Here is a 72089-nt window from a genome sequence, read left to right as displayed (position 1 = left end):
CCTTTATTCCATGATCTCTCCTTCTTATTTTCACTGTGTGGGGAGGGGAACATTAAACTGTCCGTTCTTTAATTTCCCTAAATATCATGGTGATATTAATTGGTGGTTGAAATTCAGCTTGGAATTTTTATTTTGGTTGTGTGTTGGTGTGTTGTTGTTTTTGCTATTGTTGTTTTTATTTCACAAAAATAAACTACATAGGAGAGAGAGATAAGAGATAAAGACAAAAACAATAACTAGTTTAGCAAATTAGCTCCTTGTTCAAACTACTGCACAACTGCACTCATTTCACATGCTAGCAAGGTAATGCTCAAAATCCTTCAAACTAGGCTTCAACAGTACACAAACTGAGAAATTCCAGATGTACAAGTTGGATTTAGAAAAGGAAGAGGAACCAGAAATCAAATTGCCAACATCCGTTGGATCATAGTAAAAGCAAAGGAATTCCAGAAAAACATCTACTTCTGCTTAATTAAATACGCTAAAGACTTTGTGTGGATCACACCAAACTGTGGAAAAGTCTTAAAGAGATGGGATACCAGACCACCTTACCTGCCTCCTGAGATATCTGTATGCAGGTCAAGAAACAAGTTAAAACCAAATATGGAACAACAGACTGGTTCCAAATTGGGAAAGGAGTATGTCAAGGCTGTATATTGTCACCCTGCTTGTTTAACTTATATGCAGAGTACATCATGCAAGATGCTGAGCTGGATGAAGCTCAAGCTGGAATCAAGATTGCCAGGAGAAATATAAAAACCCTCAGATATGCAGATGACAGCACCTTTATGGCAGAAAGCAAAAAGGCACTGAAGAGCCTCTTGATGAAAATGAAAGAGGAGAGTGAAAAAGCTGGCTTAAAACTCAACATTCATAGAACTAGGATCATGGCATCCAGTCACATCACTTCATGGAAAATAGATGGGGAAAAAATGGAAACAGTGACAGACTTTATTTTCTTGGGCTCCAAAATCACTGCAGATGGTGACTACAGCCATGAAATTAAAAGATGCTTGCTCCTTGGAAGAAAAGCTATGACAAACCTAGACAGCATATTAAAAAGCAGCGACATCACTTTGCCAGCAAAGATCCATATAGTCAAAGCTATGATTTTTCTAATAGTCATGTGGGGATGTGAGAGTTGTAACATAATGAAGGCTGAGCGCTGAAGAATTGATGCTTTCAAACTGTGGTGCTGGAGAAAACTCGAGAGTCCCTTGTACTGCAAGGAGAACAAACCAGTCAATCCTAAAGGAAATCAACCCTGAATATTCATTGGAAGGACTGATGCTGAAGCTCCAATACTTTTACCACCTGATGCAAAGAGACCCTGATTCTGGGAAAGATTGAGGGCAGGAGGAGAAGGGAAAGACAGAGGATGAGATGGTTGAATGGCATCATTGACTCAATGGACATGAGTTTGGGTAGACTCTGGGAGTTGGTGATGAACAGGGAGGCCTGGCGTGCTAAAGTCCAAGGGGTCGCAGAGTCAGACAGGACTTAGTGACTCAGCAATGAAACATTCTGGAAATGAAATTAGAAGGGGGTGGGGGAGATAGAATGCATCTATTTCAGTGGGAGGATAAACAGAGGATCACAAAGGACAGAAGTAGCTTAAACACCACAGGTGAGGGTTTTTTAAAAAATTGTATCCTGGGAGGCTTCCCTGGTTGTCCCTGGCTAAGACTCAGAGCTCCCAATTCAGAGGGCCCGGGTGACATCCCTAGTCAGGGGACTAGGTCCTGCATGCCACAACTAAGAGTTAAACAAATAAATAAAAATAAATAAGTATTAAAAAAGAAACTGCACACTGGAAGGCGGTGAAAGGAGAACATGTATAGTTGCAGAAGAGCACTTGGGGTATACTGAAGATAAACCCTTTTTGATTTTATATTAAAGCCCAGCTTCCACTACAGCCCTCTCATTTGCCCGATTTATAGTGACTTTCAAAACTGCACATTGGGATACATTGCACCAACATCATTTGAAAATAAGACTCAAACTTTATTCTGATAGCAATTAAATTCCCAATTACCTGGAAGGCAAACACAGTTATGCAAATTACAGATGCGGACTGACTAATATTAGAACTCAAATGGTGATCACTTCAAAGCTAGGCATTCTGCATCTCCTTTCCTTTTTTAAAGGCGGCAGTGAAATTTAGTTGAACTGGACTTTGTGAGTCACTGGACTAAACTCCATTAATTTTCTGAATATAAAATGTTAGTTTAGCTTATCTAAAAATTGATCTTCTCCCAAAACTATCCCCCTTAATCTTTTTTTCCCTCTACTTCTTCATAAATGTACTATCTAATTCAGTCACTATATTATTTATCATCTATTATTATTTATTAATTCACTAGCACTATCATATAATTCAGCAATGGAATTTTTGCCATAAAGCTTTTCAGTACATTTGCATACTGAATAAAACCATATTGATTCTTAAGGATTTTTATGTTCTAGAAATGCTTGCTGCAGACAAATTTGCAAACAAATTTTTATTTGGTTTCTGAAGACATTATTTTGACATGATTTCAACTGATGCCAACAAATCAAACCAAGTTCTGCAACAAATGTCTTCTTAATGGGTTTTGTGCTATTTGTTTTAGTTGACACCATTTATTATAATTTAACAGCATTTCCTTCCTAGGAAAGTCCAAAATCAATAAAAAATGGTGACATATGTTTGTATTTATTTGGAAATACAAATGCAACCAAAGGGCTCTGCCAGTGTACGATTAATAGAGTACAAAATACTGTGGTTTGGGGGCATCTGATTGTCTGTCTTGTAATGTGAATTTTGAAATAACTTGGGATTCCTGCCCCTTGACTTTGAGGTTAGGACAGAACTTCACATTAACAATAAATTACCTTGGATATGTGGTTTTCTATTTCAATTTGTTGCAATGTAGCTTTGTCAGTCCATGAGGGGAGGAGAGGGACCACAGGTAGGATATGGAGAAAAACAAACTGATAATAAAATATTAAGACAAAGAAATAAACACATTTGAAATGATATTACTGTAAGAGATGCTGAAACTGACATATCTATATTTTCTTCCAAATATCATGGCTCACAGTCTGGCAATGGAAATCCCAAAGCCCAAGATGGGGCTCTGAGGTTCATCATCAAGTTCTCCTCACAACAACCCTCTGGTCTTTTTAGATAAATTCTTCTTCTTATTGACAGTAGGGAAATATGATTAAGAATTCTAAGGAGAGAAAATACCCTGCCCTGGGCCTGACTGCCAACCTTTTCACAAACACATTTTCAGGCTCTGCCTGTCCCTTGACCCAGGTTCAGTCCCTTGGTTCTCTTCTATGGGCTAGGTACAAATGAAATCCTACTGTAGAATTATAACATCTCATGGTTAGAAGGATCTTAAAAGTCATCTATTACAGTGGTTCCCAAAGGTTAGTTCAGAGACTAGTGCCAAATCCTAATGAAATTTTGCAGGTCTGTGAAAAATCGAGGCATTGTAGTAGAAAGCTACATTGATTAATGGACTTCGTTTCCTTCTATTTTTGAGGTATGAGACGATGTTCAAAATGGTAGGACTTTTTTCCCCTTAGTGTCCTCATTAGAGTGTGAGCCTTCATTTCTTGTCTTAAGATCTCCACGGGGAAACAGCTCCACTAAAATAATATTCCTCCCTCTCTCACCCCTCATTTACTTTTCTCCATGGGAGAAGGAGTGAATTATTTGATTTAGTAAGTTTGAAAGAAAGAACTGAGAATCTTTACCTTGGCCCCTTCTGAGATTCCACTTTCTGGAGCCATCTTGTCCATGGATGTTCACATTTTGTGTCAAACAGTTGTCCAGCTGGAACAATGGCTAGGTGAATAAGTCAAGCAGGGCTGAAGTATCACCATAGCCACTTGGCTGCAGATATAGAGCCACAGCCTCCATTTTTGCTTTATCAGTGCTATTAATAGCTGGCTGTGATATTTTATTATTGGAGAATAGTTGCTTTGGGCTTGCCTGGTGGCTCAGAGGGTAAAGAATCTGCTAGCCAATGCAGGAGATGCAGGTTCGATCCCTGAGTTGGGAAGATCCCCTGGAGGAGGGCATGGAAACCCACTGCAGTATTTTTGCCTGGAGGATCCCCATGGACAGAGGAGCCTGGAGGGCTACAGTCCATGAGGTCACAAAGAGTCGGACATGACTGAACAACTAAGTACACACAGCATAGTTGTTTTACACTGCTGTGTCAGTTTCTGCTGTAGAGCAGAGTGAATCAGCTGTCAGTTCATTTCAGTTCAGTTCAGTCACTCAGTTGTGTCCAACTCTTTGCCACCCCTTGGACTGCAGCACACCAGGCTTCCCTGTCCTTAAACAACTTCCAGAGCTTGCTCAAACTCATGTCCATTGAGTCAGGGATGCCATCCAACCATCTCATCCTCTGCCGTCACCTTCTCCTCCTGCCTTCAATCTTTCCCAGCATCAGGGTCTTTTCCAGTGAGTCAGTTCTTCACATCAGGTGGCCAAAGTATTGGAGTTTCAGCTCTAGCATCAGTACTTCCAATGAATATTCAGGACTGATCTCCTTTAGGATAGACTGGTTGGATCTCCTTGTAGTCCAAGGGACTCTCAAGAGTCTTCTTCAACACCACAGTTCAGAAGCATCAATTCTTCAGTGCTCAGCTTTCTTTAGGGTCCAACTCTCGCATCCATATGTGACTACTGGAAAAAACCATAGATTTGACTAGATGGACCTTTGTTGGCAAAGTAATGTCTCTGCTTTTTAATATGCTGTCTAGGTTGGTAATAGCTTTTCTTCCAAGGAGCAAATGTCTTTTAATCTCATGACAGTAGTTACCATCTGCAGTGATTTTGGAGCACTGGAAAATAAAGTCTCTCACTGTTTCCACTGTTTCCCCATCTATTTGCCATGAAGTGATGGGACCAGATGCCATGATCTTAGTTTTTTGAATCAGCTATACATATACATATATCCCCTCTTTTTTGGATTTCCTTCCCATTCAGGTCACCACGGAGCACTGAGTAAAGTTCATTGTGCCATGCAGTAGGTTCACATTAGTTATCAATTTTATACTTAGTATCAACAGTGTATATATGTCAATCCCAATCTTGCAATTCATCCCACCACCAACCCCTTTCCCCCTTGTTATCTGTATGTTTGTTACCTACATCTGTGTCTCTATTTCTGCTTTGCAAATAAGATCATTTATACCATTTCCCAGATTCCACATATATGCATTAATATATGATATTTTTTTTTCTGACTTCACTCTGTACAACAGTCTCTAGGTCCATCCACGTTTCTGCAAATGGCACAGTTTCACTCCTTTTTATGGGTGAATATTATGCCATTGTATATATATACCACATCTTCTTTATCCATTCCTCTGTTGATGGACACTTTGATTATTTCCATGTCCTGGTTATTGTAAATAGTGCTGCAAGGAACATTGGGGTACATATATCTTTTGCAATTATGGTTTTCTCTGGGTATATCCCCAGAAGTGGGATTGCTGGGTTAATGGTGATCTTTTTATCTTCTAGTTAACTCATTTATATATACCTCAATTAAGATCTAATTGCTAAAACTTATAGAACACTTACTATGAACAAGGAACTGTTCATATGCTTACACTTAAGTATTATCCTATTTTACAGATAAGGAAACTGACACACACGAAGTTTAAAGAATTTTACCAAGGTTATTCAGCTAGTAAGTACCACAGTCTATATTCAGACTCAAGTAGCCTGGCTCCAATTTCCAATGGGTTTCAGACTCAGGAAGAGAAGAAAAGTGTTATCTATTGCCAAAAAAACTGTTATCCCCAAAATCTTATCAGGCCTTACATGGTTAAAAAAATCAAAAGCTGTAAACCTGTATCAGTACTTTGAATTTTTTGTTTAATCTTCACTAGTCATACAGATCCCATACTGTACCAACAAGTGACTGGCTCCAAGCATTTGGGCACTTTAAGAATCCCTTCTCCCTCTTCCTGTCCATTATTCAACCTTCATCTCTATACCTGAAGACCTAGAATAATAGGAAACATTATCTAGGCTTCCCTTTTCTTGCTAGAGCAGCTCCAACTGATAGAAAAGTTTTCCTTGTATTCAGCTACAATCTGTTCCAAGATTTGTCATAAGGATCCACACAACAAACTTAATCCCTTGTGGATAAAGCAGCCCTCTCTAAACATTTTTTTCACTCCTAATTAAATATCCTGGGTTCCTTATGTCATGGCTTGGAGTCTGTTCATCTTACTAGCAATCCTCTTCTGAAAAAACACTAGTCTAATTATATCTCTTTAAAGGATGATGTCCAAAAAGTATTCTAATACTCCAGGTGAAACCTGGTCAGGAATGATTAGAACAGGCCCATTTCCTTGCTGGCTTGGGATTTCGCACTTCTGTAAATATCCCCTCCTTCTCTCGTCCTCCAATTTAAATAAGTGATTTTATCAGTAACTGCATCATCTGGAAGGGCATGACCCAGGCCATAGGATTTTCCAATCTTAACTATCAATATTATTTTGAAATCAATAACCAAGCAGTTCACATGACATTTATACTCACATATATGTCTGATAACACCTGGCACTTGGCTCCTGACCCAGGTCTGCCACCAGTCCTTCCATTTTTCTATGGTTACTGATATTTGATGCTGACCTGATCTGACAATTGGTCTTGTCATGTCCTTTGTTTTCCCTGAAAAGGGATCTTATCAAATAGCAGGGGATCCTGACAATGCCCTCAGGCCTATCAACAAGCATTTTCTCTATTCAGTTTGCTTATTTGGTGTGTGCCTATGGCAGGATCTATAAAATACAAAAATATTCAATTTATTTTGTCATTAAATCAGGCCATTTGATGCACAAAGATTAGTAAAAGCAGTTGTTGATCACATAGAAAAGCATTGTAGTCCAACTGTAAAATAGTTAATAACGATGTTAAAGTAAATAAGATAGATCCTTAATGAACTGGGGAACAGTCAAGATTATTATGGGCATTAAGATTGTAGGCACTGTTCCTAAACTTTGAAGGTTGATATCATGAAAAGCAAATATATCCATCTTCCCACAAAATTTCTCTTACTGCCATAGTTGAAGGTAGACTCTTAGGCCATAGGGAATACTGATATGACCCAATCTGGCAGGTCTTAAATTCTTATAAAAACATGAGAAAGGGGCAAAATAATTCAGAGAAAGGCTATGAAAATTCATAAGCTAGTTATATCATTGAATGCCTGTGACACACCTTTAAAAAGTCAGATGCATCCATGAATCTCAAAGTATTTTCTAGTTCTTAATTCATATAATGCTATAAGGAAACAGGCCAATGATAAATTATTATTTTACATATAACAATGCTGAGGTTATGCAGCTTTTCTATGGATAACAAATAGGACATTTAGAAACTGAAACACATGAAAGAAATTCTCAGTCCTGCCTTTTATCGATTTATAAAGACTGCATGGCCTCAGTTGCCTCAAAAATAAATCAGTAGCTATTTAGAACTGAGAACTCCCAGATGTTCAAGCTGGATTTAGAAAAGGCAGAAGAACCAGAGATCAAATTGCCAACATCCACTGGATCATGGCAAAAGCAAGAGAATTCCAGAAAAACATGTACTTCTGCTTCATTGGTTACGCTAAAGCCTTTGACTGTGTGGATCACAACAAACTGTGGAAAAGTCTTCAAGAGATGGGAATATCAGACCTCCTTACCTGCCTCCTGAGATACCTGTATGCAGGTCAAGAAGCAACAGTTAGAACCGGATATGGAACAATGGACTGGTTCCAAATGGGGAAAGGAGTACGTCAAGGCTGTATATTGTCACCCTGCTTATTTAACTTATATGCAGAGTACATCATGAGAAATGCTGGGCTGGATGAAACACAAGCTGAAGTCAAGATTGCTGGGAGAAATATCAAAAACCTCAGATATGCAGATGATACCAACTTTATGGCAGAAAGCAAAGAAGAACTAAAGAGCATCTTGATGAAAGTGAAACAGGAGAGTAAAAAAGCTAGCTTAAAACTCAACATTCAAAAAACTAGGATCATGGCATCTGGTCCCAAATAGATGGGGAAACAGTGGAAACAGTGACTGACTTTATTTTCTTGGGCTCTAAAACCACTGCAGATTGTGACTACAGCCATGAAATTAAAAGACACTTGCTACTTGGAAGAAAAACTATGACAAAACTAGACAGCATATTAAAAAGCAGAAACATTACTTTGCCAACAAAGGTCCATCTAGTCAAATCTATGGTTTTTCCAGTAGTCACATATGGATGCGAGAGTTGGACTATAATGAAGGCTGAGCACTGAGGAATTGATGCTTCTGAACTGTGGTGTTGGAGAAGACTCTTGAGAGTCCCTTGGAATGCAAGGAGACCCAACCAGTCCATCCTAAAGGAAATCAGTCCTGAATATTCATTGGAAGGACCAATGCTGAAGCTGAAACTCCAATATTTTGGCCACCTGATGCAAACAGCCAACTCATTGGAAAAGACCCTGATGCTGGGAAAGATTGAAGGCAGGAGGAGAAGGGGATGACAGAGGATGAGATGGTTGGATGGCATCATGGACTCAGTGGACATGAGTTTAAAAGCTCCGGGAGTTGTTGAAGGACAGGGAAGCCTGGTGTGCTGCAGTCCGTGGGGTTGCAAAGGGTTAGATATGACTGAGAGACTTAAAACAATTTAGATTTAAATATTTGGCATTTTTTCACTAACTAGTTTATAAATTGAATGATAAACCACATGAAAGCACTTGTTTTTTTTTTCATTTATTTTTATTAGTTGGAGGCTAATTACTTTACAATATTGTAGTGGTTTTTGTCATACATTGACGTGAATCAGCCATGGAGTTACATGTATTCCGCATCCCGATCCCCTCTCCCATCTCCCTCTCCACCCGATTCCTCTGGGTCTTCCCAGTGCACCAGGCCCGAGCACTTGTCTCATGCATCCAGCCTGGGCTGGTGAGATGTGGTACATATACACCATGGAATATTACTCAGCCATTAAAAAGAATTCATTTGAATCAGTTCTAATGAGATGGATGAAACTGGAGCCCAGTATACAGAGTGAAGTAAGCCAGAAAGATAAAGACCAATACGGCACTTGTTTTTAAGAAAGGGCAATAGGAACCTGAACATTAACTAAAATATTTCTTTATTTTAAATAAATTCAGTTAAGCCTGAGTTCTAATTTAGATAATTGATTTTTTAAATATTTAACTTACTTTTTGAAGAATCTAAATTTTATTCTGGAGAACCTTGTGTTAAAACATAGTAGTTAGTGGTGAGATACAGTATCACACTATACTTTCTAGATACTATTTGACTCATAGAAAGAGTAAAGATATATGCCAAAGAAATCACCCATACTTAAGATAAACACATTTTCTGAAGAAGGCTAAGACGAACAGTGGACCTATGGCAGAAGAGAGATCCCTAACAAAACACTTGCCCTCCCCCAAATAATCATGGCATCAATGCCATCTAGGAAATGTCTTCTTGACACCTATGTCTCTCAGTATTTTTAACATGTTCTATTTGGCAGTGGGGTGGTACACATGGGAACACATCTTCAGTGTTCTAATGTGAGGCAACAGTAAAACAGGATTTGTCTCATAGTCAGTATTGTTGGAATACATCAATTAGGTCAAGTAACAGCCACTGATGGGCTTCCCTGTTGGCTCAGTGGTAAAGAGTCTGCCTGCCAATGCAGGAGACACAGATTTGATCCCTGGGTCAGGAAGATCCCCTGGAGAAGGAAATGGCAATCCACTCCAGTATTCCTGCCTGGAGAATTCCACAGACAGAGGAGCATGGCGGGCTACAGTCCATGAGGGCAGCTTATAGTCCATGGTGTTGCAAAAGAGTTGGTCATGACTTAGCAACTAAAACAACAATAGATACTGATAGAATGTTGAGATTAAAGAAATTCGCTGCTCTGATGTCTTTCATGTACTTAATAAGAGCTTATTCCCAAAAGGAATGCTTAGTTTGAAACCTGAAGAGAAAATAAATGGGGGACTTCTCTAGTGTTATTGTTGTTCAGTTGCTCAGTCATGTACAATTCTTTGTGATCCCATGGACTGCAGCACGTCAGGCTCCCCCGTCCTTCACCATCTCCCGGAGCTTGCTCAAACTCATGTCCATTATGTCGGTGATGCCATCCAACCATCTCATCCTCTGCCATCCCCTTCTTCACTCTCCTGCCTTCAATCTTTCCCAGCATCAGGATCTTTTCCAATGAGTCAGTTCTTCACATCAGGTGGCCAAAGTATTGGAGTTTCAGCTTCAGCATCAGCCTTTCCAATGAATATTCAGGGTTGATTTCCTTAGGATTGACTGGTTTGACCTCCTTGCAGTCCAAGGGATTTTCAAGAGTCTTCTCCAACACCACAGTTCAGAAGCATCAATTCCCTGGTGATACAGTGGCTAAGACTCTGCACTCCCAATGCAGGGGTTCTGAGTCACAGAACTGTTAATAGATCGCACATGCCAACTAACAGTTCACAACTAAAGGTCACGCATGCCACAACTAAGACCCAACACAGCCAAACCAATAAATAGATAAAAATAAGTATTTTCTTTAAAATGGTTTAAAAAGTTTGAGGAGAGGATAAAAATGAAAGCAATAAAAATATGCTCAACCAAACTGAGTTTAAAAATATTTTTTCAATAATTATTTTACTCTCTCAATTTGCTTAGAATTTTCATGGCTGAGCTTTCTATGAAAATTGTAGCTTTGGGGTTCTAATTCAAACTAATTGTCTGTTTACCAGACCTGTGGATCAGTCAACAGGCCCTTTTAATTTCAGTACAAGTTATATGGGAATTAAGGTTTGGGATTACCAAAAGCTTTTCCCTTCCCCCCCTGGAAACCACTGAAACTCAGTGAGGTCAGTTTTTCTCACCACAAGACCTTATGGATCTTCCCCAAGACTAGTTTGGCCTGAGGTCCCTCCCACATTGCTATCGTGGCTCTACTCCTTTGTTCCTTCTAAGAACTTTTGCTCCTTGCCCTCAAGCTTGTGCTTCTACCAGGTTGCTCCAGGGCTTCACCTTCCCTTTTAACTTAATCACCTCAATAACTCTTTCCTCTGTTTTTTATGTTTTAAAGTTTTTATTCTGTATTGGGTTAAGACTAAGACTTCATGCTCAGTTGTGTCCAACTCTTTGCAACCCATTGGACTGTAGCCCATCAGGTTCCTCTGTCCATGGGATTTCCCAGGCAAGAATACTGAAGTTGGTTACCATTTCCTCCTCTAGGGGATCTTCCTGACCCAGGGATTGAACCCATGTCTTTTATGTCTCCTGCATTGGCAGATGGGTTCTTTACCTGCTGAACAACCAGGGAAGCCCGTATTGGGGTATAGTCGATTAACAATGTTGTGATAGTTTCAGGTGAACAATGAAAGGACTCAATCATAAATATATATGTATCCATTCTTCCCCAAACTCCCCTCCCATCCAAGCTGCCACATAACATTGAGCAGAGTTCCACATGCTGTACAGTAGGTCCTTGTTGGTTATCCATTTTAAATATAGCAGTGTGTACATGTCCATCCCACACTCCCTCCTCTTTTCTTTTAAATTGAAGTATAGTTAATTTATAATATTTTGTTCATTTGAAGTATACAGCAAAGTGATTCAGTTACACATATACATATATTCTTTTTCATATTCTTTTCCATTATAGGTTATTACAAGACATTGAGTATAGTTCAGTACTATACAGTAGGTTATTGTAAACTCTTTCCCTTGAGTGCTCTCATCCTTCAGGGTCTTGCCTCTGATTTTCAAGATGAAGACAAAATATCCTATAATAGAATCCTCTAATAAGGGGAAATTAACATAGTCAAGAGTTTCAGCTCCAAAGTCAGCCTGAAATGCATTAGAATCTGCCATATGGTCACTGAGGGATTGGTGGGCACACTGCTTAACCATCGTAAGCCTCAGTTTTCTTGTATCTAAATGGGGATAATACTTACGTGATATGGTTGTTGAAAGGAATCACTATAGAAAGGTAAGAAAGTGCCTGATTCTCAGACTTTTGGCTTGAGCATCTGAGTTGGAGGGGAGGGTAATGAGTTTTGAGGATATATGGTTTATGGTGCCTATGAGTCACCAAGCGAAAGCTGACCCTGTGTCAGTTGAAAATATTGGTTTGAAGCTTAAAATAGAGAAGTCAGAGCTGGTGATACAGACACAAAAGTCATCAGATTACGCTGGTAACTGTGGAAATGGGTGGGATTACCCAGGGCAAAAGTAGAAAGTGAGAAGTGCAGAGGACTTTGAAGAACAAAAGTCAAAAGGTGATTAGAGGAAAAGGTCCCAATACAGGAGACTAGCAAATGGCCATAGATAAGGAAAAGAACCAGCAGGGATGTGGTGTCAGTAACCAAAGGAGAAAAGAATTTTCTAAGTGGGTGAGTCATCAGTGTCAAATACCACAGAGATGTGTCAGCTGAGAGGAAACATTAGTTTACTGCATTGGACAGGCAGGACTCAGTGACTTTTGCCAGTTTTGTTCTGGTGGAGTGTAAGGGGAGCAGCATAACTCTTAGACACTTATTTTGAAAGACTGTAAAGTTTTTTTAATGCATATTGATAGCAGTTTCTCAGTAGACTACTTGAGTAGGTTTCCATTCGAAGTGATTGACAGGCGCTAAGCAGACAGTCCTGGAGATGAGAGCCCAGGCATCTGGAAGGGCTACCTCCACAGAAAACACGCAGGAAGGGAGCTTTGTTTAAGCAGATTAAGCAACAGCTAATCACTCTGGGAACATTGCCTCTTACTATGTGAAAGGAGAAGCTGGTTTGTGTACAGTGTGGTTAATAATGAATTAAAACTTTAAGTCTCTTGCCACACACACTGATTATAATATAGTAGAGGATTAAATGATCATGTTTGTTTTAACCCAGATTTTAGCTCACCCAAAACAGTGAGGTCCATTATGTAAACTGAAGCGTGTTAATTTGGCATCGAGTGAGTAAAAAAGTATCTTTTCTTTAATTCAGTGGAATCTGTTAAATAAACAGGGCTGCAGGCAACACAGCTGAATTTTCTAGCCCGGAGGTCTTTCCCATAAGCGTTTGTGGAGCAAACTTACACTAAGCTAAGCTTGTTGAAATGAAGAAGCCATGTCTTTGGAGGAGGAATGGAGAGAACTTGGCATATTTAGCCTTGAGATGAGTCAAGTCAGAGGAACAGGAGCACTTCTTCAGACACGTGACACATGGGAAAAAATGAGATAGGTGTGACCCCCAAAGCCATTCTAGGACTTATGGGAGAATGCTACATAAATAGAAATTTGCACTCTGTAGAGGAAAGTTCCCATTAATAACAGCTGTCCCAAGATAGATAGGCCACCTCAAGGGTTAGTCACTTCCTCACCACTGGAAGTGTCCAAGCCACAGTTAAATGGCCATTTGTCCCAAATGCAATGAAAATAATATGGCTGGACTAGTTCAGATTCTATTCAGTTTTATATATAACAGAAAGAAAGTAATATATATATATATATCAGACAGTAAAATAATGGCTTAAATAATATAGAGAGATATATTTCTCTTTCCTGTGAGAGAGGTTTGGAGGAAAGCAGTGCAAAGCTACAGGGTAACTTCATGGTGTCCTCACACACCTAGGTTCCTATCCTTCCGTTGCATCACCTTATCACTTGTCTTCCTCCCTTAAGGATTCCTCATGGTCCCTTGGAGTTCCAAACATCACATCCTCAGTGTAAGCCTGAAATAGGAGGAAATGCACAAAAAAAGGGGGGGGGCCCTCTTAAATGTGACAATTTGCTAAAATGTCCCTTCTAGAAACATTCCTGGAAGTCCCAGATGAAACCATTGCTTCCACATCACTGCCTAAAAGTTAGTCTCATGGCCTTGGCCAGCTGCAAAGAAGGCAGGGATGTAGGATCTTTAGGTAGAAAGGTGTCAATCTGAAAGTTAGCATTTTGGACTTAAGATGAAAGAGGAGAAAAGAGATTGGTGTAGGCAATTGACATCTGTGACATAACAACTATCTGATGAGTCTGAGTTGAATGAAGTTTAAGATTCTTCCCATCCCTTAGATTGTGTGAGCACATATAGAATTATGTTTCAGGAGAGCTACTGTTGTAGCCATGCGTTCCGGGAAACAAACTCACTCAGAAGGACAATGCAGAGAGTGAAGTGCAGTTTATTACACTGGCAGGCCCAAGTCAGAGTCTCCTCTTAGCCAAGGACCCCGACCAGCATTTGTGAAAATCTTTTATACCCCATGTGTACGTGTCCGAACCCACCACCCCAAATTCCTTGAGACTTATATAAACTAAGGGAGGATAAATACAATCCCAATAACCCCATCACTCATGTGCCATGTGCTCAGACAGTTAAACAATTAGCCAATAATCAATAAGCACAAGGTTACACTCTGACAGGTACAGAAAAATTTATGGCCTGTCTGGAGAAAGGGGTGATTAGTGTATGTGTTCTCTTAGGCGAGGAGTAACCTGGATATGATCTTCAAGATTCCCCTGTCCAGAGGGGGTCTTATCCTTCTGTTGTCATTTCCATAGGCACTAAACACAGAGTTCAGAGTCCATTGGAGAGGTGGCTGAGCATGATCAGCATGAACAGGCCTAAGATGGAGTCCAGGCCCTATGAATTCCTTCTTCACTACTTTCGATGTACTCAATCTGGGAGATAAAACTGCCCTTATACATACCTCATCATCTGTGTAACTGGTTCCCCACATGACATCACCTCTGTTTTTGTTTCTTTTTAATTTATTTGGCTGCACTGGGTCTTAGTTTGTGGCCTGTGAACTCTTAGTTGAGGCATATGGGATCTAGTTCCCTGGCCAGGGATCAAACCCAGTCTCCCTGCATTGGGAGCACAGAGTCTTAGTCACTGAACCACCAGGGAAGTCCCAAACACCTCTGGTTTAACCACTCAGAATGGTTGTCTTCTTTCTGGTTGCTGCTGCTGCTAAGTCACTTCAGTCGTGTCTGACTCTGTGTGACCCCATAGACAGCAGCCCGCCAGACTCCCCCGTCCCTGGGATTCTCCAGGCAAGAACACTGGAGTGGGTTGCCATTTCCTTCTCCAACGCATGAAAGTGAAAAGTGAAAGTGAAGGCGCTCAGTCGTGTCCAACTCTTAGAGACCCCATGGACTGCAGCCTACCAGGCTCCTCCGTCCATGGGATTTTCCAGGCAAGAGTACTGGAGTGGGGTGCCATTGCCTTCTCTTTCCGGTTGGACCTGGATTAATGTGCCTGCGACGACTAATCTCACTGGTTAAAATCTTCTCTTTTGAAAGTCCCTGAGAGAATAAAATATAGAATAAGGGGGTTTTAGTGAAAACAACTGGGTAAGGAGAGATGCAGAGAATCCATAGGGCCTTTTGTCAGTAGGAGAGGAAAGCCATGGGAACAAATGTTCATTCAAATGCCAAATACTTATCGAGCATGCAGTACATGCCAGGCATGGTTAGCTGTTAGAAATACAGTTGTGAACAAGACAGAGACATGGTTTCTGGCCCCATGGAGCTTAGGGTGGGTAGAAGAATGAGAGATCAAAGAAGCATAAGAAAAGTAAGTAATTAGAATTGAGGTTGGGGACCTCAGTCCAAAAGTAACTTCAGTAGCCTGATAATTTGGTCTGTGCCTTGATTCATGAAAGACAATGGGAGTATGAGGGCTATTTTAGAAATGTCCAAGGAACTCTGACCTTGAAACTATTCCTCCCTCTTCGTGCCTTCCTTTGTGATTCCTTAAAAGGCAGTGTTGCTCTGTGCTCACAATTTTCCAGTCCTGCTTTCCATAATCCTTCCCTTGCCTTGTCCTGGGTTATGCGGCACTGTGTCAACCCATTGTAAATATTGCTGCATTTGCAAGTATAATAACAAATTCCATGCAACTTCTCCTTTCCATATTGTCTGACAAGAGGCTATTATTGTTTTAAATTTGTACTCACAAGCTGTAATATTTGCATTTTGCATTTAATCACTGTCACATTTTAGTGATGGGAAGTGGAGCTGGGGACAACAACTGGTATTTTGTATTTTGACCTGGAATAGTACCCACAGCTGGGATATCGCCTGAACCCATAGAACCTTCAGGGATTCATAACTCAGTGATCTTAATGTGTCTGTTGGCCTTCCAGACTGTTCAGTCACCATTGTTTTGTACCTAACTGGCTTGAAATTTAAAACTACTTTATCCAAGCAAAGGAAAGCAAGCAGGGTATTTTTCCAGAGTCTCTCTTTTAGATGGCTTTGACAAACTCCTCCCCATCACCTTTTTAAAGTGTCTTGACTTCTCTCATCCATGCTCCTTGCTTATCTTCTTCAAGAATAATGCAGTTTGGACTTGACTTTTAGTGTCGCTTACAACAGTCCCCCTTTCTCAAGAGTTCGTCATCTTTCTTCAGCTGAATTGTAAGCAGTTCAAACACAGGATCAGGGCTTTTCATTGATTTTTGGTCCATGACACTATGTCCCTTCTCCCTTTTTTGGCTTCTGTTACTCCTTTGGTGAGTCTGAGATTGTTCCCAAGCCCCCCACCACACCCCAGCCTTCCTACTCCTAGGCTAGGCCAACAACCAACCTTGTGACCTTGGTCAGGTTGCTTAGCCTTTCAGAATCTGTTTTCTCTTCCCTAGAGTAGATCTGACACCCACCTCATAGTATTGCAATTAGAATGAAAAAATAATAACCTTTCAAACAGGAGCGCCTGGTCCAGAGCCTCGCATATAGAAGGGATTTTACTTAGTTTACTTTTCCTCTCTCTAAGCCACACACCATCCAAAGAAGCTGTTTGTTCTGAGACCCACACCCTCAGAGTCTTATCCTCTGTTAATGTGACCATACTAGTGTGTTTAATGCTTTGTGCTGCTACATAATGTATTTATATTTTAAATGGAGTTCCCTCTAAGAAAGTGGCTTCAGTCTCCATGGAACTGACACCTGAACACACTAATTAATTCCCTTTGTGGTATCTTCTATCATTGCTCCCTGCTGCATTCACAGTCATCATAGCACTTAGTGCAATTTGAAGTGAATTACTTCATTCCTTTACTGTTTACCATCTATCTTCCCCAATAGGTTGTAAGCCAAGGGTAGAAACCATGTCTCTGTTAATCGCCACACAATTTCTGGAGCCCAGCAGAGTGCCTAGCACGGAGCAGACAATAAATATTTTGAGGATAGATTGTTGGATAGAGGGATGAATATATATAGACAGATATCAGTGGAAAAATTAACTGAATAAGTGGAACACTATGGTAGAAATTTCAGGCTCATGGGAAGGATGATAAGAGTAATATTGGGGGGCAGAAAGGTTATTGGTCACCTCGAATTGTATGAAGATAGACTTCCTTGAAGAGGAAGGGTTAAGAAAAGGCTTGACTGAGTGGAGCAAATGGATTTGTACAGATGGCAAGCAAGATACACGCTGAGAATTTGCAAAGAGGATTTTGTGTCTAAAGGTAACAGGCACTCCTAAACCATAATGCTTATCATCAAACACTTTTCATACAAAACACCAGAAGAGGCCTGACATATAATTTATTGTGCTCTTTCCTTTGTCTCTCCTGCCCAGAATTTAGCACAAAAACCAGCTGCTTGGACTCCCAGATTCTAGCAGAGTCCTTAGCTTCTGAAGTGAAAAATACACCACCACCAACCTGTCACAGTTGAGGGATCAGAAAACAAGTTAGGTTTTTGAGCTGTCAGGTTGAAAAGGATTTGCAAGCCCCTTCCCACCTACTCTGTGCTATGAAGACGGATTTCCAAAGGTTTGAGAGAGATTTGTACTGTGGCTTCGAGGTATACAAAATGCCACCATTCGAGGCGTTTGAATTATTCCTCCCCTGTATTTCATTTGTAATGTACCTTTGCCAGCATAGAAAGTATTAAAAGGGCATTTGGAAAAAAGAAAAGGGCATTTGAACAGTAATAAGGCCCTTAACACTTATGAGCAGCTATTTCCCTTGCAAGGCAGTTGTTGTGCTGAAGGGAAATAACCATTAACAAACTGGGTTAACCCCGTGGCTTCCAAAATTGAATGCCACTTCGTCTGTAACTAGGAACCAGTACCCAGAATGATTAATTCCTGAAGGACGAAGACAATGTGGATTTCCAGTTAAACATTTTTGATCTACTCCTTCTCTCCCCTACTCCCCTAGCTCCTCTTCATTCCAAGGGAAAAATAATTCACTCAAGAATCCCCTCAATTGGAGAACCCATCCAATTTAGGGTCAAGTGCCTATGACTTTAAACATTTGGGTGAGTCCGTTCACAATTAAGAAAATACATGAACTGCATTATAGTATTTTCCTGGTCTTTTTTTAAAACTTTGAAGTATAGTTGATTTACAGTGTTGTGTTACTTTTCAGGTGCACATCAAAGTGATTCAGTTATACATGCACATGTATCTATTTTTAGCATAATATTTTAATGTAAAGTTGTTTTTTTTTACTCTCAAGTAAGGGGCAATAGGGGTTTTGCAGGTGGCCCTAGTGGTAAAGAACATGCCTGCCAATGCGGGAGATGTAAGAGGCATGGGTTTGATACCTAGGTCGGGAAGATCTCCTGGAGGAGGGCATGGCAACCCACTCCAGTATTCTTGCCTGGAGAGTCCATGGACAGAGGAGCTTGGCGGGCTACAGTCCATAGGGCCGCAGAGTCAGACACAACTGAGGTGACTTAGCACAACACAGCAGAAGGGGCAATAGAGGGCAGTAGCTAAGAACATACACTCTGGAGTAAGAAAGAGTTAGTTTTAGTCCTAGCTCCATGTATTAGCTTGGGACCTCTGGCAAATCACTTAGCCTCTCGGAATCTCAGTTTTCTCAAGTGTGAAAAGAGAATATATCAATACCTACTTAATAGAACTTTTCTAAAGGTTTTAAAAATCATCAGTGAAAGTATGTAGCATACTCCTGACCTATTCTAAGTGGTTCCTATATGCTGTCTAACTTACTCCTAATCTAACCAAGTATGTCCATGTAGATTTACTTAGGAGAGCACTTTCAAATGGTTACTCTTAGATGATCTGCTTTAACATCCTGTCTTATTAAGTGAAGACTTCCAATCGGTACCCTAATATTTGTTTATAAATGAGTATTTCTAAAGTGCCTGAAATTTTGTCTTGTTAACATTATTCTCATTTGTTTTCTTTACAGATAGTATATTTTTAAAAACTTCATTCAGCCAACAATCTTAGAATCACCACAAACACCAGTTAATAAGATATTACCATATTTTGATTTTACAAAGTACTTCACATTTAAACTAAAAAAAGAAACATTCTTATCATAATCTTTGCTCAAATGCAAACAAAAATTGTCCTGCAAGGAGGTCTACAGATTGTAGGTGAAAACTTGACATTCAGCCAAGACTTAATTCAGTCAATAAAGTAATACTCCTATGCCTAGGTAGATGTGTAAATTTTCTCCACATGATAAATAAGCAGGCTGTGATTTCTATCAAATCAATCTTGGCTTGAGTCAGTCCTGCTCTAATCAATAAATCTGGATGTGCACTGAAATATGAAGTCAATATATGCAGTGTTACATTCACTTCAAACTCCTCATCAAAAATACCTAGCAATTTTTCTATTATTGCCATAAATTCAAAATACCAGGCTTATTTCTTTTTCTTTCAACTACCACTTTAAAGGGACAATAAGTTTCAGGGTCCTGGAAAGCTCATACTTGGATCTGGTTAGAAATTCACATAGATGCTCTGAGCCAATCAATGCAGTAGCTACAATTACAGTGGAATGCACTATAAAGCGGAATTGGGTATGAGGCAGTATTAATGAAAATGGAGGTGTTTGAAAGTTATTGCTGGGATATTTGGAGTTTTTATTAGCAATTCTAAGAAATGGGAGGCTTTTGGGTAATGCGTGAATCACAGAAAAGATATCAACCATTTTCTGGCCAAGGTTATGGGCCTTTCACTGCTTCCCTTAACAATATTCCTTTTCATCGTGTGTATGTGTACAACACGGCCAGCCTCATTGAAGCCCTCTGATCTTGGCAATGCAATAAGTTTATGCAACTTTCTCAGAATTTTAAGATTGCTGGAAGATCCCAGCCTGCTCATTCCTTCTCTGTCCTCAAACAAACTGTAGTCAGCCCTCCTTGCTTCCTTCCAGACTTGTTTCCTTCTAGTAACTGCCCCTGACACTCTTCATATGGACTGTGGGATATTTGGGGGATCGGTTCTTGCCATCACCCCCACATCACCACCTCAGAGCTACATGTGACTAGGATCTGTGTCTATCCCAAGCTTACTCAACTCAGAAGGGGTTGTCATTCATTTCGAATTGTTTTTTTTTTTTTTTCATTTTGAATTGTTTAGTCCCTTGTTAACAGGTGCATTTTGACTACTGATCAAGATTCCTAGCTCAGGGGTTCTTCTATAAAAAAAATATTTGGCCATGCCACAGAGCATGTGGGATCTTCCCTAATCAGGGTTTGAACCTGTGCCCCTACAGTGGGAGCACAGAGTCTTAACCACTGGACCACCAGGGAAATCTGTTTAGGGGGTCTTATTCTGGGGCCCATGAGTAAAATTAACAAGTCCTGTGAATTTGGATGGGTAAACTTAAATATGTATTGATACTTTCACTAACCTCTAATTTAACATTTCCTTCAACTATGAATGTACAAATCACAGTTAATATCAGCAGTAGCTATGAGTTTGTCACCAGTTAAAAAAATCAGAGACGCTTTCATATCATGTTACAGGTGCTATAGATATCTCAAAATACGACTTATGCTTTTTGCTACTTCAAAATTATGATAATTATTATTAGACCCATCAGTAGATCTTATAATTTGGCAAACTATGCCTGTGGTCCACTTTGGTAAGTGTGGAAGACAGCCACATTAATTCATATACATACTGTCTGTGGTTGCTTTCCCACTACAAATGGCAGAGTTGAGTAGTTTCAACAGCCTATATGATCCACAAAGTCTAAAGTATTTATTATCTAGTCCTTTATAGAAAAAGTTTACCAATCCTTGACTGAATACCTTAATATGGAGGTACATATACTATTACTATACTACAATTTTAAATAATTATTCTAACTGTAAAGTCTCAACACCAGGTTTAGTAAATACTCATTCAACCAATCTCTTGACACTTAATGGATACATATCCACATGGTCATGTGGACGTTTGCTCCTGTTTTCCCTTTTTATGTAGAGGAACCAGAGATCAAATTGCCAACATCCATTGGATCATCGAAAAAGCAAGAGAGTTCCAGAAAAACATCTACTTCTGCTTTATTGACTATGCCAAAGCCTTTGACTGTGTAGCCCACAACAAAATGTGGGAAATTCTTCAAGAGATGGGAATACCAAACCACCTGCCCTGCCTCCTGAGAAATCTGTATGCAGGTCAAGAAGTAACAGTTAGAACTGGAAATGAAACAACAGACTGGTTCCAAATCGGGAAAGAAGTACGTCAAGGCTGCATATTGTCACCTTGTTTATTTAACTTATATGCAAAGTACATCATGAGAAATGCCAGGCTGGATGAAGCACAAGCTGGAATCAAGATTGCCGGGAGAAATATCAATAACCTCAGATATGCAGATGACACCACCCTTATGGCAGAAAGTGAAGAAGAACTAAAGAGCCCCTTGATGAAAGTGAAAGAGGAGAGTGAAAAAGCTGGCTTAAAACCCAACATTCAGAAAACTAAGATCATGACATCTGGTCCCATCACTTCATGGCAAATAGATGGGAAAACAATGGAAACAATGAGAGGCTTTATTTTTTTTTGTTCTCCAAAATCACTGCAAATGGTGACTGCAGTCATGAAATTAAAAGACACTTGCTCCTTGGAAGAAAAGCTATGACCAATCTAGACAGCATATTAAAAAGCAGAGACATTACTTTACCAGCAAAGGTCCATCTAGTCAAAGCTAGATGACTAGTCCATCTAGTCAAAACAGTAATCATGTATGGATGTGAGTGCTGGACTGTAAAGAAAGCTGAGCGCCAAAGAATCGATGCTTTTGAACTGTAGTGTTGGAAAAGACTCTGGAGAGTCCCTTGGACTGCAAGGAGTTCAAACCAATCCATCCTGAAGGAAATCAGTCCTGAGTGTTCATTGGAAGGACTGATGCTGAAGCTGAAACTCCAATACTTTGGCCACCTGATGTGAAGAGCTGACTCATTTGAAAAGATCGTGATGCTGGGAAAGATTGAAAGCAGGAGGAGAAGGGGATGACAGAGTATGAGATCATCTGATGGTATCACCAACTTGATGGACATGAGTTTGTGTAAGCTCCAGGAGTTGGTGATGGACAGGGAGGCCTGGTGTGCTGCAGTCCGTGTGGGTCTCAAAGTGTTGGACACGACTGAGCAACTGAACTGAACTCCCTTTTTATGTGTCACTTGCATACATTGTGTACATTCCTACAAGGTCCCTCTTTCCCCAAAGGGTCAGTACTTGTGATAGAAGTTAAGAGCACACAGGCTTTCAAGTCAAACTGTCTTACTTCAGATTCCAGCTCTGCCACTTGCTGACTGACTTTATACAATGCTGTTTAACATTTGTATCCCACTTTTCCTATCTCTAAAATAAAAATAATAGCATTACCTATCTTATGGGTCATTGAAAGGATTAAGGAGTTAATATACAAAAAGTGCTAAGAACAGTACCTGGCTCATAATAAATTCACAACCTATTTTTTGCTGCTATTATTATTCCTACAAACCATAAACTACATCTTCCAAACATTTGGTACCACCATCTACCCAGCATATTACCATGACCACAACACCACAATACAGCCCCGCATCTCTTCTCTAAATCAGAGCTTTATATTCTAGGGCACTTTCAGTATTTGTATGTTTTCAAACCACGAGCCTAACCACTGAAGTCATATGTACAAAATGTAATGAAAGCTCTTTTTTTCCTCCAGGTGACCTAAAAGAGGTCTATCAGTAGACCATTTATTCTTCTCACACTTGTGCAACTACATCTAAAAAATTTTTTTTAAATAAACAAGACTGGCTATATTTATATGCCCAAATTTGTTTTATTAATATTAATGCTTAAGTCAATTGAATTCATTAAAACAAGATCTCATTTTTTATTCTTCTCTCCTTCCTTTCTGTGGAGTATAAGAGGGACTCTATATAACTAACTTCTATTTACCCTTCAGATCTCTTGTTAGGCAGCACTTACTCCAGGGAGCCTTTATTCCCTGCTCTGTGATCCCTAAGTCCGTCTGTGTTTGTGCTCATCTTGACATCAATCACACTAAATTAGAATCACCTAGTCACTTGTCAGTCTTTCCCACTCCAGGAACATAAGTATGGTGTACATCTCATTGCCTAGTGATTACAACACTTGATGCACAGTAGGTACACAAGAACTATTCATTTATGTGTTATTATAGCTGACAGAGGCTGAGATGGTTGGATGGCATCACCAATGCGATGGACATGAGTTTGAGTAGGCTCCGGGAGTTGGTGATGGACAGGGAAGCCTGGCATGCTACAGTCCATACAGTCGCAAAGAGTTGAACAGAACTGAGTGACTGAACTGAACTGAACTGATAGCTGAGTTATTCCCAGTAGTTAGTTTGGTAGGATTTTTCTTCCTTTTCAACCAGGAACTTTAGTGTTGTGTAGGTAGAATTACAGTCCAAAACAAAATGCAATGATACTGGGGGAACCCGATTGATCATCAGAATAAAAACTATATCTACAGTGGGATTTGAAGGAAAACTAGAAAGCTCCTACACAAATATCTCCTCAACCAGACCATCTACTTCAAGACCAGATTGCCACAGGTTCACAGTTTGTAGGATGATAGCAAAAGAAAAGCAACATTTCTTGAATGCCTTCTATGTGATAGGCTTATTATATATGCTATCTCCTTTCATCTTCACAATGACTCTATGATATGGGTATGACTACTCACATTTTATAGATGAAGAAACAAAGTCATAACGCTTGAATAATTTTCCCAAGGAAACGTAGAGAAAAATAAAGAGACAGGGTTTAAACACAGGTCAGCCTGACTCCACATTTATGCGTTTTCTATTATTCCATAGCGATACCCAGGAGACAGATCCTAGACAATTAAGACAGAATGAAAGCAAAATACAAAAAAAAAAAAAAAATAGTTTTCGAGGTGGCTCCACATGTGGTTGGCATGGTCAAAAATGGTTTCAGGGATGAACAATCTCATTGCATACTATGGTTAACAGAATAATGCCCCCCAATCATGTCCTAATCCCTACAACCTGTGAATATACTACTTACCTGGGAAAATGGATTTCACACATGTGAATAAGGTTAAGGAAATTGAGATGGGAACATTATCTTGGATTATCCTGGAGGACTCTGTGAAATCAGATGGGCCCTGTATTAGTTTCCTGCGGCTACTGTAACAAATGGCAACCCACTCCAGTATTCTTGCTCGGAGAATCCTATGGACAGAGAAGGCTGGTAGGCTACCGTCTATGGGGTCTCAAGAGTTGGACATGACTTAGCGACTAAACCATCAACCACCACCACGACTGTAACAAATTACCACAAAGTGAGTGGCTTAAAACAACAGGAATTCTACTTTAGGAATGACATATACACACCATTGATACTATGTATAAAATAGATAACTAACGAGAACCTACTGTATAGAACAGGGAACTACTCAATGCTCTGTGGTGAGCTAAATGGGAAGGAAATCCAAAAACAGGGAACATACATATAGTATAGCTGATTCACTTTGCTGTACAGTAGAAACTAACACAACATTGTAAAGCAACTCTGCTGTGCTTAGTCGCTCAGTCATGTCCAACTCTTCGCAACCCCATGGACAGTAGCCTGCCAGGTTCCTCTGTCCATGGGGATTCTCCAGGCAAGAATACTGGAGTGGGTTTCCATGCCCTCCTACAAGGGATCTTCCCAACCCAGGGATGGAACTCAGGTCTCCCACATTGCAGGCAGATTCTTTACCAACTGAGCCACCAGGGAAGCCCAAGAATATTGGAGTGGGTAGCCTATCCCTCCTCCAGGGGATCTTCTCAACCCAGGAACCAAACTGGGGTCTTCTGCATTGCAGGTGGATTCTTCGCCAGCTGAGCTACAAGGGAAGACCAAAGCAACTATACTCCAATAAAAATTAATTAAAAAAAAAAAAACCAGGAATGTATTCTCTTACAGTTCTGGAACTTGAAGTCTAAAATCAAAGTGTCAACTGGCACACACTCCTTCTCTTCAGAATGAAGTGGTTGAGCGTGGTTTAGTATCCCCAGGGATACTCCTACCTTGCCTTGTCCAGCTCTGGCGGCTCCAGGCGTCCCGTAACTTGTAGCTGTATCACTCCAGTCTCTGCTGCTGTAATAACACTGCCCCCCCACCATGTGTCTCTTTGCCTCCATCATATTTGCCTCTGCCTTTGTCTTCTAAAGACACTATCATTAGATTTAGAGCCCAGCCAAGTAACCCAGGATGAACTTTTGTCTCAAGATCTGTAATGATATCTTGAAAAAAGCTCTTTCAAAAAATGTAGCATTCACAGGCTCTGGGAATTATGATGTAGACATATATTTGGGGAGACGGCAAAGATCAACCCACAGGTCTTTAGCAGTGGAGAACCTTTTCCAACTTTGGTCAGAGGGAGATGTGACTACAGACAAAAGTAGATGCAGTGTTGCTAGCTTTGGAGACAGTAGAACAGGGCCACAAGCCAAGGAATGAAAGTGGCTTCTAGAAACTGAAAAAGGCAAGGAAACAGATTTTCCCCTAGAGCCTCTGGAAAAAAGATGCAGTCTTACCCACACCCTGATTTTAGCCCAGTGAAATCATTTTGGACTTTGAACTACCACCAACCCCACCCCCTCCAGAACTGTAAGATGTTAATTTGTGTTGTTTTAAGCCACTAAGTTTGTGGGAATTTGTTACAGCCATAATAGAAAATTAAGGGCTTCCCTGATACCTCAGTTGGTAAAGAATCCACCTGCAATGCAGAAGAGCCCAGTTCAATTCCCGGGTCGGGAAGATCCGCTGGAGAAGGGATAGGCTATCCACTCTAGTGTTCTTGGGCTTCCCTTGTGGCTCAGCTGGTAAAGAATCTGCCTACAGTGCGGGAGACCTGGGTTCAATCCCTGGGTTGGGAAGATCCCCAAGAGCTTCCCTTGCAGTTCAGACAGTAAGGAGTCTGCCTGCAATGCAGGAGACCCAGGTTCAATCTCTGGATTGGGAAGATCCCCTGGAGAAGGAAATGTCAACCCACTCCAGTGCTCTTGCCTAGAAAATCCCATGGATGGAGGAGTCTGGCAGGTACAGTCCATGGGGTTGTAAAGACTCAGACACAACTGAATGACTTCACTTTGACTTTTTTCAATAGAAAATTCATGATGGGATTGAAGAAAGTTAGAGGAAATGTTTGGATCAAAACAAGTGTGGAAGTCAGAATCAAGAGGGCAGGTGGTGGAATAGGAGATGTAAATGCCACAAGGCAGAGAAGGGCAGATGGCAAGAACTCGGAAAGCACAGAAGGAACATGAGGACAAAGAAAATAGGAGACCTGATAGGCATTACTAATACCCAGAAACACCACTGACAATGGAGCATCAGGCCAGGGGATGAATCCTAAAATAGGGAGCCCAGACCTGGTGGAGTGAATACAGTTGGAAGCTTGTCGTCCAGTTAGAATATGTGTGGGCAGGAGAGAGTGGTATCATCTGGCAAGCCTATCCACATAGAGTTGTCTGCAACTTTCACATTACTCACTCTTTGGGTTAAGGCATTGAAGGTCCTCGTTAAAGTTCAAGTGTCATACTAACATCACCTATTTAATACAGAGAGAACTTTTAAAAAGATTTCCTAGTAAGTCACTTAACAAGGTCTGAGAGAAAGTCTCCAAGACTGATAAGTAAATGCCAATAAGAAACAACTAGGAAATTGTTTACCACATAGAGCTCAAATCAGGGACAAGTACTGAGTTTGCCATATGGTATAAACGCAACAAACATCTGTTGAATGGATGAGTGAATACCTGAATGAATGAAAACACTGAAGACTTGAGAAGTTTGTAGGACATGATGACTTAAAGAAAGAAAGATGCACAAAAACAGCAGTGGGACTCTAAAGGCAATCTTGGTCTATGTATCCATTGTCCTGGTCATGGATAATATTTCCCTGTGACTGGGCTGGTGTGTCTTTTTGTAGCATTTAGCTCTTTTCATAAATAACTTTATTGTTTCTAATTCCTAATTTCAAAAGTAATATATCTCGAAAGACAAGGAAAAAGTGCATGTGATCTCACCACCACAAGATAAAAAGAGTTATTTACTTGGAGCATTTACTTCGTGTCCTATGTCTTTTTTTAAATTAGAGGATAATTGCTTTACAATGTTGTGTTAGTTGCGGCTGTACAACAGTGTAAATTAGCAATACGTATACATAAATGCCCTTCCTCTTGAGCCTCCCACCCTCCGACCCCACCCCACTAGGCTTCACAGAGCACCAAGCTAAGTTCCCTGTGCTACACAGCTGCTTGTCTTATGTCTTTCTCTATAACTCTGCCTATGTCTTTGTCTCAGTCTCTGTCTCTGCACATGCATATGTGTGTGTAGTATTAAAAAAGCATGGTATGTTACTCTATTTACTGTTTCATAAATTGCTTTTTTAAAATAAACATACCACATATTGTGGTTGCTTTTCCAGGTCAGTAAAGACTCTATTACAACATTTTATATGACTACATAATATCTCGACTTATGAGCATACACAGCTTATTTAGCCAATCTCCTACAGTCTTCTTCATATAGTTTTCTGCTATTATTGCTTTCCATGGACAGAGGAGCCTGGCAGGCTACAGTCCATGGGGTCACAGAGTCAGATACAACTTAGTGACTGAGTGTACATGCACACATCTCTAATTATTTCCTTAAGGAAAATTCCTACAAATAGAATTGCATAATTAGTGTATTTAGATACATATTTTCATGTTACCCCATAAAGATATTTACCTATTTACATTCTGACTTCAGCATATGAAAGTTCAATTTCCTGAAATCTTTGTCAGCACAAATTATTATCAATTTTTTAATTTGCTAATGTGATGGATGGATGGATTTAGCTTGCATCTATTTGATTGCTAATGAAGGTCAATATTTTGCCATTTATTTATTGGCCATTTTCTGTTTCCTCCTTTATGAATTACCTTTTATGCCCTTTGTCCATTTTCCTATTTATGATTTTATCTTTTAAAAATTAACTTATAAGAACTGTTTAAGTAAACCAATTATACTTAATATCACTGCAAACATTTTTCCATTTGTTATTTTCCTTTAATTTGTGTTTATTATGGATTTTTAACCTACAAAGGGGGCTTAATATGTTTGTTTTTGTAGCATTAATTCAATCAGTTTCTCAATCTCTTCCTTCCTGATTTTATGACTTTGCTGCTATGCTTAGACGGAGAAGGCAATGGCACCCCACTCCAGTACTCTTGCCTGGAAAATCCCGTGGACGGAGGGGCCTGGTAGGCTGCAGTCCATGGGGTAGCAAAGAGTCAGACATGACTGAGCGACTTCACTTTCACTTTTCACTTTCATGCATTGGAGAAGGAAATGGCAACCCACTCCAGTGTTCTTGCCTGGAGAATCCCAGGGATGGCGAAGCCTGGTGGGCTGCCGGCTATGGGGTCGCACAGAGTCGGACTCAACTGAAGCGACTTAGCAGCAGCAGCAGCAGCTATGTTTAGAAAGATACGCTACTACAAGAATATACAAATACAACAAATAACTATATTTTCTTCTTTTATTTTATAGTTTTACTTTCACATTTAAATTTTTAAACCATTTAGCAAATTTCTACTGAAAGGCATGAGGTAAGAGTCTGATTTTAGTTCATTCTTAGTATATAACCATTTATGGGGTAATGAATATTCACTAGAAATTCACTGAAATAAATCCAGGAAAGGGTATACTGACTCTCAAACTAGTGAAAAAAAAAATTCAAAACCTACATTTTCCATACTGCACCTTAGGTCTCAGCAAGTAATGAATTCTGATCTGCAAACACAACCCAGCATGCCAGCATTTGCAGATGTACCCACGAGACAACGAAATAGCAAATCTCCTTTCCAAGCAAAAGGTCAGCTTCCCAGTGTGAAGTCTCCAGTTACAGACACACATTCATTCTCAAACCGTCCTAACACACTGAAAACAGACATATTTACTTTTCACACAATTCAAGGGTGAATTTTGCTCTGAAACCAAGTCAACAACCAAATCTCTCTTCAACAAGCTGAAGCACATTTTACACTGGTCTCTGGATGAAAGACCCTCTGATAAACTTGGTGAGAGCAACAAGAGAAAAAGGGATTTTTCGATTAGAAGACAATGCTTCTATTTCACTACAGGCAGTGTCTTTTGGACCTAAATACTCTTAGTTTTGAGTTATATTTTCTATAAGATGTTACCAAGACAAATGCTAAGGGAAATAGCAGCTGGAGTCATTTGAGGATTACTAATTACAGGGCATCACAGGTACAATTTATAATCCTCCTTGACAGATGTGACCCATTACACTAAGCATTGTTGGCATCCTCTACAAGCCAGATGCAGGCCAGGAAGAGGTCGGTCTTTGAGTAACACAGCTTTCCAGCAAGCTTCTCCATTATAAACAACTGCTGACATGAAACAATAGGAAGATTTTTTTAAGACCAACTGGTTTTAAAATATTTCACTCCACTTCATGCAGTATTGATGTTGCCAAACTCAAGTTCCTATGCTTGATGCACAGTGAGACCAAACTGCAAAATTGGAGTTTGGAGTAGAGAAGGATTTATTTCAGGGCCGAGCAAGGAGAACAGGCAGCTCATGCTCAAAAAACCCAAGCTCCTTGATCATTTTCAGGAAGAGTTTTTACATACAAAACTTGGGGGGAGGGTTGCAACCTTCCTCTGATTGTCTGGTGGTGAGGTAACAGGGTAATGTTCCAGGAATCTCAAGCAAGCCTTCTGATTCCAACCAGTCTGGGGTCCATGTGCTATGCACAGCCTGAAGTTACCGTCCTCCAGCTGGGTCAGGGTCTTAGTATCTTTAGAACTATCAGATTGCTCAGTATATCCTTTGAGGAAGAACGAGGACCCTGCCCCATGGCTTCAGTATCGTTTCTTCACTGCCTTCCCTTTGTTTCTACGTTCCCTCACTCTTCTAATTAGTAGCTGCTTGAATCTGCCCTGTGGAACTCGGGGAAGGTCTAGAAGGCTGAAACCTTTTTCCTACAAATAAGAAATAATGGATTCGGAAAGGCTTTTGTATTCAGGAGGATCCCACAGGGTCCTGCTCAGATTCACTGATGTGCAAAGAAATGCCCAGACAATTCTGTTAGATTTCTAACTCTGCCTATATTGTACATTGCCACTGATGTGAACATTTGTGTCAAAAAGATTTTTCTGGGTATGAGCCACAAAGTTCCAATTAAAATATTTTTAAAATTAAAAAACATTTCCAGTGATTTTTCTCCAGCCCATGATGCAGCTAAGTAACATCTATACTGTACACAAATGAAAACTCAATTCAAAGTATATCAGGAAGAAAAAAAATGTTAAAACTATCATCATCTTTGTAGGCAAAACAGATAGCTGATTGATCGGCTTTTAGACTTTCCAGTCTTCCTGAGATAGCCTAGAAATATGGCCAGAGGGTTCCTCAGCCAGAAATACAGAGAACCATTGTCCCCTCCACACAAGCAACAAAAAGACTCAAAGAAAAATCACATACACCTTTAATCATTATTATTTTTCTAAACTCTCCCTTAAAGATAAAGAAAACAAAAATGTAATTTATGTTTACAGTTCTGTGACACATAAAAATATAATTAAAGTACTAAATCTCTCCAAAGAAATGTGATGTACAGAATTAAATTCAGCATTTAGCTGGAAAAGAATCCCCTAGGAGAGATCAGGTTGATATGTGAGGGATTAGTTTTGAAGTGCTGTTGCTGATTTTTTTCCAAGGGATAGTATTTTGGTCAGCCTTACTCTGATTTCTCCTCAAAACTGTCAGTCAGAATGAATTACAGGACATATTACCTGAATCCCAAGATCTAGCTACATTAATAGCCCTTGATTTTTGTTCTTTTGAATGCCATTTAGATATATGGAAGTTGTCTTTCCTATCATATTTCCAGCACTCTCTGACAAAGCAGCATTTAACATTTCTCACACAACAGGGCTCCTTTTTTATTTTATTATTATTATTTTTTGGTAATGGATTTCAGAATACAGAAAGTTATAGAGTTTATTTTTTAATCTTCTTTATTGGTCACATAAAACTATCAACAGCTTAGGCTAGTCTTGAAAATATCAAGCTGATTTAAGAGAAGTTTTCCTGAACTGGGTGGAGAGTGGGGAGAGGAGACAAGAAAATGGAAGAATACAGAGAGAGACCATATTTTTTTTTCCTAAAAGATTTTTATCTAAATTTTTTTCTATAAAAGCATAGTCCATCTCTAACATGTTATTAGCCCTAATAAGGACATCACAAACTTCAAAGGATCGGAGTGTAAGCTTGAAAGACTGGATATGTTATTTACAGTCTTGGGCACTGATCACACTTGTTTGCATGAATCTTGAGGAAGCATTTTTGGCTCATCTCATGAAAAATCTATTGGGAGGCCATATATCTGAAAGTACTATCTTCCTTCTTTGTAGGATGGGAGCCCCAATCAATCTTTTGTGTTATGACCAGGTGTAAGTCATAAAACAGCAGTTATTGCAGGTTTTATGGAGCTGAGAGCTGGGACATTCACGAGGAGAAGAAGTTCATAATAGCCTTAAAGAGCAAACTATACTTCAAAGTCCTAGGTTCCCATAGAGAGGCTGCTCCAGTGATCAGCAGCCTTGCTTTTTACTGACATTTCTTAGCATTAGAAAACACTTCTACATTCTCCAACTCCGTTACATACCAAGTGTTTATTGTACTCAGAGCCTTGCATCCTGGAAGATGAATAGTAGAAGAATCTGGTTGTTTCCCTCAAACTGTAACCAGTCAGCTTCACAGGTAAAGATGTATGAGGCTCCTCAAGTATTCAAATGTGCCTCATTAACTCAGTGTGGGTCTTTATTCATGGCTTTGAACCTTCCTAAAAACTATATTCTTGGGAAAGATTGAGGGCAGAAGGAGAAAGGAGCAACAGAGGCTGAGATGGTTGGATGGCATCACCGACTCAATGGACATGAGTTTGAGCAGACTCCAGGAGATAGTGAAGGACAGGGAAGCCTGGTGTGCCACAGTCCATGGGGTCACAAAGAGTAGAACATGACTGAGTGACTGAACAACAATGTTCTTGGAAGCCTGAACCATACCTTTTGAGGTTAAAAGTCTTTTCTTTGTCCAAAATTTGCCTTTTGCAAACATTCAAAAATGATCCTTTGCTATCATATAATTAAAGTTATCTTTACCATCAACTCCACCACCCTAAGAAGCCCAATTCTTCCCTTGGCCTGTGGTCTCTAGCCTAACACTTTAACACCCCACCACTCTAAACCAGTGAGCAGAAATGTGTAAAGACCAGAACAGTCTTCACTTCCTATAGTTCATACTGTCTGCTCTCCATGTACCAGCTAACTCAATTTTACTGCTAACCCATATGGGTATAATAATGGAAGGGGGCTAAAGGAGTCTACAGGAAACTAGCATGGATGCACTTATTCTAAAGCCTTCTAGAAAAAGTGGTGTCCCCACTTTTGCTGTCTGATTTTACTCATGATAGAGAGGTCCAAGTCAGGTTGGACAGTTGGGCCATAGGGTAATAAGAGTAATACAGAATGGGGGGACTTCCCTGAGGTTTAGTGATTAAGACTCCGTGCTTCCACTGCAAGGGGTATGGGTTCCATCCCTGGTTGGGGAACTAAGATCCCACATGCCATGTGGCATGGCAAAAAAAAAGGGGGAATGGAAAGGATATTTTTTAAAAAACAGTAATACAAGGGCTAAGATGTAGCCTCTTAAGATCTACAGCAAATTATAACATGTGAGGCATCACCTACCCAGATGTCTTTTTTGTGAGCTCTTAGAAAACAGAGACCATCCACTGAATCAATTATTTATTTAAACACACCGGTCTCCCTTTGTATAATGATCAGTTTGTTTCAGGAGTGTAGCCTCAGTTCCTCACCCTGTGGGCCAGGCCCTTTGCTGGATGCTGGAATTCAGCAAGAAATCAGACACAGGCCCAGCTTCCAGGTACACTTTCTGGCAGCAGAGACAGTCAAAAGAGAGAAGCCCAAGATCTCAAGGGCACCATATCCCTGCTGAGAAGTAGCAGAAGGAAAGGCTTGTGGAAGGAATAAATTCCAAATGGGGTGACATTTATGACTGAATAGCTCTGATTTGAAGAAATATGTCACTTAAAAAATAAAATTATGCCACAAACATGAAGAGAGCTGACCTCTTGTTTGGTTTTGCTGAAGAGAGTTTTATATGTAAAGGAAGTTTTTCCTGGAACCCCTAACAAATCCATGACAAATGGTTCCAAACGGAAGTAGCTGAACTTTGAAATAGCCAGAACATCAGGGCCTCTCAGTATTCTTGTGATCTAGAAATACTTCTTTTTCTGCATTTTCAGTTTTTGTTGCGGGAGAATTCATATACAATAAAATGCACAGATTTTAAGTTTTCTGCTTGATATATTTTGACAAATGTATATATCCCTGTAACCGTCAGTTAAAACAAGATATAGGATATCCACATCACCCCCTCTTTCTAGTAATTTTCATGTAATGTACACTCAGAGACAATCCCTGCTGTAAATTCTCTCAGTATAGATTATCTTTGCCTGCTCTGGAAATTCACATGCAGGGAATCATACGGTATTTACTCTTTTCACGTCTGGGCAGACATACTAGCATTGGGAACAGCACACTCAAAGGGATTAAAAGACTCAAAGCAACATTAAACAAGTGACCAACAAGTACAAAACAATCCCTGCGGCAGTGTTTCAGTATCTCAGTACGTTTGTCAAAATATCCACAGTTATATATTCATTTCACTGCCCTTCAGCCTTTAACCATGTAAGTCAAACTGAGTTCCACAAGAAAAATTCTCAGACATTCCAGGACACACAATCTTTCCTTGATGTGGCCTGACATACCATGCCTATTATCTCTTCCTCAAGCAGGTGGTTCTTGGCTCTACTTCCATGCAGCACACATCACTCTCAAAGTCTGATTTCTCAACTGTGACGTGCTTGCAGTTTACATGATGATCACAATTTCCCTGTGCAACTGGGAAGACTTGAAGGACACCACCATCCTATATTGTGTGTGAGAGTCGCTCAGTTGTGTCTGACTCTTTGCAACCCCATGGACTGTAGCCCACCAGGCTCCTCTGTCCATGGAGTTCTCCAGACAAGAATACTGGAGTGGGTTGCCATTTCCTTCTCCAGAGGATCTTCCCAACTGAGGGAGCAGGCCCAGGTCTCCTGCATTGCAGGCAGATTCTTTACTGTCTGAGTGTGAAAACCACTGCAGAGAGAGATTCATGCCAAATGGAACAAGTGTAATTGCCTCCTTATGCCAGGTTTTGTTCTACATCTCCTCACTAGGTCATTGAATAACACTGCCCATCATAACAGGTTGAACCAGTTGGATTTTCCCTGCCCCATTCAGCCCAGATGCTGCTGTTGTTTTCCACTCTTTAATCAGAACACAGAAGGCCACATGCTGTGTGCATCAGAGAGAAAATAGAGCAGAAAAGACAGTTCAATATTGGAGTTAACTGGGTAGGGAAAAAAATGATGTCTTATATCCAATGACTCAAGTCTTAAATATTTCCTTCTTCCAACACTGGGAAATGGTTATGATTATACGATATTCTGTGTATGTAGGAAAGTGTAGACCTGTCATGTACTGATGCTTAAATGTGCACATGCTAGCTAGAAACCAAAAACTGGTTCAAGATCACAAGAAAGGAGAATAATTCTCAGATATATGACTGTCTTTTTCATTTATATATTTGTCCTCAGGGGATTATTTTTTAACAAGAACCTTCGGCCTCAATTTCTACCACCCCCTTAATGGACTACTGAGTAACTTACCTGTCTGTGGGTAAAGGGGACTACTGACAGGCAAACACACTTTCAAACATTGTTTAGAAATCCAGACACACTTCCATTTCTGCTGGGTTACATTCCTCTGAGGGAGAAAGTTTCAATTTAACCCCAGTTTAGCAATTTGCTTTGTCCTCCTCTCTGCTAAATATTGGGCACTGTGAGGTCTTTGGTTTCCATGGACACACAGGAATGATGGGGATGTCTCAAGCCAGCCTGGTTAAGAAACACAGTTCACAGAATCTGGAAAAGTAAAGCCAAGAGTGGCTTTTGCCTTGAAGGTGACAAAAGACTACGCTTTAAGGCAGAATTGTCCTGGACCTTGAATTGGAGGCAAGACCTGAGAATTAGTATAATTTTAATATATATTTTGTGTAGTAGCAATTTCCTACAGATAGGAGTTACTGGATTCAGTCATAGAAGAAAGAACCTCATGATAATCTCAACACCAACCCAGTCCCACTTGGGCCTATGGGAACAAGGACACCATCGCTGACAATACTCTCCTTGTGGACTGGAGGTCAGTTTGCCCAGTTAGCTTGGGCTAGAAGCTAGGGCCAAGCTAGTTCCGAGGGGGTCCCTCCTCCGTCCCACCATCGGTACTCAAAGGGAACTTCAAGCCAGGAGATCCAGGGTCACGGAATAGAGCTTTTCAGGGGTCCAGCCCCGTTACTGAGTCTCTTAGTGATGCCCTCCTGAATTGAGTTTCTAGGAGCAGAGCGAAGAGTGGCAGGTGACTGCTGGCTGAGTCCAGGGATTACCACAAGGCAAGCAAAATTCTCCCCCTGCTCCAGGCTCAGGCAGCCCTTTTCTGAGTTTGGTCTCGGAGGGGAATGTAGCTGTATGTACAAATTGAAAGAAATCTGGGAGAAGGCAGGAGAGAAGAAACCTGCTGCCATTTACCATTATCTTGATAAAATGGCAGTGACACACACTCCGCCTGCCACAATTAGGGTGATAAATGCCCGTCTCTTTGAGGCTTGTTTGAAAGTCAATTATGTAGATTATTTGGAGAATACTGACAGATGGCTTTCTTCCCCAGATGAGACAATCAAGCTGAACTTTGATATGTGCATAAAAAACACTGTCATTTCTCAAACAGAGGAGGCCTCCCTAAGAGGCCAACCAGAGAACTGGGATGAAATTTTGCCATTGGCCACTTCTGATGAACCCTGCCCTTAGGTCTTTCTCCCCCCCCCCACCCCCGTGGCTCCCTCTTTCCTCACCCTTAATGGAAGTTTTGATTCTTTCCATCTTGTAGTCAAATATTGATCCTCCGACCTGTCCTCAAGGTTTTGATTAACACAGAAGATTGCCACGTAAGCAGCTTTTTGTTTGTTTTCAGCTAATTCGTTTTTTATTATTCACTGGCTGCAGTAAATCTTACTTTTATTGTCCAACCACAGAAGAGAGAAAAATGGGTTGATTTGAGTAACTAAATAATTCAAGCTGCAATGTGTAGTGGAGGGTGGCGGGAGAGAGAAAGGGTTAGGGGGAGCCTGAGAAAGCTTGATGGAACATTGCCCTTCAGGTTTCTTAGTTCTTCCCTGATCCCCAGCCCAGGTTACAATGATTTTGACTAGATTGTGAGGGGGTTCATGGAGATGGCAGTGTGGTACTATTGGAGTGATTTAAAGCAATAAAAGTTTAGAAAATGATTCTTTAAAACGTCTTCCTTAACCAAAAAACAATACAGATTCATCAAATGAGATCTTTTGCCTGTTACTTTTCATTATATGAGGTAATTCATTTGGCACAATTATTTCAGTCCTGAGGTATATATATTTCTTTGTTTATTCATAAAGGAAGAAACCAGTCTTCACTGCATTTACTGGTAGCACAAAGTAGATGGAAAAGTTTTGAAGAAAGTAGCAAAACAGAGCCAGATATATCTAGACACAAAATTGAACAAATCAGAGCGTCAGAGCAGCCTAACTTGTATGTTAGACACATCGATTTCAGGATAAGAAAAAACGGAGAAATAATAGAAGAAAAAGGAGAATAACAAGAATGAAAGGGATATCTGTTTCTACCCTCTATCGTCTGCCCTTCCAGTCTTGTGTTCCCTCAGATATTCAGGGTGCTCAGGCTTCTTTAAGTAAAACACAAACACGCAAGCTATGGGGGAAAAAAGTGGATAATGCATTTTCACTACATGAAAATGCAAAACTTCTATACTTCTGTGGTTTTCCAGTGGCTAAGCCCCTGTGCTTCCAGTGCAGGGGGTCCAGGTTTGATCCTTGGTCAGGGAACTAGATCCCACATGCCGTAACTAGGAATATGCATACCACAACTAAAGATCCCACATAAAGTAATTAGCCTCCAACTAATAAAAATAATTGGGAAAAAAATAAAGATCCCACAAAGCCACAACAAAGACTGATGATCCGCATGCAACAACTAAGAGCTGGTACAGCCAGATACATAAATATTTAAAAAATACATCATGAACACATTAAAAAACAAACCACAGACTGGATTTACAGAGCATATAACTGGCGTAAGATAGAGATCCAGAATATGTAATGAATTTTTGCAAATCTATACGACAAACAAGACAATAGGAAAATGGGCAAAAGCGAACAGGCATTTCAGAGATGAGGGAATTCAAATGCCCAATACACATATAAAAATATGTTCAACCTCAATAGCTATCAAGATAATACAAATTAAAACAGTAAGGTACCATTTGTGCTACCAGAGAAGTGCAAAGTCTGACAACACCAAACATTGTCAAGAAAATGAAAAGGAACTGCATATACATACATACCTCATTTTTACTATGTTTCAGTTTATTATGCTTCACAGATCCTGCATTTTTTACAAGTTGAAGGTTTGTGCTAACTCTGTGTCAAGCAAGTCTTTGGCACCATTTTTCCAGCACTTGCTTGCTTTGTGTTTCTGTATCACATTTTGACACTCTTCATGGTATCTCGAACTTTTTCATCACTGTTATATTGTTATGGTGATCTGTGATCAGTGATCTCCCACGTTACTATTGTAATTGTTTGGGGGGCTCCATGAACCATATCCATATAAAGGGCAGATGTAATTGATAATGTTAAGTGTGTTTTGACTGCTCCACCAACCAGCCACTGGCCCATCGCATGTCTCACTCTTTAAACCAAATGCTAGAAATACTTAAGCTTAGTGAGGGAGGCATGTCAAAAGCTGAGACAGTCAAAAAGCTAGTCCTCTTGAGCCAAACAGTTAGCTAAGGTGTGCATGCAAAGGAAAAGTTATTGACGGGAAATAAAAGTGCTCATCCAGTGAACACACAAATGATCAGACACCAAAACAGCCTTATCGCCAATGTGGAGAAAGTTTTAGTGATCTGGATAGAAGATTAATCCAGAAGATTAATCCAGAATTAACATTCCTGAAGCCAAAGCCTAATCCAGAGAAAGGTCCTAACTCTCTTCAGTTCCATGAAGGCTGAAAGAGGCGAGGAAGCTGCAGAAGAAAAGTTTGAAGCCAGCAGGGGTTGATTTATGAGGTTTAAGAAAAGAAGCCATCTCCATCACATAAAAGTACAAGGTGAAGCAGAAAGTGCTAAGATAACCCATGAAGGCAGCTACACTAAACAACAGATTTTTCAGTGTACACAAAACAGCCTTCTATTGCAAGAAGATGTCATTTAGAACTTTCACGGCTGGAGAGAAGGTGTCAATGCCTGACTTCAAAGCTCTGAAGGACAGGCTGACTCTCCTCTTAGGGGCAAATGCAGTTGAAGCCAAGGCCCATTGGCCATTCTGAAAATCTTAGGCCCCTTCAGAATTATGCTAAATCTACTCTGTCTGTGCAGAGTAGATTTGGAAGAATAAAGCCTGGATGACAGCATATCTGTTTACAACATGGTTTACCAAATATTTTAAGCCCACTGTTGAGACTTGAAGTGAAAGTCGCTCAGTGGTGTATGACTCTTTGCAACCCCATGGACTATATATGGAATTCTCCAGGCCAGAATACTGGAGTGGGTAGCTGTTCCCTTCTCCAGGGGATCTTCCCAACCCAGGAATTGAACCCAGGTCTCCCACATTGCAGGCGGATTCTTTACCAGCTGAGCCATCGGGAAAGCCCAAAATACTGGAGTGGGCAGCCTATCCCTTCTCCAGAGGATCTTCCCAACCCAGGAATCGAACCAGGGTCTCCTGCATTGCAGGCAGATTCTTTACCAGCTGAGCCTACTCCTCAGAAAACAATTCCTTTCAAAATATTACTGCTCATTGACAATGCACCTGGTCACCCAAAAGCTCTGATTGAGATAGACTATGAGATTAGTGTTGTTTTCATCCTGCTAACACAGCATCCATCCTGCAGCCCATTGATCAAGGAGTCATTTTGACTTTCAAGCCTTGTTCATTGTCATTGTTTAGTGGTCAAGTCATGCCTGACTCTTTGTGACCCCGTGGACTGCAGCACCATAGGCTTCCTTGTCCCTCACCATCTCCCAGAGTTTGCCCAAGTTCATGTCAATTGATTGCATCAGTGATGCCATCCAGCCATCTCATCCTCTGTTGCCCTTTCAAGTCATTATTTAAGAAATACATTTCATACAGCTATAGTGCCATAGATAGTGAGTGATTCCTCTATGGATATGAGAAAATTACATTGAAAACCTTCTGGAAAAGATTCACCATTCTAAATGCTATTAAGTATATTGTGATTCATGGGAGGAGGTCAAAATAAAACATTAACACGAGTTTAGAAGAAGTTGATTCCAACTCTCATGGATGACTTTGAGGGGCTCAAGATTCCAATGGAGGAAGTAACTGCAGATGCTGTAGAAATAGCAAGAGAATTAGCAGTGGAGCTTGAAGATGTGACTGAATTGCTGCAATCTCATGATAAAGCCTTAGTGGATGAGGAGTGGCTTCTTATGGATGAGCAACGCAAGTGGTTTTTTGAGACGGAAACTACTCCTGGTGAAGATACTTTGAAGATGGTTGAAATGACGACAAAGAATTTAGAATATTATATGAACAGTTGACAAAGCAAGGGCAGAGTTTGACAAGATTGACTCAAATTTTGAAAGAATTCTACTGCGGGTAAATGCCATCAAACAGTGTTGCATGTGACAGAGAAATTTGAGAAAAGAAGAGCCAACTGGCATAGCAAAGTTCATTGTTGTCTTATTTTGAGAAATTGTCACAGCCACCCCAACCTTCAGCAAGTACTACCCTGATCCATCAGCAGCCATGAACATCAAGGCAAGACCTTTCACCAGCCACAAGATCATAACTCACTGAAGGCTCAGATGATGGTTAGTACTTTTTAGCAATAAAGCATTTTTAAATTAAGGTTTGTACATCACTTCTTTCAACAATGCTGTTGCATACTTAATAGACTATAGTATAGTGGAAAAATAACTTTTATTTGCACTGGGAAAATGAAAAATTCATGTGACTCTATTGCAATATTTGCTTCGTAGCAGCAGTTTGGAACCAAAATCACATTATCTGCAAGGCTTGCCTGTACTTTGGGATATCACATACGAGAGTAATTTGGCAATATCTAGTCAATCTGAATATACACATTCCCTAATGCCCAGTAGTTCCACCTTTAGTCATTTATCTTTGAAAAACTCTTGCACACCCGAAAAAGTAACCTGTTCAAGGTGTTTGGCACAGCATTGTAATAGGAATCAATCTAGGTATTCATCAAAAGAGAAATGAATCATTTGTGTTATAGTCATACTTTGTAATACAAGGCAGCAGATACAATGAATGATCTAGATACACGTATTAACATGGATAAATACAGTCATAATGTTAAATGAAAAACGCAAGTTGCAAAATAATATGTATACAGGAAATCATTTATATGAAGTTCAGAAAACAATAATACTGTATCCTATCTTTGAACACAAATATACACAATATACTAACACACGTGGGAAGCATACACACAAACTACAGTCTACAGGGTACCTGTGAGGAGAGCGGGGAGAGCAGTGTAATCAGGGGGCAACAACTCCACCCATAACACTTCTGTTTTTCTTTTTAATTTTTTATTTTGTCTTGGGGTATAGCCAATTAATAAGCAATGTGATAGTTTCAGGTGAACAGTGAAGGGACTTCAGCCATACATATACATGTATCCATTCTCCACCAACACGTTTTTTTTTTTTCTTACAAAAGGCAAGGCATTAGCATTTATTCAGTATATTAATCTTTATATTTTTCTGTTTGAAATAGTTTATAATCTAAAAATAAATAAGACAACAGAAAATAACAGGATTCCCAGATGGCGCTAGTGGTAAAGAACCCACCTGCCAACGCTTCTTAAGTAAGAAATGTGGGTTTGATCCCTTGGTTGGGAAGATCCCCTGGAGAAGAGAATGGCTACCCACTCCAGTATTCTTGCCTGGAGAATCCCATGGACAGAGGAGCCTGGCTGGCTACAGTCCATGGGGTCACAAAGAGTCGGACACCATTGAGCAATGTGGCACTCACACACTACCCCCCATCAAAATGCCCACTCCAATGCATTTCTCTTATAAGCAAATTCCTACTAAAGTGTTTATCCATTCAGCAAATGTTTATTGAGTAGGCGTTATATACCCATCATTTGCTTTTAAAAACAAATGATACCCGAATCTAGATGAATGAATCTCTAATATTCGAGTTTCAATTACCAAGACAGACCAGTAGTTAAGATTTAGGAACCAGGAGGAGGAGCCTTCATGGTATCTCTCAAATGATAACCCATATCTGGACAGAAAAGAGAAAGGAGTAAAAGAAAGGCAAAAAGCAAGTTGGGAAGAGTAGGCAGTGAATTTTAAAAGGAATACCTGGGAGCACCTAGAGCTCACAAAGCTGTTACCATGTTTTAGAAGAACCACTTTCTACCTGTGAGTGGTCCCACTTCCTTTCAGATCTATCCCAGTGCTTTAACACTTTAGCAGTTCAAACATAGGTTTTAAACCCAGGCCTATGGTGAGTCTCAGATGCTCTCCACATCAACACCAAAGGAGGAGTCAGAACTACACCACATCAAAAGAAAAACCCTCTGTCAAGTAGTAGTGGATGGTGTAGGTTTTACCGGAGACTTTGTGGTGAGGAAGAGGCCAAGGTTTACATCAAAGAGCAAATGATTCATCAAAATCCTCAATTCCTGGTATGTCATGTTTCTGAAAGGACAAAATCTTAGAAATGGAGAACATATTAGTGGTTGTTAGGGGGTAGGAAGGGTGAACAGGAAGGAGTAGCTGTGGTTATGAAAGGCAGCATGAACAATCATTATAGTGATGGCAATGTTCTTGATATGGTGGTAGACACACAAGCCTGGTGGTGGTTTAGTCACTAAGTTATGTCCGACTCTTTATGACCCCATGGACTATAGCCCACCAGGCTCCTCTGTCCATGGGATTCTCCAGGCAAGCATACTGGAGTGGGTTGCCATTTCCTTCTCCAGGGGATCTTTCCCACCCAGGAATCAAACCTGGGTCTCCTGCACTGTAGGCAGATTCTTTACCAACTAAGCTACACACAAGCCTACACAAGCCTACACATATTCTTTACCACTGAGCCACCTGGAAAACACCTTGTGGTACTGTACTATTGTTTTATAAGATATTGTCTATCATAGGGGGCTTCCCTGGTGGCGCAATGGTAAAGAATCCACCTGCCAATGCAGGAGACACAGGTCTAATCCCTGGGTCAGGAATGCCTCCAGGAGGAGGAAATGGCAACCCACTCCAGTATTCTTGCCTGGGAAATCCCATGGACAGAGGAGCCTGGAGGGCTACAGTCCAAGGGGTTGCAAAGAGTCCGACATGACTAAGCACACACACACACACACATCTATCATAGGGGGAAACTGCATAAGGAGTAAATCAGATCTCTGTATTATTTCTTATGGCATTTGGACTTAGATTATCTTAATAAAAATTCAGTTAAAGAAATATAATTAGTCCTCTTTATTGCTCAGTCCACATTCAATCTTCTTCTCATTTCTTGTCCTATCAATTTAGCTCTATCACACCTCTCAGTTTCAGGCAGTAGTCGAATCGATAAACTTCCAGGTATCTTACCACAACCTTCAAAAATGGATCTCTCCCTAGACTAGAAAGGCATTAGCAAACATTATCGTAAAGAGACCATAGTGAAGTTCCTTAAAGAAACCTGAAATGCCTTAATAAAATTAACAGATTGACCAGAGGTCAATCATCACCTATTGCTAGTAAAAGTTTATAATAGCCAGGACATGGAAGCAACCTAGATGCCCATCAGCAGATGAATGGATAAGGAAGCTGTGGTACATATACACCATGGAATATTACTCAGCCGTTAAAAAGAATTCATTTGAACCAGTTCTAATGAGATGGATGAGACTGGAGCCCATTATACAGAGTGAAGTAAGCCAGAAAGATAAAGAACATTACAGCATACTAACAACATATATATGGAATTTAGAAAGATGGTAATGATAACCCTATATGCAAAACAGGAAAAAGAGACAGAGATGTTACAGAAACAGACTTTTGGACTCTTGTGGGAGAAGGTGAGGGTGGAGTTTTGAGAGAACAGCATGTATATTACCTATAGTGAAACAGATCACCAGCCCAGGGAGGATGCATGAGACAAGTGCTCGGGCCTGGTGCACTGGGGAAGACCCAGAGGGAATCCGGTGGAGAGGGAGGTGGGAGGGGGGATCGGGATGGGGAATACATGTAACTCCATAGCTGATTCATGTCAATGTATGACAAAACCCACTGCAATGTTGTGAAGTAATTAGCCTCCAACTAATAAAAATAAATGAAAAAAAAATTAAATTAAAAAAAAAAGAAAGAAACCTGAAATGCCTTGATAAAATTAACAGATTGACCAGAGGTCAATCATCACCTATTGCTAGTAAAAGCAAAAAAAAAAAGGAGAAAAAAGTTAAACAAAAAGCACCTCAAACTCAATGACTTTAAAGAACAACCATTTCAGACTGCCCTGGGGGCACAGTGGATAAAATCTACCTGTCAATGCAGGGGACACAGGTTTGACCTCTTGTCCGGGAAGATTCCACAAGCCCTGGAGCAACTAAGCTTGCGCACCAAAACTACTGAGTCCTCAAGCTGCAACTCCTGAGCCTGAAGGCTGCAACTAGTGAAGCTCACACGCCATAGAGTCTGTGCTCCTCAACGAGTGAAGTCATGGCAATGAGAAGCCCGCACACCACGAGGAAGAGTAGCCCTCACTGGCCACAATGAGAGAAAGCCCGCATAAAGCAACAAAGACCCGTCACAGCCAAAAATAAATAAATGAATATATTTTTTTAAGAAAACTGTACCAGAAAAACCCCATATCTTCTCATTCATGAGTCTGTAGATTGACAGTGATTGGCTGATCAAGACTGAGTTCAAAGGAGCGGCTCTGTGTCAAGCTGCAGTTCCAGCTTGCAGGTCCAGCTGAGCTTGCTGCTTAGAAGCTCAACTCCACTTATGTCTATTTATTCTGGGACCCAGACTGCAGATACAGCTCTTCTTACGTGATGACAGAGGCACAAGAAATGCATATATATTTCTTGTCTCTGTTTACATCATGTCTACTAATATCCCACTGACCAAAGCAAATCACATGATTGAGTTCAAAGTCAACAGGTGAAAATGTGTATCCCTCCCATGGATTTGGGAGGAAGAAGTAGATGTTTTTGAACAGGTATGTAATCTATCAGATCAATCAATGTGTATCATGTCTGTGCTAGAGACCTGTCACTCTTCTGTTACCTTCCTGGCAGAGGCTAAGTCTCCTCCACTAAACTTCTAGAAATCCTCAAATGCTCTCTTTAGGGAATATTGAATCACATATTTACTGGAGTGAAGGAGATAAATGATGTTATTTGACTTGAATAGAAATGGGTCTGGGGGCAACATGTACAGACAAATTGCATCTCATTGATAGGTTCGGAATTCCACAAATTACCCAGTCACTCACCCAATGGGAAAAAAATGTCATAAAGAACCCAGAGTGTCAGGGAAGGGGCAGAGAGGCATTCTGATCAAATAGAAATTGTTAACAGAGACAGTTTTTGTTCTTTGTTTTAGTCATTCCTTCAGTAAATATTTCTTGACTCTCTACTATGGGCCAGGCACTGTGCTGAGGGCACATGGCGAGCAAAACAGCTGACATACCTAAGACTGTAAAGTAGCATAAAAGAAAGATGGTTCTGGATACATGTATATGTATGGCTGAATCCCTTCACTGTTCACCTCAAACGATCACAACACTGTTAATTGGCTATACCCCAATACAAAATGCTTTTGCTGTTAAAAAATAAAAATTAAATTAAAAGAAAAGAAAGACAGTGTTGTGATAGTGAATAATCATTGTAGGAGGGGAAAGCACAACTTAGGTAGAATGGTTGGGGACACCTTACTAAACAGGTAGTATTTAGGCTGAGACTTGAAGAGTGATAAAGATCTAGCCATGTGAAGAACTAGAGAAATCACATAATCAAGAGGTATAGATCAGAGTTTATTGTCTATAACATTGATGAGAAAAGTTAAAAGACCAAAAGACATTATAAGATAGATATCATTGATGCCAGGAGAAATAAGTCTATGGCATATAAAATGGGAAGTAAAAGAGATACAATAGCTCTTTGTCCTGTCCTTGGTGGTGGTGGTCAGTCGTTAAGTCATGTCCAACTCTTGCAACCCCACAGACTGTAGCCCGCCAGGCTCCTCCGTCCATGGGATTTCCCAGGCAAGAATACTGGAGTGGGTTGCCATTTCCTTCTTAAGGGGATCTTCCTGACCCAGGGACCAAACATGGGCCTCTTGCACTGCAGGCAATCTCCTGCATTGCAGGCAGATTCTTTACTGACTGAGCTATCAGGGAGGCCCCAGCGTCATATCCTCCACTAAAAGGTGCCAAAGTATATTGTACTTAGTAATGAAAGATTCATTAATGCACTACCCCAGGTCTGCCACTACAGAGTTAGCAGCCTTGAGTAAGCCAGTTTCCCTTGCAGATCCTCAATTTTCTCATCAGTGAGATTTCCTAAACCAGTTTTTCCCCCTCAAAAATATTGTTTGTCAGAATGTTAGCAGATGCTATGCACAAAAGACTGTAACACTGGCTAGAGTTAGGCAGGTTTCTTTACCATGCTGCTTCTCAGGGCCTTGAAATGTTTTCATATAGATTGAGAACCTCTAAGAAGGAAGCAGACTGAACTGTGTGTTTCCAAAACTCAAGTGATCAAGGAACCCCCTACGCCAGTCACATTCCAGAGGGAACATTCCGCAGAACACACTTTGACACTCAGAACTGCTTCCCTGGCTGTTCTCAGGTCCAGTCCAGCTCCAAAGGGCTCTGTGGTGAGCAAACTCACCTCAGAGTGAGGCTCTCTTGGTACCAGATTTTCTCTCAAAAGAATGTAATCATACCCCAGTGAACCAAGAAGAATTAAGATAAGGTTCAATCCTAGTCCTTTTTATGCCAAAAGTTACTCTTTCTTCAGTACTATAACAGCAAGACTGTGGAGTACAGGATACATTTAGAACACAGGCTGCAATTAAAAAGGAAAATAATTATCAACCAGATAGTAAAGACAAAATTACTTTTCTACTGAGTTTGGGAGGGATGAAGTAAAAAAAAGAAAAGAAAGAAAGAAAGAAACAGATGGAAACATACCTATGCTGAAAACCAGAAGAATGGCATAGTTTCTTACTTAAAATCGCTTCCTTGTTTAATGTATTCTGAGATCTTCTCAGAAGTTTAGGAAATAATCCATGATTAAGTGTGATTAAGTGAGAAGTATGGAACTAACTAGCTAGCCTTTTGTCTTCTTCAGGAGACCATCATGACATCAATCATTTCAGGATTATTTATTATCTTTCCTCATTTTGCGCCATTTGGCCAGAAAAATGGTTAGCAATTCCTTTAAGCCACTTATAATTTACCATGTCGATGAGTGTGTCAGCTTTGTCATTTTGCAGGTTATTTCCCAGGTAATAGATATGCATTCATTCTATCTTTCTATGCTTCTGCCATTCTTAACAAATAAAATCCAGAGTACTAGAGCCATCCATGTGCATCCAGATAACTGAGAACATTCATTTTGTCCCCAGACTGTGTGACCTTGAGCAAGTCCTCACCCTCACTGGACCTCAATTTCCTCACTTACAAAATAAGTGATTTGGACTAGATACGAGCTAAAGTTTCTTTTGGCTGTCAAAGTCTCTGATTCTATTTTGCATTCAAATGCAAAGGACTAGAAAATTATATATTTAATTTAAAAATCCCCCTTCCATCTACACATATCCTATTTTCTAAATATATTTTTTACGATTCTTAAACTAGCAAATTTCAGATACATAAAAAGAGAAGCAATTAAACACCTTAGAACATTCAGATTTACAATCATTTCAGTAATTAATTTAATTTCAGGTAGAAACAAAATGAAATAAAAGCCACAGTGATAACAACTTAATAGTTTATAATTTTAATTGGATGGTATAAATATCAGCTTCTCATGTGTACTGCAATTTTCCCAATATATTGTCTCGCATTAATAATATTTTAACCAATTGCTAGTATTTATTAAGCATCTATCTATGGAATGCCTATTCTGGTACTAGTTGCTACAGAGGATTCAAGTAAACTTCACTGATTTCAGAAAGCTTCAGTTGGTGTTGGGGAAGCAAAACTTATTCTCAAGAAACAATTAGAGACTAATATCAGACAATATATAATTAGGTGCCAAATTGTGTGGTATGAGTGAGCAGTTCTCAAATTTTTACTCTCTACAACATATACAATGAATAATATTCCCTATACTTGGATAAATAAATATTTATTGATATTTATAAATAAATAAATATCAATAAATATTTATTCAATAAATATATGAATTAATCTTACATGCTTAGCATAATCATATACATTTGAATAAAAGTGATTGAAAGGGATGTCCATTGTAGGACTAATCCACGTGAGTACACACACATATACATATACCCATATGTGTGTGTGTGTGCGTGTGTGTGTTAGTCACTGTGACTCTTTGTGACCCCATGGACTGTAGCCCGCCAGACTCCTCTGTCTATAGAATTCTCCAGGCAAGACTACTAGAGTGGGTTGCCATTCCCTTCTCCGAGGGATCTTCCTGACCCAGGGATCAAACCCAGGTCTCTTGCATTGCAGGCATGTTCTTTGTCATGGAGCAAGAGGAGACAGGTTTGGATAGATAAGGTAGAACCAGTTTATGGCAGGCCATAAAAACCAGACTGAAGCACTCAGAGTTGATCCCAGTGGCAACAGGGAGCTATTGGAGAGACTCAAGCAAAATTCAGCAGAAAAGGGACTTATGAGCTCTGTGTGTATCTATGTTTAAATGTAAAAGAGATGGGGTGGAAAAGATGAGCAAGGCGAGATTTATCCTTTTTATAGGCCTTTCCTAAAGGGGTGGCAACTGAAGCCTAACATTTTAATTCCATTTTATGTGGTTTCATATATTTTAATTAATGTTAAACTGATTTATACCCCGAGGGGTTATATGCAAATGGCACAAGCAAATAAAATAAAGGAAGACACATGTGCACAAGTTTGTGTGCGTCTGTACGTATTTATAGACAAATCCTTCAGCTACATTTGACTGTGCTTCTTGTAGGAGTGCCAGTTTCCACCCACACCCCAGTCTTCCTGGATTCAGTCAGGAAGGCAGAATTAACAGCACACAACAATTTGGGGGGGTTGATTGCCCATTATTTGATCTAAAACAACTTGAACAGTATAAAAAAGGGCAGCTCTAAGAAGAAAAGTGAGATTAGTCACGTAGCCACTTTGCTGGCTCCCATGCTGTGCTTTCAACTATAGACTGTATTTATTTTTTTCCATCCTAAAATCAAGTTTCTTAAAAGCTTGCCATTGTATCTTAATGGAATCTCTTGTATTCTCCCTTTGGGAAGGAAGAAGACTTTACAGGGACTTTCCTTACCCTGTAACAGAGAAACAGAAAGCATTCTTCAGCTGGAGTGTGTGTGTGTGTGTTGGGAGGGGGTGACATACAGGGGGTGATAAGAGAATGAAGTGTTGGCCTTTCTTACCTCATGATCCCAACCCTAACTATACACAGACCACCTAGATTCTGTTGGGGTTAGGTGGCAGAGGCACTTGGTCATAAGTGCAGGAGAGGAATTAGAAGAAAAAAGAAATAAGCCTTTGAATTTATAAGGCATTTTATGCTTTATATCTTTTATCCCATTTAATCTTCATCCTACTCACACATGAGAGAAAGGTCAGGGACTGTTTTCTCCTTTCTTTGACAAAGGAAGAAACTGAGATAAAGAAAGCTTGAGTGACTTATCTAGATCTCACAGACAGGTCATATACATACTTTTAAAAACAACTTGATTGAGATATAATTCACTACCATAAAATTCACCATTTTAAAGTGTACCCTTCAGTGTTTTTTTCGTGTATCAAAAAATTTTCCAAGCATCACTGCTATCTAATTCCAAAATATTTTATCATCTTAAAAAGAAACCTATACCCATTAGCAATCACTTTCTACCTCCTATCTCCTCCCAAGCCCTGGGAAAGACTACCCAACTTTTGGTCTCTATAGATTGGTGTATTCTAGACATTTCATTGGAGAAGGAAATGGCAACCCACTCCAGTATTCTTGTCTGGAGAATCCCGGGGACAGAGGGGCCTGGTGGGCTACTGTCCATGGGATTACACAGTTAGACACGACTGAAGTGACTTAGCAGCAGCAGACATTTCATATGAATGGAATAATACAATGCATGATGGCCTTTTGTGTCAGGTGTCCTTCACTTAATGTTTTCAAGGTTCATCCATGTAGTAACAAGCATCATGTTTTTCTGTGTCCAAATAATAATAATATTAAATATATATATGCATATATATATACGGTGGTGGTGATTTAGTTGCTAAGTCGTGTCCAACTCTTGCGACCCCATGGGCTGAAGCCTGCCAGGCTCCTCTGTCCATGGGATTCTCCAGGCAAGAATTTTGGGGTGGGTTGTCATTTCCTTCTCCAGGGGATCTTCCTAACCCAGGAATCGAACCCAGGTCTCCTGCATTGCAGGCAGATTAAGATGAAAGCAAATGGCATTCAGAACTTCCTCAACCAGGGATCAAACCTGTGGCCCCTGCAGTGGAACCATGGAGTCTCAACCACTGGAACATCAGGGAAGTACACACACACACACACATATATATATGTAACACTTTTTTTATCCTTTCATCAGTTGATGGAAAACATACTTCTCAAAGATTTTAACCACATGTAGAACCTAATTTCAGATTCTAGGTTAGAGAATATACCTTTAAGACAGAGTGAAAAGCATCTATGATGATTACTTTTGTGTCAACCTGACTGTCCAAGGGGTGCCCAGATGAAACATTTTTTCAGAGTGTGTCTATAAGGATGCTTCCAGGTGAGATTAGCATTTTGAATCAGTGGACTCTGTAAAGTAGATCACCCTCCTCAATGTCCGTGGACATCATCCAGTCTCCTGAGGTCCTGAATAGAACAAAAGGGTCTCGTAAGGAGGAATCCACCCTTTTTGTTTTTGCCGGCCTCCTGAGCTGGGACACCAGTCTTGTTCTGTCCTTGGACTGGGATTTATACCATTGACTCCCCTGGTTCTCAGGCCTTCAGATTCAGACTAGAATGACACCACCTGCTTTCTTGGGCCTCCAGCTTATAGATGGCAGATTGTGGGACTTCTCAGCCTCCATAATTGTGTGAGGCAATTCCTCACAGTAGCGAGGATATACCAGGTCCTATTGCATGTGCATGCTAAGTTGCTTCAGCTGTGTCTGACTCTTTGCAACCCTATGGACCATAGCCCTCCAGGCTTCTCTGTCCATGGGATTCTCCCAGCAAGAATACTGAAGTGGGTTGCCATTTCCTATTCCAGGGGATCTTCCCAACCCAGGGTTTGAACCTGCATCTCTTACATCTCCTGCATTGGCAGGCAGGTTCTTTACTACTAGCGCCATCTACTAGTTCATGTCAAATTTTGACATATATGAACCAATAAGAGATACACACACACACATACACACACACACACACACATATATGAGATACATATTTCCTATAGGTTCTCTGGACAACACTGACTAATACTCCATCCAAAGGAGAATGATGGTCCTAGGCCCTCAATTGAAACATCTCTTGAGCCAAGACTCAGATTCTGACTCAGATCTTGTGAAAAGAAAAAGTAGACAGGAGTATTAGTCAGTGTAACCAGATTCTAAGCTTCACAAAGTTATTTAGAGGTATTCAGGATATGCAGAGGGACATTATTTTTTAATTTATTTATTTTTAATTGGAGGATAATGGCTCAGAGGGACACTATTAATAAACACCCTGACTCGGATGAAATTGGCTCAGTACTACAGTGGTCCTGATAAAGCCATATGTCCCATTAGGAAGGGCTGGGAGAGAGAGGCATGTGGCTAATAATCTTTACTTATTTCAAAAGAACACATCATTGAGAAAATAGTTTCTACTGGGCTCCATGGCTTCAAATAGATATTTCTACATATATGTACATTTCCCTTCTGCTCCTATCCCTCAAGCACCTCCCACTTTCAGTTCTCAACCTGTAGATGGCACACTTCACTACACCATCCAACTCACACTCACATACCCTACAGCTGTCAGATTGGGAGGGAAAGAGTTTGAATCTTGGAGCTACAGAATCTAAGAGTTTGAATCTTGGAGTAAGCTGAAGCATTGCAGCAGCAGCAGAGAGCTGAGAGGCCTTCTGGGATTCTCTTGGTCCAAGGATCCACCTTAATGGAACCCTTACTACTTAAAGTATCCTGTATTGACAGGGTAATCATATCATTTCTGAGGTTTGAGACCTCTAGGTCTTTCCAGGGTTGAAGAACACATTTTTAAGAAATTTTTGAAAAGATTAAGACCATCAGCAGATCCAAAATAGGACCAACATCTACTTTAACAGAGACTAGTATGAATCTCTGTGGCTAAACACATCCTGCTAAGACACACGTGGAAGGGTTGAAGTAAAGCATCTCCTGAGATGCAAAGGACCAAAAGGAAACTTCTACAGGTCATTGTGTTGTCCAGGAAGCCTTGGGAAAGCAAAGGGGAAAATATGGTATAAGAAAATCAAATCCCTTTAGCATGAGTCTCCTTTAATGAAAGGAATTCTTGAATATGTTGCAGGTAAACTGAGCTCCTACAAAGGAAACTCCACCTTCTTTGCGTAACTCTCCAAGATGTTTTCTCTTCATTTTAGATGACACTTTCATGGACATTCTGTCCTAATATCTTTGTTCTAAAGTGCTGCTGTTCCCTTTGGTCTTTTTCTCAAAGTGGTTATGATCTAACAATATACAATGTGGGAAGAAAACTCTCTATATAAAACTGTCCATCATGGAATCCTGTGGTAAACAAAATCATCAATTTATCATGGGAATAATCTTCCCCTAATTTGTACATTTATTGACTATGCCAAAACCTTTGACTGTGTGGACCACAACAAACTCTGGAAAATTCCAAAAGAGATGGGAATACCAGACCACCTAACCTGCCTCTTGAGAAATCTGTATGCAAGTCAGGAAGCAACAGTTAGAACTGGACATAGAACAACAAACTGGTTCCAAATAGGGAAAGGAGTACGTCAAGGCTGTATATTGTCACCCTGCTTATTTAACTTATATGCAGAGTACATCATGAGAAACGCTGGGCTGGGTGAAGCACAAGCCAGAATCAAGATTGCCGGGAGAAATATCAATAACCTCAGATATGCAGATGACACCACCCTTATGGCAGAAAGCAAAGAAGAACTAAAGAGCCTCTTGATGAAAGTGAAAGAGGAGACTGAAAAAGTTGGCTTAAAATGTAACACTCAGAAAATTAAGATCGTGGCATCAGGTCCTGTCACTTCATGGCAAGTAGATGGGGAAACAGTGGAAACAGTGAGAGACTTTATTTTGGGACGCTCCAAAATCACTGTGGATGGTGACTACAGCCAAGAAATTAAAAGACCCTTACTCCTTGGAAGAAAAGCTATTACCAACCTAGACTGCATATTAAAAAGCAGAGACATTACTCTGCCAACAAAGGTCCATCTATTCAAAGTTATAGTTTTTCCAGTAGTCATGTATGGATGTGAGAGTTGAAGGGAGGAGGAGAAGGGGCCGACAGAGGATGAGATGGTTGGATGGCATCACCAACTCAATGGACTTAAGTTTAAGTAAGCTCTGGGAATTGGCGATGGACAGGGAGGCCTGGCATGCTGCAGTCCATGGGGTCACAAAGAGTTGGACATGACGGAGTGACTGAACTGAACTGAACTGAATTCCCTGGGATTGGATTAGTATAATTTTTTTTTAAAAAAATATTTATTTATGTATTTATTTGGCTGTGCCAGGTCTTAGTTGCAGCATACAGGATCTTTGTTGGGGCATGTAGGATCTTTAACTGTGGCATGTAAACTCTTTAGCCTCAGCATGTGGAGTCTAGTTCCCTGACCAGGAACTGAACCCAGGCCCTCTGCGTTGAGAGCATGGAGTCTTTGCCACTGGACTGCCAGGGAAGCCCCAATACAGTATAGTTTCTTAAAGGAAGACCTATTTGAGTGAGTGTAAAACTGAAACAATGGAGTAGTGTCCTGAAAGCAAAGGGTCTCCTTTTGAGGCACCCTAACCAAACATACAGGTAGAGCACAAATAGAAATTCACACATGACTTCTCCTTCTCCATCCCAACAAGGCCTTTCTGACCCCTTGAACCTGTTACTCAGGATCCTACTCTCTGTTGCAGTAAGTAAGAAATAATGGATTTGATAACCAGATTAAACTAACCATGAATGATGTATTGGTACATTTTTCTGTGACATGCAATTTTCACCCAGTTTAAATACAGATTTCCTTGGCAAGAGCCTTAAGTTCAGTTCAGTTCAGTTCAATCGCTCCGTCGTGTCCAACTCTTTACAACCCCGTGGACTGCAGCACTCCAGGCCTCCCTGTCCATCACCAACTCCCAGAGTTTACTCAAACTCATGTCCATCGAGTCGGTGATACCACCCAACCATCTCATCTTCTGTCGTCCCCTTCTCCTCCTGCCTTCAATCCCTCCCAGCATCAGGGTCCTTTCAAATGAGTCAGCTCTTCGCATCAGGTGGCCAAAGTATTGGAGATTCAGCTTCAACATCAGTCCTTCCAATGAACACCCAGGACTGATTCCTTTAGGATGGACTGGTTGGATCTTTTTGCTGTGCAAGGGACTCTGAAAAGTCTTTTCCAACACCACAGTTCAAAAGCATCAATTCTTTGGCACTCAGTTTTCTTTACAGTCCAACTCTCACTTCCATACATGACTACTGGAAAAACCATAGCCATGACTAGACAGAGCTTTGTTGACAAAGTAATGTCTCTGCTTTTCAATATGCTGTCTAGGTTGTTCATAACTTTCCTTCCAAGGAGTAAGCATCTTTTAATTTCATGGCTGCAATCACCATCCACAGTGATTTTGGAGCGTCCCAAAATAAACTCTCTCACTGTTTCCACTGTTTCCCCATCTACTTGCCATGAAGTGATGGGACCTGACACTATGATCTTAGTTTTCTGAATGTTGCATTTTAAGCCAACTTTTTCACCCTCCTCTTTCACTTTCATCAAGAGGCTCTTTAGCCCTTCTTTGCTTTCTGCCATAAGGGTGGTGTCATCTGCATATCTGAGGTTATTGATATTTCTCCTGGCAATCTTCATTCCAGCTTGTGCTTCCTCTAGCCCAGCGTTTCTCATGATGTACTCTGCATATAAGTTAAATAAGCAGGGTGACAATATACAGCCTTGACGTACTCCTTTCCCTATTTGGAACCAGTCTGTTGTTCCATGTCCAGTTCTAATTGTTGCTTCCTGACCTGCTTACAGATTTCTCAAGAGGCAGGTCAGATGGTCTGGTATGCTCATCTCTTTCAGAATTTTCCAGTTTGTGGTGATCCACACAGCCAAAGACTTTGCAATCGTCAATAAAGCAGAAATAGATGTTTTTCTGGAACTCTCCTGCTTTTTCAATGTTCCAACAGATGTTGGCAATTTGATCTCTGGTTCCTTTTCCTTTTCTATAACCAGCTTGAACATCTGGAAGTTCACTGTTCATGTAATGTTGAAGCCATGAAATTAAAAAAATGGTCACTCCTTGGAAGGAAAGTTATGAACAGCCTAGACAGTGATAACAGAGGATGAGATGGTTGGATGGCATCACCGACTCGATGGACATGGGAGGACTCTGGGAGTTGGTGATGGGCAGGGAGGCCTGCCATGCTGTGGTTCATGGGGTCACAAAGAGTTGGACATGACTGAGTGACTGAACTGAACTGAACTGATAAGAGATTTGAGTGATTATCTCATGAAGCAAATGATATTAGGAAGTATTTCATATGTTATTGTTATATGTTATTAGGAAGTATTTCATTTCATTAGGAAGTAATACAGATGTTTGAATTCTGAAACAAATATAGGATAATCATTTGACTTGCAGTGTTTCAAATGTGCTGACTTGGCATTGAAATGATTATTCTTTAGCTATACTTTACCCACCAGATTTCTCTCTTACTAAATTCTTGCAGTAGCCTTGCAAGCTGTTTAAAGTCTTGTTTACAACTCTAAGCACCGCTCCTACATTCTCCCAGGTATAAACACTCTTTAAAAACCAGAAAAAATGTTAACGCATATATATGAAATCTAGAAAAATGGTACTGATGGACCTATTTATAGAGCAGGAATACATAGACGTAGAGAATAAACTTGTGGACACAGTGGGGGAAAGAAAGGGTGGGACGAATTGAGAGAGTAGCCTTAATATATATAGATATTACCATGTGTGAAATAGATAGCTAGTGGGAAGCTGCTGCCAGCACAGGGAGCTCAGCTTGTCGCCCTGTGATGACCTAGAGGGCGGGATGGGGTGGAGTAGGGGGAAAGAGGCTCAAGAGGGAGGGGGTGTATGTATCATTTTGCTGATTCACATTGTACAGCAGAAACTAACACAACATTGTAAAGCAATTATACTGCAATTTTAAATGTATTTTAAAAAACAGAAAAAAAGATAAATGGCCCCCAAAATGCATAGAGTTCAAAAAGATCTTAAAGGCTTTTCTGCATGCCCAGCATCAGCAGGAGCGACACTGCACAACCAGGCCCTGGGATTCTACAGCAAAATGTCAGCAATGATTGACCAGGCTTCTCTGAAGGCTCTGGAGCTCCCAAACACTGAGGGTTAGTCAAGTGTGCCCTGTGTCAAACCCTAACTCCAGCTCATATAATCAAGTTTACATTAAAAGTCAAGGTTTTGATGAATGTCACACTTGGAAGCCAATTAAATGGGCTGAAAGGAAGACACAATTTCCCATTGTCTAATTGACTTGCAGCACCTTCAAGGTAATAAATTTGTCACATTGAATTATTAATGAGAAACGAATATTTGACTTGCTGCCTTGAATGGAAAACAGTTCATTATCGGAAAGCATTGTTGCTGCCAAATAATGGGTCTGGCATTAGGGGAGTTTAGGGACAATATGACAAAAAATTTGTTTTTTTTTTTCATCACTATATTTCTCATACCATAAATCTCTTTAAAACAAAATCTTATGATCATTTTAATGGGCAGAAATGGTACCTCTTAATATTTGGAGCTTAATTTTGCATTCATTTTCATTGTCATAAATGTTAAGGTTTCTGCAATAGTTTCAAATACTCAAATATAGACTAGTAGTTAGGAAAAGGAGTTCTGCAGATCTTTTTATTTTTTCAACATTTTCTTTAAATCAAGTCCTTTGTTTACTTTTTACACCTCCTAAGCCATAATATCCATGAAATCATGGGGTTGATATATGAGTTGTAATGTTTTTCAACTGTGTATCAAACTAAACATGTGACTATTAAAATATAAAATATCGACCTGAGTACCACATACAACTATCACTTATGTTCTTTGAGTGTCACTGCACATACCACATTTTTTGAAACCCTTCATTAAAAAACACATATTAAAGTGGGTTCTTGAGAAAAAAAATAAAGTGGGTTCTTGAGAAAATAAGGGAGGAAGAAAATATGTAATATACAAAAGCAAAATTTCAAAACATTATTTGGAGAAGAGATTTGGGATCTATTTGTTACTCTTTTATTAAGAAATCTACTACCTTGTATAGCACAGGGAACTCTACTCAGTATTCTATAATAACTTATATGAGAAAAGAATTTGAAAAAGAATGTATATACATACATATATATACATATGTATGATTCACTTTATTGTACACCTGAAACTAACTCAACACTGTAAATCAACTATAGTCCAATAAAATTTTTTAAAGTATAATTTTCCGGTACCCATTTCATCCTACGCAAAATATGCTTTATTCCTTTCCAGAAGTTTAAAAAAATTTATAAAGATAAAAATAGAAATACACTACCACCACCCCATCCCACTCCACCAAACTCTGTTCTCTGCTTTTTTTAAAGCTGTGCATATTCTTCCCTCTGAAAGTCTTCCCTGACTCCTACAATTAGTTTTGATCTTGTTTTCTTCTGAAATCCCATAATCATGTGTACTCCTTTTAAGACCCTTATCCTATTCTGACATCAGCTATAGTTATGTTTGCACTGCACCTATTCCTCTCGTAGGTGGCCAATAAAGAGTCTTCGGGTTGGGAACTTTCCAGAACGCTCGGTGAAAGGCGGAGGAGCGGCGGCTGCCCGAGCTGCGCACAGCAACGCGCTCCTTCCCGCTCCCCCACACCGGCATCGGCCCGCTCACCGGCTGTAGAAAATGGTGAAAGAAACCACTTACTATGATGTTTTGGGGGTCAAACCCAATGCCACCCAAGAAGAATTGAAAAAGGCTTACAGGAAACTGGCCTTGAAGTACCACCCTGATAAGAACCCAAACGAAGGCGAGAAGTTTAAACAGATTTCTCAAGAGTCTTCGGGTTGAAAGAGTAGGGCACAAACCAGGATACTTTGCCAAGGCTAGCTAACCTCACAAAATTTCGTTTTTTGGCAAACTTGAATGGCAATTATCTGAACACTGAGACCATGTCCAGACACAGAAAATGATGATGAAGGTGTAGGAGGGTTGAATGAACATATAGAGACACTATGTCTCTTGTACTGGATGCTGAGAGTCTCATTATACCTTCTGTTATAAGTGGCAGTGTGTAGCTTTTTGCAATGCTCTTTCCACAAGCCTGCCTACTGGGACAACATATCTTATTTGATGGGTTCAGCAAGTAGCAATTAGGTGTCTTTTTTTTTTTTACATGGGCCACATTTCTTGATCATGTCTGGGCTGTATTCATTATACTCCCTCCCTAGACATCAATAAGTCAATTTTAAAGAGCATCCGATGCTTTACAGGGTATTATGGAGAGCCCTCTTTCTGAGGAATGCAGTTTTTCTCATTGTCTCTGATTATGTAGAGCTCTTCAATGGAAAATAGGATATTATATTTTTTGAAGATTTGTTCCTCAACCCTGTTTCCTTAGGTCCTCAACCCTGGACCTAAGGTCCAATAGTAAAAGAAAATAACATATATCTAGAATAATTAGGCCTAGGTATAATCTAAGTATTTTTAAATATGCACAATCAGGAGAACTATTTCATGCCCCTTTTTGTGCCTTAGCAATATTACATATTGCATATTACAGTAATATGTAATGAGTACCATTCAATGTACAAGCAGATACATCATACCCACTTTATCAAACACGCAATGCCAAAATGATATTTATTTTATCCCAAAGGAAAGTAGAAGAGGAGTTCTGGAACTGATGCCTGCATACAGGGTATAGAAGGCCATTTACTCAAATGTTTATATCTACTGTTCCTCCTACCATTACAGGCACTAAAGGCTTATTTCTTCCCCTACTGATTTATTCTCTACATTTGTTAAAGGATTCAAGACACATTATAATTAAAGATATGACAGGAGGGAGAGAGAGAAACATGAACCATTAACTAAACTAATGAAGTCAAATTTTTGTAATATAGAGAAGAAAGGGATATTTGCAAAGGAAAATATAATTAATTAATGACTATATAGGACCTAACAGAAGCAGAAGAGATTAAGACGAGGTCGCAAGAATACACAGAAGTATACAAAAAAGGTCTTAATGACCCAGATAACCATGATGGTATGGTCAGATTACCTAAAGTATGAGGTAAAGTGGGCCATAGGAAGCATTACTATGAACAAAGCTAGTGGAGGTGATGGAATTCCAGCTGAGCTCTTTCAAATCCTAAAAGATGATGCTGTTAAAGTGCTGCACTCAATATGCCAGCAAATTTGGAAAACTCAGCAGTGGCCACAGGACTGGGAAAGATCAGTTTTCATTCCAATCTTAAAGAAGGGCAATGTCAAACAATGTTCAAACTGCAGTACAATTGTGCTCATTTCACATGCTAGCAAAGTGAAAGTGAAACCGCTCAGTTGTGTCAGACTCTTTACGACCCCATGGACTGTAGCCTACCAGGCTCCTCTGTCCATGGGATTTTCCAGGCAAGAGTACTAGAGTGGGTTGTCATTTCCTTCTCTAGGGGATCTTCCCGACCCAGGGAAGATCGGGCCTCCAGCATTGCAGACAGACACTTTACCGTCTGAGCCACCAGGGAAGCCACCATGCTAGTAAAGTAATGCTCAAAATCCTTCAAGTTATGCTTCAACAGTAAATGAACTGAGAACTTCCAGATGGACAAGCTGGATTTAGAAAGTGCAGAGGAACCAGAGATCAAATTGCCAACATCTGTTGGATCATAGAGAAAGTAAGGGAATTCGAAAAAAAAACATCTGCTTCATTGACTACACTAAATCCTTTCACTGTGTGGATCACAAGAAAATAGGGAAAATTCTTAAAGAGATGGTAATATCAGACCACTTTATGTCTCCTGAGAAACCTGTATGGGGGTCAAGAAGCAAGAGTTAGAACTGGACATGGAACAATAGACTGCTTCAAAATTGGGAAAGAAGTACATCAAAGCTATAAATTGTTACCCTGCTTATTTAACTTATATGCAGAGTACATCATGTGAAAAGGCAGGCTGGATGACTCATAGACCAGAAACAAGATTGCAAGGAGAAATATCAACAACCTCAGATATGCAGATGATACCACTCTAACGGTAGACAGTGAAGAAGAACTAAAGAGTCTCTTGATGAAGGTGAAAGAGGAGAGTGAAAAAGTTGGCTTAAAACTCAACATTCAGAAAACTAAGATCATGGCATCTGGTCCCATCCCTTCATGGTAAATATATGGGAAAACAATGGAAACAGTGACAGACTATCTTTTCTTGGGCTCCAAAATCACTGCGGACTGTGACTGCAGTCACGAAATTAAAAGATGCTTGCTCCTTGGAAGAAAAGCTATGATAAATCTATAAGCATATTAAAAAGGAGAGACATCACTTTGCTGACATGGGTCTGTTTAGTCAATGCTATGGTTTTTCCAGTAGTCATATATGGATGTGAGAGCTTGACCATAAAGAAGGCTGAGCTCTGAAGAATTGATGCTTTTGAACTGTGGTGCTGGAGAAGAATCTTGAGAGTCCCTTGGACAGCAAGGAGATCAAGCCAGTCAATCCTAAAGGTAATCAACCCTGAATATTCATTGGAAGGACTGATGCTGAAGCTAAAACTCCAATACTTTGACCACCTGATGCAAAGAGCTGACTAATTGGAAAAGACTCTGATGCTGGGAAAGATTGAGGGCAAGAGCAGAAGGGGACAATGAAGGATGAGATGGTTGGATGGCATAACCAACTCCATGGACATGAGTTTGAGCAAACTCAGAGATAGTAAAGGACAGGGAAGCCTGGCATGTTGCAGTTCATGGGGTCACAAAGAGTCGGATATGGCTTAGTGACTGAATAACAACCACCAGACATACTGAATCTAAAACTCTGGGGCTAGGACCCAATCATTTGTGTTTTAACAAGCTCTTTAGTCAATTCTGGAGCATTCTAACATTTGGGGACCACACGCTTAGTATACCTACCCCTAATATTTATCAGCCTCCTTGGGACCTGATACGGACCCTTTTCCCCAGCTGGGGAACCAGATTGCCTAGGTGTTCTGACATGTTTGGACTTTTAATGCCTTTTCCTACTCCAGAATGCTTCCTAAAGCACAAGACAGAAACATATAGCATCTAAAATCAATTTCCTTGAGACTAGTTCATATCAAAACTTCAGAATTATGTGATAATAAACTCAATTTCAAAAGTACATTTGAAAAAAAAGTAAACTTGATCTCTTTTGAAGATTAAAGTATAGCTAGAGATCAAACAATGTAAATGATTCTAGCAGTAGTATAACAAATTTGGGGGATTTCTGTAGACTTTGAAATAAACTGCCCAACAAATTATTGTATCTGTGAGGACCACAGAAGTATATCTCTCATATTTCTTTCAACTTGAGATCACTTTTCCAGAAACCTCATTTATCTGCAATTACATGGAAATAAAGGAAAATAAGCAAAACAAAGCTAAAATAACAAATAAAAAACAAGTTTCAAAGAAGCAAAAGTATATATCATCATGGTATCAATGTTCTAATGTGGTTTAATTTACTCAGAAGGTAAATTTATTTTTTGGTCCACTATGCAGCATGCAGGATTTTGGTTCCCAAACCAGGGACGGAACCCAAGCTCCCTGCAATAGAAGTACAGAGTCTTAACTCTGTGCACTGAACTGTCAGAGAGGTCTCAATATCACTTTTATTTTAGACATAGTTTCAATAATTATGACTGAGTGGGACTGTTTATTGATTGACAGCAGCGGAAAATTCACCTGGGGGATAGAGAAGACAAGGGAGAAGGCAGTAAACTCCCCAAAGCCAGCACTAGAGGACATGCTATGTCTCCCAGCCATAAATACAGTCCACCCCTCATAAGCCTAAGTCAAATCACCAAAATTTGCCAGTCAGCTTCATAGTCAACTTGTTGACTGGTTAACTGACCTAAGTTCCTTGTTTTTTCATCTTTTTAGTTTTAGGGGTTTTTGGAGGCTTCATAATAGCATTTTGAGGGATATTCAATTTATTTCTGCCTTAGCTTCCTTCTGCTACAGCTGGAGAATGAGAGGCAGAAAGAGAATGAGACTGAGGGTGCAAGGAGAACACATTCATGGGAATATACTGTTGTATAAAAGGAAGTTTTGTGAATATTTTTTGAGATTATCTTAACATGGTTACGTTCATAAGAATTCTTCATATTCAAGAGCATAGTCAAGAATGCATCCAAATACGTATTTAAGAAGATATTTTAAATCTAGTCACTAGATTCATGGAGCTATTGAAGAAAACATTAACTTTATTCAAGAATATACTCAAAAGTATATTCAAGGATATATTTTTAAATATACTTAAAATGTATAAAATATATTCTTCATAAATATATTCTCTTCAAAACTATTTTCTTATATGAGTTTTTAAATACGTTTAATGAATTACCAATGGTTATATTTGCCTTGTTCGTGTACTCTTCCTATTTATGACATAGCATGTTCAAAAATGAAAGTGAAATCAAATTATGCCTAAAATTTGCTTACTTTCCTTCTTTGGCGTAGTCCAACTTATATCGACTCAATTTAAGCAAAGATCAGGGAAATGCAAATCAAAAATCTCACACCTGCTAGAATGGCTATTATCAAAAAGACAAGAGACAAGTATTCTTGAGGAAACCACAAAACATGGGGGCTTCCAAGGTGGTGCTAGTGGTTAAGAACCCGCTGGCCAATGCAGGAGACATAAGAAACTTGGGTTTGATCCCTAGGTCGCAAAGATATCCTGGAGAAGCGCATGGCAACGCCTTCCAGTATTCTTGCCTGAAGAATCCCATAGACACAGGAGCCTGGCAGGCTATAGTCCATGGGGTCACACAGAGTCAGACATGACTGAAGTGACTTAGCATGCACGCACGCACATGTACAACACAATATAAAGACATTATCTGACCATATACAGTAGAATTCCATGGCACTGAATGTCACTAATATTATAAATCAATATTCTGATAATAAATATCAACATGAAAATGTCTGGGTTTTGCTACTGAACTGTACGAATTCCTTATATATTTTAGTTGTTAACCATCTATCAGATTGCTGGTAAATATTTGTGTGGCATTTTAGTATGACATGAGTGAGGTGATCTAGAAACCTTGTCAAATGGAAAGGAATTGAAAGTACTAGGAAAGTTTAACCTGGACAAGGAAAATCTTGGGTGTACATGCAAACAGCCTTCAAATATATGAGAGAATTGGCAAGCAGGATAGATTGTAAATCTATTGATAGTAAACCTATTGATGGATAGATTTGCAATGTGTCACTCAGGAAAGCTAATAATAAAAGTTTGAGTTGCAGAATAGGAGGTTTTTTCTCTTCTGTGGAGAACTTTCTGTGAGAGCCATCCAGCAGTGGAGTCTGTGCTCTAGAGGATAAGAAACTGTCCCTGGAAGTGGGCAAACAGAACAACACATCTGAGGTCTTTCCCAATTCTGAGGTTGTAAGCCTAGATTGTTTAACAAAGGTATGTGTAAAGCCAAGTGGGAGGCTTCCTTAGCTTAAAAAAGGTTTCCTTAACCAGACAGGTGACTCTTTACTCAATAAAAACAAACACAGAGGAGATATTTTGGGGTGCGGGGGAAAATCAAACTTTTAAAGACAAAGCCCATCAATGTTATTTGTGTCAAATACCTAGAGTAAATTAAGTTTACAACTTCAGCAGACTGTCATGTGAAAAGTGTGGCAGCAACTAACAAATTGAATTACCATAGTACTACATCACTCACAAAAGTATTATTGATAGTGACAGAGGGATATTGAATTTAAATTATTCATTTTTATTGATTGAACAGCACATCTTAACTAGGAAACAAGAGCTGAGATGTTAGACTTGGATTTTACATTCTATTGAAAATGACCTCTCAAAAGTACATGTGTATATAAAGTTGAGCCTTGTGAAGTGAAGTGAAAGTGTTAGTCACTTGTGTTTGACTCTTTGTGATCCCATGGTCTGTAGCCTGCCAGGCTCCTCTGTCCATGGATTTCTCCAGGAAGAATACTGGAGTGGGCTGCCATTTCCTCCTCCAGGGCATCTTCCCGATCCAGGGATCAAACCCAGATCTCCCACATGGCAGGCAGATTCGTTACCATCTGAGTCACTAGGGAAGCCCTGAGCCCTGTAATAGGCATTAATTAACCAAAGTTTTCTCTGGATACTCTTGTCCCTCTCTCTTCTCTGCTCATGCCCACCTAGGTCAGGACCTAGATACACGGAGCCCTGTGTTTCAGTGCCCCCACCTCCTTGAGCTCCCACCTTATCCAAGCAGCCTGCTTTCAAAACTATATGCTGAATAATTTTTCTGTGCTAAATATCATGCTGGGCATGAGGGATACACAGATGAGTATGGCTTTCCCTCAAGAAAGACACAAGGTAAAGGAGGGAAAGAGACACATAAAAATAAAGTGAAGTGAAAGTCGCTCAGTCGTGTCCGACTCTTTGAGACCCCATGGACTATACAGTTCATGGAGTTCTCCAGGCCAAGAATACTGGAGTGGGTAGCTTTTCCTTTCTCCAGGGGATCTTCCCAACCCAGGGATCAAACCCAGGTCTCCCACATTGCAGGTGGATTCTTTACCAGCTGAGCCACAAGGGAAGCCTCAAAATAAATGAAACAAAATGCAATAAAGTGTTGTACACTTCTCCCCTACCATTCAAAATCCCCTATCCTAAGCCCTATTAGCCTCACATCTAAGGAGATTTTGAAGCTAAAGGGAATCACAGGATCCATCTCAGAATTCTATGTAAGCTAGGGACTCTCTCCCTAGAAAAAAGTCACAGACAATACAGATGTACATACATAAATATTTCATTAAATTTGGGGGAATTCAGAAATCCCCTAAAGCCTAAATAAGGAGTCCTAGAGTTAAAAGCCCAGAAGTTCACAATAATTAGATAGTTACTGTTTTCCTAATTCTGGGGCATTACAGTTTCCAAGGAGGAACTTCTGGAATCTAAATGCATTAAGACAAAAGAATTAAGTGATGATGGAAATTTTAGGTTTCTTGAAAGGCGACCAAACTACTCCACACAGATGGCCTAAATTAAGAGATGTACTGTTTGTAGGTCTTGTTCACTGTTATGAAGTGAATGCTGTGTCCTTCCCATATTAGTATGTTGAAGCCCATAGCCCCCCAGTGTGGCTATATTTGGAGATGGGCACTTTAAGGAAGTAGTCAAGGTTAAATGAAGCATAAGAGTGGGGCCCTGGGACTTCCCTGGTGATCCAGCAGCTGACTCCATGCTTCCACTGCAGGGTACTGGGTTCTATCCCTGGTCAGGGAACTAGATCCCACATGCTGTAACAAAGAGTTTGCATGACACAATTAAGATCCTCCATGTTGCAACTAAGATCTGGTGCAGCCAAATAAATAAATATTTTTTAAAAAAAGCCTGAGAGCCCAGTCAGATAGGATTGGTGTCCTTATAAGAAGACACACAAGGGAGCTAGGACTCTCTCCCAAACACACACATGAAGAGGTCATGTGAGCACCCAGCAAAGAAGGCTGCCACCTACAAGCCAAGAGAAGGGTCCCCAGAATGAAGCCTACCCTGTTGATCCTGTGATCTTGAACTTCCCAACCCCCAGAACTGTGAGAAATAAACGTCTATTGCTTCAGCCATCCAGTCTGTGGTAGACTAGGAGATTAATACATTCACGAGACAGAAATTATCTCATCCAAGCTCTTTGTAGCACTTTCAGACATCTGTCTGTCACCTCCAAAACCTCCCTTGTCTCAATTTTTAATTAAACAAAGACAGGAACATTATTCCATCCCCCTCAGAAAAACAACAACACAATTTACATCCATGAATTTTATAGTTTGCAGAGATGTCTATCTTAATTGATTTGGGGTCTTTTTTAATTAAAACATATAAAATTGTTGGTAGAGCTTGAAAATTAAGCAGCTACCACTGGGCTCTGGGCAGAACGGTTTTGTGCAGCCAAGGAGCAAGGTGCTCCTGGTAAACAGGAATCACCTGGATGGCTCTCCCCACTCCCACGTTTTAGCCTAAGACCTTGCTACTCAAAGTGGTTGATGGGCCAGTGTATCAGCATCACCTGGGAGTTTGTAAGCTATGCAGAATTCCAGGCCCATCTCAAGCCTGCTAGATCAGAATCTTTTAACAAAATACCACAGGTGATTCATGTGAACATGAAACTTAAGAAGCACTTCCTTAAAGAACGTACACACACGGCTGATTCATGTCAATGTATGGCAAAAACCACTACAATATTGTAAAGTAATTAGCCTCCAATTAAAATAAATAAATAAAAGAACAGCTTAGTCCACACTGTAACAGCACTGAGCGGACTTTCAGGTCCCAGCGACTTGGACTGTTGGGCACAGAAGTTTAAGGATAAGGTGCTCCCATTGAACGAGTCTTGGCATCCAGCAGAGTGCCGGAAACCTAAGAGACTACAATAAATATTTGTTGATTGATCCATTTAAAAACATTTGTTGAACACTTTATGTGTGAGGCACTCTTCAAGGCCTTACGGATACACTATTGAGAAAGTCCTCATGATTCTTACAACCTAGTGCAGTGTTTCTCTAAGAGGTGTCACCTTACCATGTATATATATATATATATATATAAAATTCTAGGAGGTGGGTGTAGGAGTCAAAAAAAACCAAATTCCTAGGACTACATATCCGCTTAATCAGAATCTGAATGACTATAGCCCCAGGAGTCAGCATTTTAACAGGCACCTCAGGTGATACTTTTGCATACTGAAGTCAGAGAATCAGTGACTTAGTGGATGTTGGAAGATCAATGAACAAAGCCATTCATTCACCAACTTACTGAGCCCCTAGCATGGGCTAGCATCATTTTAGGCACTAGGGATCTCAGTTCAGTTCAGTTCAGTTCAGTTGCTCCGTTGTGTCCGACTCTTTGTGACCCCATGAATCACAGCACGCCAGGCCTCCCTATCCATCAGTAACTCCCGAAGTTTACTCAAACTCATGCCCATCGAGTCAGGGATGCCATCGAGCCATCTCATCCTCTCTCGTCCCCTTCTCCTCCTGCCCCCAATCCCTCCCAGCATCAGGGTCTTTTCCAATGAGTCAACTCTTCGCATGAGGTGGCCAAAGTACTGGTTTCAGCCTCAGCATCAGTCCCTCCAGTGAACACCCAGGACTGATCTCCTTTAGGATGGACTGGTTGGATCTCCTTGCAGTCCAAGGGCCTCTCAAGAGTCTTCTCCAACACCACAGTTCAAAAGCATCAATTTTTCAGCGCTCAGCTTTCTTCACAGTCCAACTCTCACATCCATACATGACCACTGGATAAACCATAGCCTTGACCAGACAGACCTTTGTTGGCAAAGTAATGTCTCTGCTTTTTAATACACTATCTAGGTTGGTCATAACTTTCCTTCCAAGGAGTAAGCGTCTTTTAATTTCATGGCTGCAATCACCATCTGCAGTGATTTTGGAGCCCAAAAAAATAAAGTCTGACACTGTTTCCACTGTCTCCCCATCTATTTCCCATGAGGTGATGGGACCAGATGCCATGATCTTAGTTTTCTGAATGTTAAGCTTTAAGCCAACTTTTTCACTCTCCTCTTTCACTTTCATCAAGAGGCTTTTTAGTTCCTCTTCACTCTCTGCCATAAGGGTGGTGTCATCTGCACATCTGAGGTTATTGATATTTCTCCCGGCAATCTTGATTCCAGCTTATGCTTCTTCCAGCCCAGCGTTTCTCATGATGTACTCACATATAAGTTAAATAAGCAGGGTGACAACATACAGCCTTGACTAGGGATCTAGTAGCATACAAAATTTCCTACTTTTATGGAGTGTGCACTCTAAAGGGAGGAGGCAGAAAATAAACAAACGTATATGTCAACCAGTAACTAGTGCTATGAAGAAAACTAAAGCCAGGGCCAGGTAGTGATGGGGTGCTATTTCATAGAGGGTGGTCCAGAAAGGTCTCTCTAGAAAGGTGATACATAAGCCGAGATCTTAATGAAGTGAGGGAATGAGGCAGGCACACATCTGGGGAAAAGCTTTCCAGGCGGAAGGGATATTATGAGCAAAGACTCTGTGGTGGGAGAATGCCTGACCTGCTCAAAACAGAAAAGAAGCCAGTGAATGGGCCGGTGGGAAAAATGACTGGATAAGAGTCAGAGAGGTAATACAGGTGTGGGAGGACCGACAAGTCCTACTGGGCTTTGTAGGCCATTCCAAGGATGTTGGCATTTATACTCTGAGAAATGGGGATCCACTGGAGGGTTTTAAGCAGAGAAGCCCAATGATACGACTTATGTTACTACATGGTTTACTCTGGTTGCTGTGTAGAGTATGTACTCTAGGAGGTGCATTACTTAGCATGAAGCTAGATTGCTGTAACAAAAAGACTAAAGAACAAAGGAATTTGTTTCTCTCTTAACAGCCGTAATGTGAATAGTTCAGGTCCACAGGGCCAGTCTATTGCTCATGGTAATTCATAGACCTGGATTCTTTCCAAGTTGTCACACTATTATCAATTAGGGTCTTGTCCTAGTCTGCAAGGTTAAAGCCAGATTGTCAGATAGCCAGGTTTGAGCAGATAGAAAAAGAGGAGGAAGTTATGGAGGAAGCAAGCCCCTGACTCAGAAATGGCACATGTCACTTCTGTTAACATATCATTGATGAGGACTTAGCCACACGCTCACAGCTAACTGCAAGCAATGTTGGGTTATGTGGTTCAGCATGACAGCTGTGCTTTCAGATGTATTTCTTTGGCTATATCTGTGTGTGCTAAGTTGCTTCAGTCATTTCCGACTCTTTGTGACCCTATGGACTATAGCCCACCAGGCTCCTCTGTCCTTGGGATTCTCTAGGCAAGAGTACTGGAGTGGGTAGCCATTTCCTTCTCCAGGAGATCTTCCTGACCCAGGGATCAAAACCACGTCTCTTACGTCTCCTGCATTGGCAGGTGGGTTATTTACCACTAGCGCCACCTGGGCTATATAAGAGTCAAGTGGGTTTTAATGGACAGCTAGTGGTTTCTGTCATAAAGGGCAAAGGCAAAAGAAGGGGGATGTTGTAATCATCCAAATGAAAGATGATGGTGGCCTGGACTAAGGTGGTGGCAGTGGAGGTGGGGAGGAATGGTTGGCTTATGGACATAGCCATAAGCCAGTATAGCCAATATAGCCATAACCCTTGAACAACATGAGGGTTAAGGGCACTGACCCTCTGTGCTGACAAAAATCTGAATATAACTTATAGCCCACCCTCAGAATCCACAGTTCCTCTGAATCCAAGGTTCTGCATCCCTGACTTCACCCAACCATGGATCATGTAGTACTGTAGTATTTACTATTGAAAAAGACCTGCATATAAGTGGACCCACGCAGCTCAAACCCACATTGTTCAAGGGTCAATGCACTATATTTTGAAGGATTAGCTAATAGAATGGCTATGGTTGTGAAAATCAAGGTTGCCTCCAAGAGTTTTGACCTGAATGACTTGAAAAAGGAGTTGAATGAATGATCAGATGAAAAATATTTTGCCTGAACCAGACATTTCTCTCTCCTCCCCATCTTCCTAAATCAACCTAGTATGAATAGGACTCAAGTCTTTCCTTGAAAGCCTGATTTTAAATTTCAATTCTACTAATTTTTATGTATATGTTCTTAAGCAAATAATTTAATTCCATTGGGTTTTAGTTTCCTCCTCTATAAAACAGAAATAATAGTAGTACCTACCTCATAAATTTATTGTGGAGATTAAAGAAGATAAAGTACAGAAAGTCCACAGCATAGTGCAGGACACATAGTAGACAGCTCAAAACAGGTGACAAGGATTAGATGTGATTAGATGAAGCCTTTGTCAAGCACATGACACAGTTTTGGGCACATGATGCATGCTCAATAAATGGCATTTGTTATTATTAAAAGGCTAGAGTTGCCAAAGACAAACTTAATGACTTCCCAAACGTTCCCAGAGATACCATTGAGATGAGAATGTTCTCGCAACACAATGCAGAAATTAAATGATCATGCCCTATAGAGTAATTGGACTCTTAAAAACATTTCTCTTAGGAGACTTCCCTGGTGGTCCAGAGGCTAAGACTCTGTGCTCCCGATGCAGGGAGCCCAGGTTCGTTCCCTGGTCAGGGAACTATATCCCACGTGCTGGAACTAAAGATCCTGTGTGCCACAAGTAAGACCTGACACAACCAAATGAATAAATGCACATATTTTAAAAATAGAAAACTAGGCAAAGAATAATTTTAAAAACTAGAAACATTTCTCTTAGATCCCCCAGTTTATAAGTATCAGCCATAGTTTCTCCCTATCTCTGGTATACAGGACCCTGAAATCCTGTCTTCTAGAGTCAGAGAGTAATATAAATAACTTTCATTCAAACCATAATGTTGCTACAGTTGTGTTAAGCACTCATAATGCCTGCATGTTCCAGAGAACAAAGCATCCATCAGAAACTAAATTTAAGCCAGGCGACATGAGTGGGTATTGGCACTTAACAGGCTATAGAGGCTTGCAGAAACCCAACAGAACAGGGAAAGCTAGGAGCCACCAGTCTCCTTTTCCTCCTTGCTCCTCAGTGTCACTCGCAACCAACCATATCTCTGATCAGGAAATTAGGTTTCTATTATGACCCACCTGTTGTCATCTGCATATCTGTGTGTCATCCTACACAAAACACTTTGCAAAACACTTTCACACACGTTGATATTTTCGACAATTCTACAGGGACTTTTTCATTCCATTTTACAGATGAAAAAAGTAAGAGAGTTAGCAGGTAAAATGGAAGAGACTTCCCTGGTGGTCCAGTGGCTAAGACTCTGCACTCCCAATGCTGGGGACCAGGGTTCAATCCCTGGTCAGGGAACTAGATCTCACATGCTGCAACTAAAGATCCCTTGAGCCACAACTAAGACCCGGTGCAGCCAAATAAATAAATAAAAATAAATATTAAAAAAAAAGGTAAAATGGCTTACCCTCAATCATACATCTAGCAAGCAATCAATCCATACATTTATTTATTACAAAATAGGGAACTGCTACAGCTTGCATTTAAGACCTTTATGGTGAAATTCTGAATTTGCATCATCACACTTGTTTTCTCACAATTTATAAGGTTTCCTAGCGTAGGTGCCCAATGCAAGGTGGGGTCTGTGAATCCTGAGCCCACCTTCCCCTCAGAAAAAATTAGTGAAACTCATAGCATTTGAGTTATTTAGCTTGTGCATGTTTTTCCCACCTGTGACTAGAAGTTGAGCCATACCTGAGCAAAATGTTCCAGAAGATAATGTTTGTTCCATACCTACTGTCCAGATTGGCTCCTGTGATACTTACCTACTGTTTGACTTGAGTTAAAACCCTGAGTTCACACCTTCCATCTGAGAAGCACTATGCAAATTACTTTGAGTTTTTTTTTTTTACTTTGAGTTTTTCTGAGCCTCAGTTTCCTCAATGTAAAATGAAATAATAGTAGCATCTACCAAGTAATGTCTGTAAAATACCAGGCACATCTTAGTCATCCAATAAATGATGATGGTGTAATGGGGGAAGTAGTATAATTATGGGCATGCCTAGTAGCTCAGCTGGTAAAGAATCTGCCTGCAATGCAGGAGACCCCAGTTTGATTCCTGAGTCAGGAAGTTCCTCTGGAGAAGGGAGGCTACCCATTCCAGTATTCTTGGACTTCTCTGGTAGCTCAGACAGTAAAGAATCTGCTTGCAATGCGGGAGACCTGGGTTCATTCCCTGGGTTGGGAAGATCCCCTGAAGGAGGTCGTGGCAACCTACTCCAGTAGTCTTGCCTGGAGGTAATCCCCATGGATTGAGGAGCCTGGCAGGCTACAGTCCATAGGGTCGCAAAGGGTCAGACATGACTGAGTGACTAAGCACAGCGTAGTACTAATTATATGGTTTCCAGATCACATCCTTGCCACTTCTCAAAAC

General features: G+C 40.3%; 1 pseudogene; it reads left to right on the top strand.

Annotated features, from left to right (window-relative positions):
- Positions 1-38211: 38211 nt before the first annotated feature.
- On the top strand, positions 38212-57879 carry LOC122435712 (annotated as a pseudogene).
- The last annotated feature ends 14210 nt before the right edge of the window (positions 57880-72089 follow it).

The sequence above is a fragment of the Cervus canadensis genome, chromosome X (assembly GCF_019320065.1).
Source record: "Cervus canadensis isolate Bull #8, Minnesota chromosome X, ASM1932006v1, whole genome shotgun sequence".
NCBI classification, from domain to species: domain Eukaryota; kingdom Metazoa; phylum Chordata; class Mammalia; order Artiodactyla; family Cervidae; genus Cervus; species Cervus canadensis.
The sequence above is the reverse complement of the archived record's forward strand: the minus strand, read 5'-3'. Positions and strand labels throughout refer to the sequence as shown.